Source organism: Lactuca serriola, chromosome 6 (genome assembly GCF_051521515.1).
Source record: "Lactuca serriola cultivar US96UC23 chromosome 6, Lser_US96UC23_V15, whole genome shotgun sequence".
In the NCBI taxonomy this organism is placed as follows: Eukaryota; Viridiplantae; Streptophyta; class Magnoliopsida; order Asterales; family Asteraceae; genus Lactuca; species Lactuca serriola.
The window spans coordinates 937,719-1,003,900 of NC_136413.1; the positions used below are offsets into that span (position 1 = coordinate 937,719).

Sequence of the window (66,182 nt, forward strand, 5' to 3'; positions counted from 1 at the left end):
TAAGCAACCAAATTAGGGTTTCCTTGTTAGATAACCCTAATAGCCTCACTATATAAAGAACCCTTAAGGTTAAAAAACGTGGGGAGCTTCTTTTCTAAGGTTAGAACACGTTTTGGGCAGCCTCCATCCTCTCTCCTCTTCATCCTCTTGCTTATGGTGTTTGTGAACCATTAGAGGAGTGACACTTGTGACTCTAAGCCTTCCAAAGTCAATTCAAGGAGGAATTGGGATTGTTATTGCTACATAACAATCAAGGTAACATTATAAACCTATTCTAATATCTAATATGATTACTTGTATGCTAGAATTAGGGTTTATAGTCTTGGACTCAAAGCATGTACAATAGAGAAACCTAGATCCAAGCATTAGGGTTTGTATGAGCACATAGGATGTCTTATGACCAAAACCCATCAGTGGTATCAGAGCCTAGCTTGGTTTCAATTGTATTGATGCATTGTATAACTGGAAAATTCGTTTTTTAGGTTTCTGGAGGCTGGACTCGCCGAGTCCATAGCTGAACTCGCCGAGTCCATGCTGACTCGACGAGTCCAGGCTTGACTCGACGAGTCAACTCATCACATGGAGGGTTTCTCGGGTTTTCTTGCTGTTTTTGCTTATGGATTGTTACCTTATCATGTTAGATCAATATTAATCCGATTATATGATATATTTGACTATAATTTTGATCTAATTGAAGATATTTATCAATTAATAAGATAATTGTTTCCTTATGTGATAATTGATTAATTATTTTGAGTAAATTGATAAATTGTTTTGCAAGAAATCATTAAATAAATCAAATATGGATAATTATGTGATTAAATGTTAATTTGAATTATTTGTTATTTGATCCTTGTTGTTATGAAAAGTTTCATATTTTGCCTTTAGGTTTTATAGTTTAAATTTGAACCCAAAAGTTTTGTTGTTTTGAAATTTAAATAGTTGAAACCCTAATGTTTTGAAAAAGGTTTCAAAATTTGCCCTCAAGTTTTGGAATTTAAATTTTGATTAAATGGTTTAATTTTGATGTATATTTAAATTCTAAACCCTAATGTGTTGAAATGTTTCAAAACTTGCCCTCAAGTTTTGGAATTTAAAAAGTTGATTAAAAGTTTAATTAGGAATGTTAAATTCTTAAACTCTAGTATTTTTTTGAAAAAGTTCAAATCACACCCTTATGGTTTTATTAATTAATTAAGGAGTATAATTAAAAGAGGATTAATAAATCCATAAAAGTTAAGGTTTACAATTTAATTGAATTAAAAGTATAATTGTTAAATTAGACCACCTAATATTTTAAAAGTATAAAATACACCCTATACTATATATAACATTAAAAGTCTAACATTATATATATGTATGAGTAAAAGTCAGTCTTACCGTTAGTAGGCCTCATTCACGAAGCTGGTCTATAAGGGGTGTTTAAGGAAATTGCCTATAAAATGGCGATTGAATGGGTATCCACTCTTACCCACCGCACTCTTGACTAGTGGAGGGTCGTTAGCCGAACGGGTAGGATAGGACGAAACCTTCCATTATAAGTATAATGAATTATAAAAGTAACTAAATGTTTTTAAAATTCCCAATCTTAGTTACTTAGGCAAAAGTGAATTGATGCAATTTCATGAAATTACACTTTGTGCCCTTGCGAAGAAGTTAGTGGAGCGTGTGTGGTTTACCGGCACACTAAATGGGTCTAAGCAAAGGTAGCAAAGGGTGACTCAATGTTGGTCATAGTTCGGTGGAGCGTGTGTGGTTTACCGGCACATCGAATAGGTGACTGTAACATGTGAGGGCACCATGTAAGTTTGCATGGTTATTCACACCCGCTTTTTGATCCTCGGCATCCCAGTCACAAACAAGAGGGGCATATCGAGATTTAAACATGCCATTGAAAGTTCAATGAATCTCAAAGAATCTAGGAGTTTCATAGATTTAAAACTTAAATTCATTTTCGTTTTTCGTGGTGGAAATTAGTGAATCGTCATTCACTTACCTTCAAATATTCTGCAATTTGGGTTACGACATCCCTCTCCCGAGTTGTAGAATATTGTGTTGGGTCCTAGCCTTAGTATCTCATTTGGGTGATTTACTAAGGACTCAATCAATCAACTAACTTGAATTCGTTTTCTCCCGTTTTGTAGATGTCAAAGTTTGACAACTATGGTCTTCTCAAATCCCGTGGAACAAGCATTCCACATGAAGATGATATTCCACGATTCGATCGAGGAACAAGAGATCATGCTTCCTTTCCTCCTCCTCCTCCAATTATTCTCCCTAACCCACAAGTTCAAAGGCTTGAAAAGTTCAAGATCACTCAATCCCTTTTGGCAAGTAAACATAAAGAAGGAAAGCCGGTGTCGCACGTCCTAGGGATGAAGTCACACATTGATAGGTTAAGAATGTTGGGATCTGTTGTCTGTGAGGAAATGGCTGTTGATTGAGTTCTTCAGTCACTTCCTAACTCATATAGTGAGTTCGTAAGAGAGTACTATATGATGAACTACGACGTGACCCTTATAGATCTCACCTATATGCTTATTGCTGCTGAATCAACAATGATTTGGCGCAATAGAAAAGCAAAGTTGATCTGCCTTCGAGACCTCTATGGATGTAGACAATGGCAACGAAAGACATGCAATGATTGAAAAGTTTGATCATAAGAGAAATGCGATGTCTGAAGTAGTTCCATGTCCTGTTCCGATAGAGTCGATTTGTTTTTATTTCCAAGAGAAGGGGCATTGGAGACGAAGTTGCCATATTTACCTAAGAGATCTAAGAGATGGGAGAGTCAAAACGTATGGCTCTAATTTAGAAAAAATCCATTGACTAACTCTTTTAAGCTTCATTCTAGATTCTGAATACATAATGTGATAAGATTACAATTGATGTTTTTGTAAGATCGAAGAAAAGAAAGGAAGATTAAGGGAAGAAGTGAGCAGAATCTAACCGTGAAGGAATGGATTTCGATCGCATTTCTTGAAGATTAGATTCTTGAGCTACTACTTAGAGTTAGAATTAGATTGCTAAGAAAGATGTATTAGCATAAGTTTTTCAATAAGTTACATTGTAAGGACAAATTTTTCCGCAATAAAATAAATTTTGATTTTAAATTTTATTTATTTATCCTTACAATGGCGTGCATGAAAAATTGATGTTAAAATGTTTCTATTATTAGCAATAATGGATTTGGTTCGTATTATGTTATTTATGGAAAGTCGAGAATTTACCAAATAGGGAGAGTTTCTCATCGCCCAAGTTTCAATTGGACAGAAATTTGGAATCATGCAACTTGGTTGCACGATGAATGAGAAATTTCATATTTGGAAATTAGACTAATTCATTGACAAAGTGTCAAGTGAAGGACTTGGAGATCGAATACACAAAGTTGCGTGTTGATCAACTCCACCATAAGAGTAATAAAGATATTCGTCATGATTACTAAAGGTTTATGTTGAGTTGAAGATTCGTTCAAGGGTTGCGTCTTTGGGCTCGGCTATTTGTCTATTTATTTTGTACTCCGGTTTGGGCCTGTCCAACCGAGAGCCCGTTAGGTTTATTATATAAGTATATGCTTGCATGCATATTAGGTTAACGATCTATCGGTCTAGAGTATAACGATAGTATTACAGATTTCTTTGATCGTTCTTGTAAACCTACTAATCCTCTACAGTTGATGTTCTTAATCGAGCTCTTCTGAGGGTTTTGTTTTAATCATTCGACACGTTTGATTCATTCTTGACTTGTTCTTATTTTCGTGTTCTTGCTGTTTTATATTTACTTACCTGTTTAAGATCTAATCGATCTTCAAGATTAAAGTTTTAATCTCATCAATTGGTATCAGAGCAGGAGGCTGTGTAATCGATACACATCTTTTCTGTGAAAAGGTTTCAATTAGGGTTTTTCCGCAATTACTGATATTTATTGAGCCGTCGTCTCATTATTGACGTATCTTGATATTTATTGTTTTGCCCTAATCTGCTTTATTACAAGTCTGATCTTTGAACAGGTTTTTCGATCATAATGGACGAGTCGCAATCAAATCCTATTAATATTTCCAACAGCATCGGTTCAACCACGAAGATTCCAATCCTATATACCCATGACTATGAAGTCTGGGCGCATCACTTCGAAGACTACGTGATAGGATCTGAGGATAATTGATACCTCATATGGGAAGCAATCATTAATGGACCTTTTTCTCATTCTGCAACGTCCAGGATCATTAAAACTCAAAAGGAGTACAATGATCTGCTGAAGGATGTTAAAGATATTGCGCAAGATGAAAAGGATAAATTCCAGTGCAATATCAAGGCATTAAGATTGATAAGATTCGCCCTTCAGTCCGACACCTTTAGGTTGGTCAGCTCATGCACGACGGAAAAGGAAGTTTGGGATAGAATTCGTGAACTATACTCTACAGACGAGGATCTTGAACATTCTATCCAAACCTTGCTCTTATCTGAGTTTGGAGAATTCAGGCAAGGAGCCGAAGAAACAGTGACCCAGACGTTCGATCGCTTCAATCATCTTCTCAGCAGGATGATCAAACATGACATCGAAAGGAAGCTTATCGAGCAGAAGGTTACGTTCTTAAATGGTCTGAGGTCTGAATGGAGAGCAGTGGTGTCTACAGTCAAAGCCCATGAGCAGTTTAAATCATACTCTTTGGCGAAACTGGTGGGCATTCTCAAGTCCTAGGAGAAGATTGTGCTGCAGGAGAAGAACGTTGTTTCAAGCCTTGGTTCGCTGGCCCTCCTGTCAAAAAGTAAAGCTGTGATGGAGGATGAAGACCTCAACTTGGAGGAGTATGACCTCACGTCTGAGGATTATGCTATGATGGTGTCTAACCCCAAGAGGTTCATAAAGAAGAGATTCCCCAGCAACAAAAACCGAAACTGGCAGGGGAGTTATAGTTCAGAAAAGGTTAACAATGAATCGAAGGTTGAAGAGCCCAAGAAGGAACCGAAGGCGGATGGTGATTCTGGAGTAAGCTGTTACTACTGTGGTGGGAAAAACCACTATGCTAAAGATTGTGTCCTCAAAAAGATGGCTGAAAAAGATGAGGAAAAGGATGAGGAGGCTGTGCTGCAGAAAAGGCTTGATGAGATGAGAAAGAAGAAATCTACTGCTAACCCTTCCATGAATGCTCTTATTGTGCAGGGTTCGGTTGCTGATGACGAGTTCGGTAGCGTGGAAGTTTGGTCAACCGACTCAGAAGACGACGAAGTGAGAAAGCCTTCTCATGGAAAAGCTTATGTGGCAAAGGAGGAAAGCAGTGGAGGACGATGCTTCATGGTGTCCGATGTATCTCAGTTGAGGGGATACAGCACTGATGGTGGAAGCAATGAACCGAAGGAGCAGCAGGATATGTGCTTCACGGCCAAACCACTCAGCCAGCAGTTCAATGAGCTTGATGAACTGATCAAGAAGGTACAATCGGTTTTTGTTTCATTTAAAGTACCACAATCCTCATATGAGAAAGAACTAAAAAATGTTAATACAAGAATTTCTCATCTAGATAGTAGCTTAACTCAAACTCGATTCACCAATTCTAACCTAACTGATCAATTAAGCAGGGTGTCTTCGAAGAGTGAGGAGCGGCGGATGTGGATCGAGTTGAAGGAGTCTGAATTAGTTAAAATAAAAGACGAAAACATTTATTTACAAAGAGACAATTTAAAGTTGTTAAAACAGCGGAATGTTTTTTGTTTAATTGCAAAACGTCTTTATTCTAATATTACTCAGCTTCACTTGGACTGTGAAATAGGCCAAAAGATCCATCGCATGATTTTGCCCTTCCTTGAGTTTAAGGAGGATGAAATTGATGCTGAAGCCTATAACTGTGAGAGTGTGATATCATCTGATGATGTCAATCCGACCTACATGTATGGACTGGACAAAATTGAGTCCTTCATTAAATCCAAGGACCACAAGGACATGCTTAAAAATCTTTTGGATGAAAATGATAGACTTAAACTGAGAACCGAAACCATACAAAAATTTGACTCTTTAAACGCCAACTTGAGCTCAGAAAACAAAATTGATGTTGAAAATGCATCTGAGCTTAATGAGGATGACAACATGAGTGAAATTTCTGTAGAGGACACGGTTGACTGCTCAGAATTTGTAAAAAGCGAACCTGAAAACCACAAGAATCTAATTTCTGAAAATTCAGTGGAGTTCGCTCGACTGTCCCAACAAAAGTCCCTGATCTTAGCAGAAAAAGCGGTTGTATATCAAAAGGTCAGGACCACTCCAAATCAAGTGTACAAGGTCACTGGAGTAACCAAACATCAGACCGCTGAACTCACAGCTATTGTGAACGAAGACAATGCTGATGGCTGTGATGAGTATTTCTGGTCAGCTTCAATAGATAATGCAAACGAAACGGTAGGCTTATCAGAAAGAACCTCATGGATGAGTAAAGGTAGGTACATACCAGAACCCTTGAATAAGCCAGACAATTTCGATGAACCAAGCACCAATGGTACGAAAGACATTCCTCAAGAGAATGAAAGTTCGGCAAAAGAAGACATTCCCTCTAGTTCCTCAGTTCAAAGTGAAACTCCTACAGTTCAAAGTGAACCAGCCAAGGAGAAACCGAAAATGAAAGCCAATATTCATCATCAACCGAAGCAGATGAGGAATAAGAAACGTGAAAGGAACCAGAGATACAGGAAGAATCTCTCTGAAAGGAAACAATTCTGGCAATCCCATAATGCATATTTCTCTCATCAAGACAAGAATCTGACGTTTGAGAACAATCCTGTCAAAAAGCATGAGAGCCACAACAACCGAAAGCCAAGGTTCGGTTCAGAAGAGAATACCAACCGAAAGCAAAGGTTCGGTTCTGAGATTGACTCCAACCGAAAGCAAAGGTTCGGTTCACAGAACGATTCCAACCGAAAGCATAGGTTCGTTTCTGAAGTCAAAAGAGATCAAAAGCAAAAGGATCACCAAGAGTCTCCAGCCAAGAAGTCATCTCAACCTAAGCCCACTCCTTCTCAATCATCTAATTCTTCCAATTCATCTCCATCTTGCTCTAAAGCTCATTCTGTTCGATCTCAAAAATCTCATTCGTCAGCTGAACAAAAAGGCAAACAGAAAGTTAATGCATCCAAACCAGAGTCTAAACCGAACGCACCTAATCCTAATAAGATCAAAGTTTTTACCATTAAAAAGAAAGATGAAACAACACTTATAAAACGAACATATCTTGTTGACATCTCTCTTACTGTTCCTGTTCCTATGAAAAGCTCACGTGGGCCCAAGAAACTTTGGGTTCCTAAATCTGCTTAATTTTTGCAGGTTATAAGTGACGAGCAGTTCGACGAAGAATGGTACATAGATAGTGGCTGCTCGCGTCACATGACAGGAAGGAAAGAAGAGCTCAGGGAATACAGGTCTCTTTCAAATAGTGGCAACGTCAAGTTTGGAAACAATTCTTTCGGCACCATAAAGGGATACGGGATGATAACTAATGGTGACTTTACTATAAGGAAGGTGGCTTATGTGGAAGGACTACAACACAACCTCATCAGTGTATCTCAGCTTGTTGGAGGTACAGGTCTCAAAGTCTCATTCGATGATGAAGGTTCTGAAATTATTGAGAAGAAAACAAAGAAAGTAATTCTCAAGTCGGAGCGTAAGGGTGAAATGTTTCCTCTAAACCTTAAACCCATCAAAGGAAACCCAGCTGTATGTTTATTATCAAAAGCTCAATTTGACGAAAGCTGGTTGTGGCACCGAAGACTCTCTCATCTCAACTTTAAAGATATCAACAGACTTGTCACTGGAGGTCATGTTAGGGGCCTTCCATTGCTCAAGTTCGACAGAGATCATTTGTGTGCTGCATGCGAAATGGGGAAGCAGAGTCGTCAAAGTCATCCATCTGTAATTAACACAAAAGTTGATGAACCACTCGAATTACTTCATATTGATTTGTGTGGTCCATCATCTATCGAAAGCATCGGTGGTAGCAAGTATATTCTTGTTATTGTTGATGACTTTTCACGATTCACATGGGTGTTCTTTCTAAAGCTCAAATCTGAAGCGACTCATAAGCTGAAAGTATTCATCAAGCAGATTGAAGTACAGCTCAAGAAGGTCGTTCGCAACATCAGGAGTGACAATGGTCTGGAATTCAAGAACAGGGAATTTGAAGAATTTCTAGCAGAAAAGGGAATAAGTCACAACTTCTCAGCTCCCTACACACCTCAACAGAACGGAATTGTCGAAAGACGAAACCGATCTTTGTGTGAAGCTGCCCGAACTATGCTAAGTTTCGCTTCCTTACCTCTTTATTTTTGGGCTGATGCTATTTCTGCTGCTTGTTTTACACAGAACAGGTCTTATCTCAACAAACGATTCACGCTCACACCATACGAGATTCTAAACAACAGAAAGCCCAATGTGAAATTTTTCCATGTGTTCGGCTCACGGTGTTTCATCTTTAACTCTAAAGAACACCGCAACAAGTTCGATGTCAAAGCCGACGAGGGAATCTTTCTGGGCTACTCTCTCACATCCAAAGCATACAGGGTCCTAAACAAGCGTTCGAGAAAAATCGAAGAGACATATTACGTGACCTTTGATGATAGCTATGTTAAAAAGCTACAGGCCAAAGACGACACAGCTAGGGAAATCTTTCCTCAAACTGGCCAGGTCACAGTCTCGATCGCTAATCTATACGAGAAGTTTCTGGAGCTATTTGACGAACCAGAGAAAGCTTCTTTCTCAGAAGCAGGTGCAGCTGACAACAAGGTAGACCACATGAAGCAAATTGTCGAAGAAGCTGCCAGGAGAATGAATGAAGGAGGATCGAATTCTGATGAACCTCCATCCAACGATGCTTCAGTCGAGGGGGAGCCAAGCTCACATGTCGAGGGGGAGCCAAGCTCACATGTTGAGGGGGAGCCACGCTCTACAACTGCAACCGAAAGTGCTTCTCCAACCGAAAGTGCTTCTCCAACCGAAGGTGCATCAACGCCTGAAAGTCCAGCACCACAAGAAACCTCTGAACCTCAAGTTTCTCATAGCTCATCAATCGAGGGGGAGCATGATGATATGACGATCGACTACGAAAGCCAATCCGAGCCAGAAGAAATGATCAATGCTGAACTAGACCCAACCTTTGATCCAAATTATCCTCCTCTTACCAAATGGACCAGAGATCATCCTATCTCTCAAGTGGTTGGTGATGTCTCTGAAAAGGTTCTGACCCGATCACAACTGAAGACAAAACAGACATCCTTATTTTCAAAGGTTGAGTTTTGTATGTTTAACTCATTCGTATCAAAAGTTGAACCGAAGACAGTTAACACTGCTCTTGATCACTCCGATTGGGTTCAAGCAATGCAAGACGAACTGAACGAATTTGAGAGGAACAAAGTCTGGCGCCTCATTCCAACTCCTCCAGATGCCTCGGTTGTTGGTCTCAAATGGGTCTTTAGGAACAAAATGGACAAGGAAGGGAATGTTATAAGGAACAAATCTCGTATGGTAGTAAAGGGATATTGTCAGGAGGAAGGGATTGATTATGAAGAGACTTTTGCTCCCGTAGCTAGGCTGGAATCTGTCAGAATATTTCTTGCTTATGCTGCCCACAAAAACTTTGAAGTTTTCCAAATGGACGTCAAGTGTGCATTTCTTAACGGAGAACTCGAAGAAACCGTGTATGTGGAGCAACCTCCTGGGTTCGTGAATGAAAAATATCCAAATCATTGCTACATTCTGGATAAAGCGGTGTATGGCCTCAAACAAGCTCCGAGAGCCTGGTATGAAACGCTAACTAAATTCTTAAAGATGTCTAAATTCAAACAAGGTTCGGTTGACCCAACCTTCTTTCGCAAAAAGGAAGGTAACCACCTTATGATAGTTCAAATTTATGTCGATGACATCATCTTTGGCTCAACGAATCCCAGCCTAACAGCTGAATTTAGAAAGCTGATGGAGACTAAATTTGAAATGAGCTCAATGGGTCCTATTAACTTTTTCCTTGGTTTAAATATTAGACAGGGACCCGAAGACATCTTTATCAATTAGGAAGCTTACACGAAGACTCTCCTAGCAAAGTTTGGTATGATGGGAGACTCCAAAGTCAAAGTCCCAATGGCATTCGGCACCAAGCTAACTCCATCCCTAGACAAACCGGCTGTTGATATCACGCTCTATTGTCAAATGATAGGCTCACTAATGTATCTTACTGCTAGCAGGCCTGACATCATGTTTTCTGTGTGTTATTGTGCTCGATTTCAGGCAAACCCACGCGAACTTCACATGCTTGCAGTGAAGAACATCTTACGCTATCTCAAGCAAACCACCTCCTTAGGTCTATGGTATCCTTCCAACTCAGGCTTCTTCGTTCAAGCCTATTCAGATGCTGACCTTGGAGGATGTGGACTCGACAGAAAAAGCACTACTGGTGGCTGTCAATTCCTTGACGGGAAGTTGGTTAGCTGGCAATCCAAGAAACAAACGTGCGTGTCGTTGTCTACTGCCGAAACGGAATACATAGCCGCTGCATCCTGCACCTCTCAAGTGATTTGGATCCAAAGTCAACTTCGAGACTATGGACTCAATATGAAGAAGATCCCACTATATTGTGACTCTGAAAGTGAAATTAGGATCTGTCATAATCCAGTGCAACACTCTAAAACCAAACACATAGCACTGAGGTATCACTTCATCAAAGATCACGTGGAAGATGGAAACGTCGAAGTTCACTTCGTAAGAACCACTGATCAACTGGCTGACGTCTTTACCAAAGCTCTTCCTGAAGCATCATTCAACAGAATACTGCAAGGGCTAGGTATGATGGAATCAGAGTCAGTACCTCACACTACCTCTCAACCTCAAACGTAAGAAGCGAAATTGACCGAATGTTCAGGTTCGGTTAAATAATCTGACTCGCTCATCACCACAAAGGTAGTTTTCTTGTTTGTATATTTCTTGTACAAAATTGTTTTTCTTATTGTTAAAAGTATTTTCTGATTGCATGTCTAAATTCCTTGGTTTCTTAAAATTTTCCAAAACCGAAACCTACCGAAGGTTCGGGTTCGGTTTCTTAAAATTTTCCAAAACCGAAACCTACCGAAGGTTCGGGTTCGGTTTCTTAAAATTTTCCAAAACCGAAACCTACCGAAGGTTCGGGTTCGGTTTCTTAAAATTTTCCAAAACCGAAACCAACCGAAGGTTCGGGTTCGGTTTCTTAAAATTTTCTTGAACCGAAACCAACCGAACGCTCGGGTTCGGTTTTTCAAAATTTTCTGGAACCGAAACCAACCGAACGCTCGGGTTCGGTTTTTCAAAATTTTCAGGAACCGAAACCAAACGAACGCTCGGGTTCAGTTTTTCAAAATTTTCAGGAATCGAAACCAACCGAACGCTCGGGTTCGGTTTTTCAAAATTTTGTTGAACCGAAACCAACCGAACGCTCGGGTTCGGTTTTTCAAAATTTTGTTGAACCGAAACCAACCGAACACTCGGGTTCGGTTTTTCAAAATTTTCTGGAACCGAAACCAACGGAACGCTCGGGTTCGGTTTTTCAAATTTTTCCTAACCGAAACCAACCGAATGTTCGGGTTCGGTTTTTCAATTTTTTCCAAAGTTTTTTTTTTCTAAGTCTTATTATTTTTTTATCTTACTTATTATTTTTTTATTTTTTATTATTTTTTTATTATTTTTTTTATTTTTTCTTTTATTTTTTTTTATTTCTTTAATATATCTCCAAAAACTCCAAAAATATTTTTCTCTTTTATTTTTCTGTGTGTTCATTCGTTTATGGGGGTATAATTGTTGGATTACTTAAGTGTCCCTAGAAGCATGCTGCTGTATGTGTCCCAAGCCTCATAAGATTTTGAATAATAGCCTTCATGACCTGGTATATACAAACCTTGTCTTCCCAATAAGGCTACCACATTTATTCTAATCGTGAGCTACCTCACTCTCTTCTCACATGAGTTAAGAGTTTTCTGCTTGGTCCTTCTTTACGCAGCAGAGGTACTTTAATTTCTTACACCATCTCCATTACATTTCTCCACTACATTCGTTTCATCAACGTAACCCTTGAGACTCTCAGAAATTACCACTGAGGTTTATGGTTACACAACATCTGTGTTTATGATCTTAGTTTCGTGTCACTACGAGCTGAGTGAAACCTAAAATTTCAACACCAAATCTGAATTGACGGTGAACAATTAATTTGCTCAAGTTTTCACCAAAGAATTGACGAATGTACCTTTATGAAATCTCAAATTTTATTTTGTGTGATTCCTATGAAATTGTTAAACACCATAACATTTCTTCCCTTGGGATCCAGTTTTTATTTTTTTTTGAGATTTTATATTTTCCAAGCCAATTTAATATTAATTCCCACCTACTTGTTCAACAGACTACACCGGTCTCACAAGTACTTTGATCACTTTCTTTCTTATTTCACGATTAGAATTGATGCATCAAAGCGAAAGCCACCCTGAAGTAGCCTAATTAAAAGAAGCCTTTCAACATTTATTAATAAGTGTTTGATCGTAATTTAACGGGAATCCACATTAACACTTTCAGGTCTCTCTTGATCTTGAAGGAAGAGATTCGTGCCCGGGATCATTAGTTTCGTGTCATTATTGACATCACAGTCATTCCTAAAAAAAAAGAGTTGCTTTATTTCTTTTCTTTTTTACACTCTTTGCACGAAAATCTTTGATTTTCCAAAATTCCGTTACTAATTAATTTTAGGCTGATTTATTGCATTGGTGGTTAATAATTAAGACGTGGTCAACAATCATCCACGTGGGCAATTTATTCAAAAGATGCGATTCAAAAAGATAAGACGAAGGGTTGCTGACTCAGGCGGGAAATAAAAGGATTGAATTTCAACCGGTGGTAAAAAGGGGCGCGTGTGAATTTGAAACGCCCATACTTTTCCTGACATCATGGACGCGTGTGCGAAATTCAAGCGACACCCCTCTGGCAATTAAAGGCGCGTGAGGATTTGAAACGGTATGTTCTGAAACGGCGCTTGTTGGGTGGCGTGATCCTAGGAATCTGACACTCTCTCTCCTACGTGATCATCGCACGCCTCAACTGTCACGCATCTGTCATTCCGGAAACCTTTTTGTATTTCCATAGAAGATTTGAAACGATTTTTCTCTCTCCTTTCACCCACTATAAAAGGCAGTCTTCACTACCATTTACCTCTTTACTGCTTCAAAATTTACAAGAGAGCAAAAACTCGAAAAAGCTTTACTGTTCATCTTCTTCTTCCTACCTTCAACAATGGCATAATCATCTTCCGTCCATGCTACCTCACATATACTACCCATTCGCCCTCAACAATGCTTGGTGATCGATCTAAACCCTCTGGCGTACGACTCTTACATGTCGCCGATCATCGAGTGCCTGAAGTACTCCCAAATCGCTCCAGCTCTCTCCAGGATTGAGTCTGTGCCAATGGTGGTTCTCTCGCAGGTGTATGCGACTGCCTATTATGACAAAGCCGTCGAGCGGGTGTTCTTCGAGGTTGCTGATCACAAGACCTCTATTTCTCGACAGCGATTTGGTACTTTGCTTGGTTTGGCTGCTGACCCATCGAGAATTAATCCGGAGACGATTCCGATTGGGCATCTTTATAATATGTTCTATAACATGGGGTACACGGAGGCGCTCGTCTCCGTCGCAAAGTTCAAGAAGTCCTGCTTGCCGCCGCAGTGGAACGGCATGTTCACAGTCCTCTTCAAGGGCTTGTCTGAACGGAGCTCAGGATCTGATGGTGCTAGTCGACTGTTCTTGTCGATTATGTACGCAGTTTACAACGGAGTCAACCTCGACTTTGGGTTGGTCCTCTGGCAACAGCTCATCCAGAGCCTTTCTTCTTCATCACGACATTCCGAGGTGTCGTTTGCCCGGTTTTGGATTCTTATCACCAAATGGGCGATGGATAAGCTGGATATACCTACTGCTGCTGGTGCAGTGATGTCTTCGGTCGGTACTTTTTATACCACCAAGATAATCGTCTCTGATGCATCCAGGTTCTCTTTCATTGGCTCTATTCCGGAGACAATGTATGGCGACGTCCCATCCGACAGCAGGATCATCCGGACGATCAAAGAGTTCAAGGCATCTGGTCCTAGGGAACTAACACCGAAAATGCTAAAGTCCATCCATGATGCTGACAAACCGGTTCCCAGGGGCAAAAAGGCGGATAAAGGGAAGCAAGCGACCAAAGCTCCTAAAGGTCCTTCTCCCAAGAAGAGGAAACCATCAAAACCTGCCCAGTCCCCACAACCGAAGAGGAGGAAGACTCAACCGAAGCGCAAGCTTGTCATCCCTTCTTCTTCAAGTGACTCTGAAGGCGAGAGTTCGGACTTGGACGACTCTCAAAGAGGCGAAACCCCTCCAAGAGGCAACACCCCTCCCCGATCTCCTACCCCAGATATGGAAATCCATAACTCACCCATTCCTTCACCCACTCAAACAATCCCTACTTCCATTCCCACCATAAACCCCACTACCACTATTCCTCCAACCTCTTTCCCTATACCACCACCCATTTTCACAACTGCAACCGAAACACCACCTGTAACCGAACCACCTCAAACCGAAACCCATACAACCGAACCTACCCACACTCAACCACCACCCGAAACTACCCCACCCCACACTCAACCTGAACCTACAAAACCCACAACACCCCCAGCTTCACCACCCCCACCATCTCCAGATCATGCCTCTGATGGAGATAACCCGTTCCTTGGCGGTGACAACATGACCTTTGATTCGGTCTACTTTAGTCCGTTTCAGGTTCAAAGCGATGAAGAGGATGATGCTCCAGTGACAAAGAAACATTTTAAGGAGCTCAACGAGAAGGTTGATTTGCTTCTTGTGTCATCCACAAACACTCAATCATCTCTCTCTGAAGCCGCTCTTCAGAAGATTGTTGATGCCTTCTCCAGGGCTCAGCATGATTCTGTAACTTCAGCCACTGCCGCAATAGACGCCTCTACCAAAGCCTGTGAGGCAGCGACCGCAAAAGTCGATAAACTATTCTCCGACGCCTCTTCCCTGTTGAAGTCCTTACAGGAGAGTGCGGATTCTACCAAGACAACTTTGGAACCGATTGTTCAGCAATTGGAAAAGTTCGTCTCAACGGAGTTGACATCGTTCGCTACCCTTCGCCAATCCATAAGCGACGACAACTCGGCCCTTCGTGCCTCCATTGATGAGCGCCTCGCTAAGCTTCAGGAGGATCTCGCAGCTGAAAACTCATTGATGGACGTTCTGGCAAGCAAAACCACCGCCTTAAAGGTCAAGAGCACTCAACTATCAAACTCTCAACAACAGCTTGAAGCTCTTCGATCCGAAAGGGAGGTCATCAAGACATGTGTTTCGGATGTACACGCGGCCCTATCTAACATCCTGGAAGCACATGATCCGATTCTGAACCATTCGGTGAGGCGAACCCTTGCTGAAAAGCTTTCTCCTGCCATGGACCTTCTCAGAAAAATCGAAGGCTTACCTAGTTTCGTGTCCAATCCGAAACAAGGGGGAGAAGAGAAGAAGACCGGATCGAAACCACCTCCTTCCTCCAAAGCTACTCACACAACCGAACCACCTCCGACTGGTCAAGCTTCGGGTTCGGGTGTGAAGGATAAAGGGAAAAACATAGCTGAGGAAGAAGATGAAGATGAAGACAAAGAAACCATTGCGGACATGTTGAAATGAAAGAACAATCGCAATGTTGATGAAGATGTAAATCGTGTGGCGCGAGAGGCTGAAGAAGCCGAACGCAAGAAGAAAGAAGCCCACGATCTCCTTGAGAGCAGGAAGACTCTCTTCCCTGCCTGGACTCGGGAGCGAATGATCAAGGAGGCCATAGATACTCCCAGCATCCTATGGCTCGAGCCGGTGATCTCATTCGACTGCTATAATTCTGTCGATTCGCAGTTCGACATGCCGCTGACTCGAAAGGCGTTTATCTTCCACGCCTTCTCAAATATTTATGAAGTCCCTCATCCGAACCCTGAGGTTGGTAGGGAGCTCATCGATTTCTATCTGAAGGCTGCTCGTCCTCAGTATCTAACATGGAGCGCCCAGAAGATAGTGAATGTTCGGGTATTGAAGCCTTACACCGAAGGAAGATTCATCAATGTTCGGTTCAAGGTGATTCGAGGGTCTGCAAAATCTGAACACCTTATATCCCTGGTAGATCTACCGAACCTAAATCCTGATGATTAGATTGTTTTGCATAACATCCTCTTGACGAATGAAGCTGAATATGGTCCGATCATAGACCATCTCAAGAGGATGATTGTCTGTTACATCATGGAGGTAGCCCTAATGGATCAGGAGGTAGCCACTGTCTTCAAGAAGAAACCGAAGATAGCTCCTGTGGGATCGGCTAGTGATCTCAATCAGATGAAAATGGGCAAGATCGACCCGAGACGCAATTCAGTTATGTTCACTAGAGCAGAAGGACAGAAATGTCTCTTTGCTTTAGCTGACAAACATCTTTACACCACTGCTTGTCTAGAGCATGTGTTGTCGATCATCCAAAGGTGTAAAGAGAATACAGCGGATGATGTTAAGTACTTCAATGACATGATCCAGTGGTACATCAGGTTTAGACAGATGATACTGGCTCTTATCTCTCGTCTGTTTAACACCGTGAAGAAGAAAGTACCTGCCTCCGCTGCTGGCCCAAGTAACAAGTGAAGATCTCGCTCCAATTGACGCAAAGGGGGAGATTGTTGAGTTGAAGATTCGTTCAAGGGTTGTGTCTTTGGGCTCGACTATTTGTCTATTTATTTTGTACTCCGGTTTGGGCCTGTCCAACCGAGAGCCCGTTAGGTTTATTATATAAGTATATGCTTGCATGAATATTAGGTTAACGATCTATCGGTCTAGAGTATAACGATAGTATTACAGATTTCTTTGATCGTTCTTGTAGACCTACTAATCCTCTACAGTTGATGTTCTTAATCGAGCTCTTCTGAGGGTTTTGTTTTAATCATTCGAAACGTTTGATTCATTCTTGACTTGTTCTTATTTTCGTGTTCTTGTTGTTTTATATTTACTTACCTGTTTAAGATCTAATCGATCTTCAAGATTAAAGTTTTAATCTCATCAGTTTAGCAAATATGATTATACTTACAAGATTAAGTGTAATTCTGAATTGATTAAAGGGTTTAGATCAATAGCAGAACGAATAAGAAGAATCAAGTAGGCAGAAAGATAAAAGTTTCTCCATTCTAAGAAGATGGGAGAGTACCTTTTATGCTTTATGATAGGTCTTAATGATTAATAACCATATCTCAATTGATCCTCTAAGAGAGTCTTAGTACAATTGTATGTCTAAGAAGAGGAATCAAGAATTGAAGAAATGGTTAAATCAAAAAGTCAATCATACTTCGTTCAAAAACAAGTATTAAAGTTAAGATTGTGACATTGAGTGAAAAGTATTAAAGGTTTATAATATTCATCAAATGTGGAAAGTTGTGATGTCTTGGATAAGACAAAGACCAACTTAGACCAATTTATGAAGTGTTTTGATAAAAACTATACTAACTCTTGAATATTTGTTTGTCAAGAAATGTTTTGACAAGAGAATCTTATATGTCAAGGAGTAAGTGGGAGTTTTAATGGTCTTGAAAGGTTTCAAGAACAAATCAAATAAACCTTATCGATCATCACTAGCACACGAGTTGAAGTTTACAACCTATCGTGTTGACATTATTTTGTTTCTATGCCAATCCAATCGAGTTAATTATGCATGTGAGTTCTATGAGTTCTCATTTTGAACGCATAAGAGGCAAAGCACCTTAATCAATGAAAGGTACATTGATAGGAAAGGGTGAGCTGCTTAACTAATTGGAAGACATGGTGGGCAGCTGTGCTACCATAAGGCAAGAAATCAAGACCAAGAAAGTTCGGTCCATATGAGTTTGAATTTGTCGTAAACTTTAGTTTTGACAAATTCACATGGATAGGAACACATACACCGTTTAAATCTAAGTGTCATAAGATTTCCTCCTTCATGAAAATGACTGTGAGGAAATGCTTTCACTAAGAGAGATTTTAAGAAGATAGTGATTGTAAAATTGCATTCTCAAATTCGATTATGGTTACGGTATCCCTTTCCATAATTTGAATTGTGAGGTTTGGCAATTGTTTACACACACATATGAACTATCTAAGGCAAAGGTGTATAAGTTCAAGAAGCCTTGATAAAAGATTATCAAAGCATCAAGTATTAGAAACATGGACTTAAGAAATTCAATAAGCATTGTTTTTTCTGAAAGTTAAGATGTTTATGAATACATGTCGAAGCTAGTGGGAGCATAAGTGTTATGTTTTATAATAATCATCATGATAGTGGGAGCATAAAAGTTATGATTGTATGATTATTAAGGAAAGTATTGCAAGGTTAGCAATATTAATTATAGAAAACAAGAGTCATACCTTGCAAAGTCGCAATAGTTGAAGAGTTGTTTTGCTATAATTAAGGGAGAGAATATTATGCTTCATTTCAAATCTAAAGGCTTAGGTTGAGACATGTTAATGAATTTAGTCAAAGGTACATAGTGTTTTCTTAAAATTTCGATTATGATTACGACATTCCTCTTCACAATTCGAATTTTGAGAACATAGCAAATAAAACATTGTGCGTCGTGTCCCATACGCTTCGGGTATAGGATCGATTGCAAATGCTTTAATGTTTGACCATTCTAAAATTTTCCAAATGTCGAGCGCATTTAGAGGGAAAAGGGACTAGAATTGGTTTTGACTAAAATAATTAAACAACTATCAAAGGACAATCCAAAGTTTGACAAGGATTGGTCGCTTGTGAGTAGTTGGAAGCATGGTATTGGATGGACCATATCGACATTATTATGAATAGAAAAGATTCTATTAAGAATGAGTTGTCTTATGGAAATTATGGAAATGTTTCCATATTGGATGGACCATATCGACATCATTACGAATAGATAAGATTCTATTAAGAATGAGTTGTCACATGGAAATATGGAAGCGTGTCCATATTGGGAATTGAATATTAAAAATCTATGACTAGATTAAAAACTTTTATGCAAAAGGATGTTCAAAGGAATGTACTTTGAGTGAGAGACATCATATCAAAGGAATTGTCTTGTAACAATCTCCGATATAGGACTTTGTAATATCATTGGCAATAGTCTTTGTGACTTTGGTGTAGTGACATTACGAAAGGATAGTTGCATAGAATGTTAGAATCTAGCATATTCTATAAGTAGCAAGAATTTGATATTCTTTCACTAATGGAAAAGGATTTGGAGTTGTGAAATGAGAAAGATTGGAAATGTGTTCAATTTGATCTATTTCACAAAGTAAGAACCATAGGTAAACATTGTGTGCATGCTAGGAGCATGGGACAAGTGTTGTAATTCAAGTAAGAAGTTGATTACCCGAAACGACAAATAATGAGTAATCAATATGGTGATAAATAAAAGGCGTTTTATTTATACTCAAAGGTTTGAGGCCATATGGGATTAGTATTATTCTTGTGTTTCACATTTGCATGTTTTGACTTCTAGAATAATTGAGTTTATTAAGAATAATCGAATTATTCGAATGGGCCACAGTAATTCATATGTTGGAAGTAGATATGAATGAAGACTGTCGTGAATTGGTGTGTGGATTGTCTAAAGAGCATTAGACATAAGCAAATGTTTGCTACAATGTTCATGAGTGCTTATGAATGTGATTTGAGCATTGGATTAAACCCACGCTCACTTGGATCACTCCATAAATTGTATCACGAGTGATTGGTGAGACGATAACATCTTATATTCTTGAAACCGAGATGTGTGAGTTGTATCTTGCAAATCGGTTGCACATTGATAATATGTAAACGCACTACTAACTTGGTGTTATAAAACATATTATTGTGTGTGATTTGGTTAGTAAGTGCAAGCAAGCATTGTATCAAAGTTTATCCGTTCCTTTTATCCAAAGTAGGATAAAAGCGATATCTTTGGGCCCTTCGATGATTTAGTGATGACAAACGTAAATGCTCGGCCGGGCTAGGGCTAACTTGATTTGTTCAATTAGTCAGTCGTCATAAATCGGGAATCGAGATATAGTACAAAGAGAATGATTTGAAATCATATCTCATATGATATCTAGAATGGAGGAATATATGATCCCTTATCTAAAGACACACGTATCTGATAGGATCAGAGTTGACAGCAGCTTTGGAAAGCTACGATTGCAGATCAGGATCTGAAGTCATACGCAGAATAGTTGTTAGACTTATCCAAGTGGGAGACTGTTGGATTAGTGTCTAAGTCCATAACTATTTTGGTATGTACTTGACCCGATGGTGCATGGTCTTTTTGGGTTGCCTTCACCAAAGCAACTTGATAGGATGAATTATGAAGAGAAAGGATTAAATATGATTTATTAATATATTATGAGAATAATATATTAAAGGAGAAATCATATTGTTTAATTAATATTAGTCAATAATTAATTGGTAATTAGTTTTGTGACTAAAAGAGATTAATTAAACTTAAGGGACTGGATTTGTAATTATAAGATAATTGCAATTTAGGCCATGGATTATCTTAAATCAAGAGGTGGACGAATTCTTATGAGAAGCCCATAAGGAAATCGTCCAAGGGCTTGATTAAAGGAGTCTATGGATTGCTTAGGGCTTAAGCAACCAAATTAGGGTTTCCTTGTTAGATAACCCTAATAGCCTCACTATATAAAGAACCCTTAAGGCTAAAAAACGTGGGGAACTTCTTTTCTAAGGTTAGAACACGTTTTGGGCAGCCTCCATCCTCTCTCCTCTTCATCCTCTTGCTTATGGTGTTTGTGAACCATTAGAGGAGTGACACTTGTGACTCTAAGCCTTCCAAAGTCAATTCAAGGAGGAATTGGGATTGTTATTGCTACATAACAATCAAGGTAACATTATAAACCTATTCTAATATCTAATATGATTACTTGTATGCTAGAATTAGGGTTTATAGTCTTGGACTCAAAGCATGTACAATAGAGAAACCTAGATCCAAGCATTAGGGTTTGTATGAGCACATAAGATTTCTTATGACCAAAACCCATCAATTCTTACTAAGAACTCATTGTAATCTTTACTTTATATAAATAAAATCATCAAGGCAGGTGATCATTATCACCTCCCAAGGTTTTATGTCGGAGATCCTAGCAAGAGTCAAGGGCTTTCCTTGTAAACCATATTGTCACTTTTCTTTTACTTCTTTCTATTACACAATCTGAACATCACAACCTCTCATTCAATTTGGTTGATTAATACTTGTGTAATTTTTGACCTAAACAATTTGGCGCTCATCGTGGGGCCGTGGTGTTCAAAATCCTCGAAAAAATCATGTCTATACAGCCGATCCTCTCTTTGTCATCTAATCCTTCCATTCCAACCAAAAACCTACCACCTCATTCGATTGGACCCCCACTCAGAGGAAAACGCCTGACACTTCCAAGAAAAGCACCCCCACAATCGCTAATCTAGGAAGTTTGTGTAACGCCTGTGTTTCCGGGCTTGCCATTTTTAGCAATGTAATGGTCTAGGTTAACCTTTGTAACCCATTTTGAAATATTAAGATTGTATTATTTGAGTATTGTGTGTTTTGTGCTTAATTACTTAATTATGTGGTTTGATTAATTAAGAATAAAAATAAGCGTCAAAATTTAAGTGTAAAATAAACTTAATAACTTTGATTTATGTTGTAGTAGTTGAAACGAGGTTTCCGAATATATATAGAACGCCCAAATCTGACTTCGTATGAGGAAGTTATGATTTATCGAAGTTCCGGCTTAGCGGTATACAGCCTGAAATACTCAATTTGAGATCGAGCGGTTTTTAGCCGAAGCAATCTAAATGAGAATCGAAGATCTCATTGTTGGTATCGAAGCGATAAAAAGTTAGGCGAGAACGGACGTCAAACGAAGAAGTTATGAATTTATAACGAAAGTTTCTGTCCCGGCCTATTAAAAATAATTAATAAAAAATAAAGTCAAAATTAGCCGACGAAGTCTAAACGAAAGTCGTAGAGCGTGGTCTCACCTTTCCGTGGATATAAAGAACGTCGAAAACGGAGTTCGTATGAAGAAGTTATGAATTTCCGAAGTTTATTAATCATTTTGTATTTAAATTTAAATCAAAAATCGGAAGCATTATCCGAAGCGTGTCATTGATCTGATCCGAGGTACGCGCCGCGTACTCGAGTACGCCCCCATACTTTTCATACGATTTTTCTAGATAGTCTTGTGGAAACATTAGCAGGTTCGCCACCTGTAGGTGTTAATGAACTTGGGTGTTCATTCGCTGTACTCCATCCCCCTCATGGTTGCCTTATTTGACTTATATTGCTGAGGTACCCCCGAAGCATGTGTTGTCGCCCCGATGAAATATTCTTAGAATAGGTCCCTTATGTTAGTTGTTTTAGGGACATTAAAGTGAGAATAACGGGAATGGGTAATTGGGTTATTGTTGGTTGGTGAAAATTAAATATGATATTTATTGGGGGTTGAAAACCCTATATGCTCACCAGGCTCCCAAGCCTGACCCACTCAGTTTTAAATTGTATTACAGGAAGTGGCGGAAGGGCATGAGATGGATGAACCATCAAGTTGTTTTGTTTACAAGTCTGCATATGTTTATATTTGTTATATGACTTGTAATGTATTCGTTTATGCTTATTGGTCTGTATCGGAACATGACACCCCGAGTTTTGATTATAATGAAAATACATTTCTTTTATGAAATGCTTTGGTAAACATTGTTTTATCATGCTTTGTTTTTGGGAACAAATTCCGCAACTCTTTCAAATCAAAAGGATTTACTCTGAAAATATTTAAAAGCATAAATGAAAATCGGTCTTTTCTGGCCGAGATTTTGGGGATGTCACAGTTGGTATCAGAGCATTAGTTTAAGCGAACTAGGAATTTGTAGGATTTCTAGACTTAAACTTAGAATGCTAAGTGAAATTTTGAGATGTGTGTTTGTTGTGATTTAGACACGAGCACTAGATTATTTTAGGAAAGTTGCCTAAAATGCTTTATGCGCTAAATGTCATATGTTGCCATATATGATATTATTTGTTCAGATCTATGGTCTGTTGCCGACCGGATCTAGAAACCTTATGTGGGTAGGATTCTAAGCGTACGTCTACGATATTAGAACTAGCATGTAAACGTTTTGGAGTGATAAGGATGATTTGATTATATATCGTGATTGAGGATCTAATTTCACCTTATTCGGTGTGTAGATCAAAAATGGTGAGAACAAGAAGTGGAGTTGGAAATGCTGACGAAAACAGGAATCAACCTCCAGTGATTGAGCCAATACCTGTCGTAGCAGCAACACCTGAGCCAATAACCATGGCTGGTGTGCAATTGATGATTCAGACGATGTTGGATCGTCAGATGGATGAAACTAGATAGTTACTTCAACAGAATCGTGAAGAACTGTCGATTCGTGTGGAAGAGCCTGAACTGAATGAAGGGCACTCAGAAGGTGGAAACTTCAGTGGGTCTGTTGGTCCAGCCAACCCACCGATAGTTAGGAAAGACAACCGTGATGGAAGGAATGATGGAATGGGATGCAAGCACAAGGACTTTTTGACTTGCAAACCATCGACCTTCAATGGAAAGGAGGATCCGATTGGGGTTATGGATTGGATCTCCGAAATGGAGCTAGCCTTCATGACTTGTGGCTGCAGAGGTAAGTTGCAAACTATCTATGCCGTGCGTCAATTCCGAGGTGGAGCCGTTCGTTGGTGGAACACTCTAGGGAAGACCTTAAGCCCTAATGAGCCACTGCAATTGTCATGGGCAGAGTTCTTGGTGCAGTTTAAGCGCAAGTTCTGCTCGGCTCAAAATCTGTTGGAGTTGGAGAACAAGTTCCTGACATTAACTAAAGGCAGCATGTCAGTTGATGAATACACCAATAACTTCACCGATAAGATGGAGTTTGCCTTGCGTATCGTTCCAGACGAGCTGACAAAGGTGGATCGGTATGCGAAGGGACTTCCATGGGAGTACGAGGTGCCAGTACGTCAGGCACTTACTCTAGAGGCAGCTATCTGGGTTGCCAAGTCTGTGGAGAACATGATCAAGGGGAGAACCACCGACAAGGCTGATGTTGGTGAGAAAAGAAAGTTTGAGGGAACATCTGGTTCCGGTAAGAAAGGAAAATTTTCGAAATCTGATTCGAAAAAGTTTGGAGGAAAAGGAGGCGAGGCGAAGTGGTGTGATAAGTGTAAGAAAAAGCACTTTGGGAAATGTAGCGAGGATGTGACCTGCTACAAGTGTGGAAAGGTTGGACATTTTGCCAATGAATGTCCGAACAACAAAAGGATGTGTTTTGGGTGTAATGAAGAGGGGCACATTTTGAAAGACTGTCCGAAGAAGAAGGAGGCAGCAAAGCCCAACATTCCACCAAAGCCGAAGGCGAGAGCCTTCCAGATGACACTTGAGGCTGCAAAGGATGAAGCTGATGTCGCTTCAGGTACCTTTCTCGTAAACGAATTACCTGCTCATATATTGTTTGATTTTGGAGCCAACTACTCCTTTATTTCGCATGAGTTTGGTAGAAAGCTAGCTTTGCCTGTTGATAGACTAGATAATGCTTTATTAGTTGAAGTAGCTAGTGGCAAGTTTGTGCCTGTTAGCCATCGTATGAAAGACATCTTGATCGACCTTAATGGGAATAAGTTTCACGAGGCGTTATTGCCTATCGAACTAAATGGTTTCGACATCGTGTTGGGAATGGATTGGCTTAGCGCCAATGATGCTGAAATTTTATGCAAGAAGAAGATAGTTAAAGTAAACCCGCCTGGAAAAGAGTGATTTATGGTGTATGGGGACAAACGCAGAGTGAATTCTGGAATCATTTCCCTAATGAAAGCCAGAAAGTGTTTGACCAAGGGATGTACATCATATTTAGCATTTGTGATTGATGCTAAGAAGGAAAAGAAGGTGATGCAGAGCATTCCAGTGGTGTGTGATTATCCGGAAGTATTTCCCGAAGATCTTCCTGGATTACCACCTGATAGACAAGTGGAGTTCAGAATAGACTTGTTACCAGGAACCACGCCAATAGCAAAAGCACCTTATCGATTAGCACCGACGGAGATGAAGGAGCTGATGATGCAACTTCAGGAGTTATTGGACAAAGGTTTCATTAGACCTAGTTCATCGCCCTGGGGAGCTCCGGTGTTATTTGTAAAGAAGAAAGATGGAAGTATGAGAATGTGCATCGATTACAGAGAGCTGAACAAGGCAACAATAAAGAATAGATATCCGTTGCCGAGGATTGATGACCTGTTTGATCAATTACAAGGTTCGATCTATTTCTCGAAGATCGATCTTAGGTCAGGATATCATCAGCTAAAAGTAAGAGAGCAAGATATCGAGAAGACTGCATTCAGAACTAGATATGGACACTACGAGTTCTTGGTTATGTCGTTTGGACTAACCAATGCTCCGGCAGCATTCATGGATTTGATGAATAGGGTTTGTAACCCGTTCCTTGATAAATCTGTGATAGTGTTCATAGACGACATTCTGATTTACTCAAAAAGCCAGGAGGAGCATGGCAGACACTTGCGAGAAGTGTTAGAAGTTTTGAAGAAGGAGAAGCTTTATGCAAAGTTCTCCAAATGTGATTTTTGGATTCGTGAAGTCCAATTCTTGGGTAATGTGGTCAACCAAGAAGGGATAATGGTTGATCCAGTGAAGATTGAAGCTGTGATGAAGTGGGAACAACCGAAAAGTCCCACGGAGATTCGAAGCTTTTTAGGATTAGCCGGATATTACCGCAGGTTTATCCAAGGCTTTTCTTCGATCGCTACTCCATTGACAGCTTTGACCCACAAAGGAGCTACTTATGCTTAGAGTGATAAGCATAAAGAAGCATTCGAGAAGTTAAAGAAGAAGCTATGCGAGGCACCGATACTTTCTCTACCCGATGGAGTTGAAGACTTTGTTGTTTATAGCGATGCGTCTGGGGTTGGATTGGGTTGTGTTTTGACCCAAAGAGAAAAGGTGATAGCATATGCGTCTCGACAGCTGAAGGAGCATGAAAAGAATTACCCGACTTATGATTTGGAGTTGGCAGCGGTAGTTTTCGCTCTGAAAATATGGAGGCATTACCTCTATGGCACGAAGTGCAAAATTTTTACTGATCATAAGAGTCTCCAATATCTCTTTAATCAGAAAGAATTGAATATGAGGCAACGACGCTGGCTAGAATTACTTAAAGACTACGACTGCGAGATACTTTACCATCCCGGTAAAGCTAATGTTGTTGCTGATGCTCTCAGTCGGAAAGTCAATCTTGAAAGGAAAAGGCCAAGAGCGTTGAGAATTGAAGTTGTCTCGACCATTGTGGAGAGTATAAAGAAAGCTCAAGAGGAAGCTTCTGAGAAAAATGACCGAAAGGACGAACGTTTGGGTAAAACGTTGGTGTTTGGTACTAACGGTCATGGACTGAAGGTATTCCAAGATCGTATTTGGGTACCTAAGTCAGGAGGAATTAGGGATCTTCTGATGGAAGAAGCTCACAAAACCATGTACTCAATTCATCAAGGTAGCACTAAAATGTATAGGGACCTGAAACCCTACTACTGGTGGTCGACGATGAAGCTTGATGTTGCAAAGTATGTGGCCGAGTGTGTGACTTGTGCGAGAGTCAAGACACAACATCAGAAACCTTACGGGAGTTTAGAACCATTGCCTGTGCCTATGGGTAAGTGGGAAGACATTGCTATGGATTTTGTCACTAAACTGCCCAGAACAAAGAATGGTCACGACATGATTTGGGTGGTCGTTGATCGATTCACTAAGAGTGCGCATTTCATAGCAGCCAAGGAGAAATGGTCTATGGAAAAGCTTGCGAATTCTTACGTGAAGGAAATTGTGAGGCTTCACGGTGTTCCGCTAACGATTGTATCGGATCGTGATAGCCATTTCACCTCAAGGTTTTGGAAATGTCTACAAGAGGAAATGGGTACCAAGTTATGTTTAAGAACAGCTTACCATCCGCAGACAGATGGTTAGAGTGAAAGAACAATACAAACACTTGAAGATATGTTGAGAGCATGTACTTTGGAATTCCTAGGTAATTGGGATGAACATTTACTGTTGGTAGAATTTTCTTATAATAATAGTTTTCACTCGAGCATTAAGATGGCACCTTATCAAGCTTTGTATGGACAGAAGTGTCGTACGCCGTCTTGTTGGCTTGAGGCTGGGGAAAAGCAGTTTATGGGACCAGAGATGGTTCATCAAACCGCTGAAAAGTTGAAAATACTTAGGGAAAGATTGTTAGCAGCTCAATATCGTCAAAAGAGCTATGCTGACAAGAAGCGAAGACCGATGACTTTTGAGGTTGGAGATTCGGTTTTGCTTAAAGTCTCGCCGTGGAAGGGACTTATAAGATTTGGTAAAAGGGGAAAGTTGAGTCCAAGGTTTATTGGACCGTTTAAAGTTCTTCAGAGGGTAGGGAACCAAGCTTACAAGCTCGAATTACCCGAAGAACTGAATGGAATTCACAACACTTTTCATGTGTGTTATTTGAGGAAGTTCACGGGAGAAGTTCCCGATATAATTCCAATTTCTGAATTGAGAATTGATGAGAACAAAAGGTTGATTGAAGAACCAGAGGCAATTGTTGACCGAAAGACTAAGAAGTTGCGACGGAAAATGGTTGGGTTAGTGCTTGTCCGATGGAAACACACGAATGGGCCGAATCTCACCTGGGAGACGGAGAGTGACATGTTGAGTCGCTATCCGTATTTGTTTGTCAATGTGTGATTCCGGGGACAGAATCATTCTAAGGTGGAGAGAATTGTAATGCCTGTGTTTCCGGGCTTGCCATTTTTAGCAATGTAATGGTCTAGGTTAACCTTTGTAACCCATTTTGAAATATTAAGATTGTATTATTTGAGTATTGTGTGTTTTGTGCTTAATTACTTAATTATGTGGTTTGATTAATTAAGAATAAAAATAAGCGTCAAAATTTAAGTGTAAAATAAACTTAATAACTTTGATTTATGTTGTAGTAGTTGAAACGAGGTTTCCGAATATATATAGAACGCCCAAATCTGACTTCGTATGAGGAAGTTATGATTTATCGAAGTTCCGGCTTAGCGGTATACAGCCTGAAATACTCAATTTGAGATCGAGCGGTTTTTAGCCGAAGCAATCTAAATGAGAATCGAAGATCTCATTGTTGGTATCGAAGCGATAAAAAGTTAGGCGAGAACGGACGTCAAACGAAGAAGTTATGAATTTATAACGAAAGTTTCTGTCCCGGCCTATTAAAAATAATTAATAAAAAATAAAGTCAAAATTAGCCGACGAAGTCTAAACGAAAGTCGTAGAGCGTGGTCTCACCTTTCCGTGGATATAAAGAACGTCGAAAACGGAGTTCGTATGAAGAAGTTATGAATTTCCGAAGTTTATTAATCATTTTGTATTTAAATTTAAATCAAAAATCGGAAGCATTATCCGAAGCGAGTCATTGATCTGATCCGAGGTACGCGCCGCGTACTCGAGTACGCCCCGCGTACTCCGAAGGGTGTCAACATTTCGGATGACGCATGCAGTGACGATTCGGAGACCCGTACGCCCCGTGTTCGTGCGAGGGTCCAGCACTATAAAAGGGGATCCGAAGGCAGCCAAAATTTTTGTTCATTTCTTCTCTTCTCTCTAGTCCTTTGCCTCGTTTTGCGTGCCGATTCCATCCTGAAGTCCCGGTATCATACTCTAGCCCCGATGCAAGTCCCGAGATCCCGAAGATCCCGAGAAGTGCGGTTCCCGAGTCGAAGCTCTGCCCGCAAGAAGTTCGATTTTCGAGGAGATCTCCCAGATCTGCTGAGGATTACTACTTCTATAAGCCGTAGTGCTGTCGGATCATCTTCTGATCAAGTGAATGTGTAGTTATTTTCTTCTAATACAATAATACGAAGTATTTTATATAAAATACGTGCTATGTGTATATATTTGGTTGTGTTATGTGTGAATGTGTATTCACTCTCTTCTATCTTATAGATCTGATTATTTCTCTATGAGATATGTGTTATGTGTGTGTGCCTCATATGTTATGTGATATATGTGTTGATTAAAGCATGCTATACAGGTTTTTAAACTATGTATACAAATGTATATTTTTATCTACTAATATGTTGGGTAGAACATGGGTAGACAGTTGGTGTGTAATAAACAGATGAGAGGCCTAGTTGTTGTTTGATTTAGTCATCTAGCGGAGTTTAGATGATGACCACATACTTTTCTAGATAGTCTTGTGGAAACATTAGCAGGTTCGCCACCTGTAGGTGTTAATGAACTTGGGTGTTCATTCGCTGTACTCCATCCCCCTCATGGTTGCCTTATTTGACTTATATTGCTGAGGTACCCCCGAAGCATGTGTTGTCGCCCCGATGAAATATTCTTAGAATAGGTCCCTTATGTTAGTTGTTTTAGGGACATTAAAGTTAGAATAACGGGAATGAGTAATTGGGTTATTGTTGGTTGGTGAAAATTAAATATGATATTTATTGTGGGTTGAAAACCCTATATGCTCACCAGGCTCCCAAGCCTGACCCACTTAGTTTTAAATTGTATTACAGGAAGTGGCAGAAGGGCATGAGATGGATGAACCATCAAGTTGTTTTGTTTACAAGTCTGCATATGTTTATATTTGTTATATGACTTGTAATGTATTCGTTTATGCTTATTGGTCTGTATCGGAACATGACACCCCGAGTTTTGATTATAATGAAAATACATTTCTTTTATGAAATGCTTTGGTAAACATTGTTTTATCATGCTTTGTTTTTGGGAACAAATTCCGCAACTCTTTCAAATCAAAAGGATTTACTCTGAAAATATTTAAAAGCATAAATGAAAATCGGTCTTTTCTGGCCGAGATTTTGGGGATGTCACAGTTGGGGATCCTCAGGGCTGCAAGATCCGACTGCCTTAGTCACTACTGCAGAACTTTTCGCTATGATGAGGAAAATGACGCAACAGGTGACCCAAAAGCAGGAGGAGAATAGAGCACTACTGAAAGAAGTGGAGAGGATGAAGGCAAAATTTCAGAAATCCTAGGAAACTATGCCTACAGTTGTGTAACCTAGGATCCTGGACTTCAATAATGCAGGATCCTCAAAAAATTGCCAGAAGGACACAATTCCTGCCACTATGGCGTAACCCTGGGGGGAAACAATGGACAACCGAGCGTCCATGATCAATGAGCTTTTTAGCACTCCTAGAAACCTTTACTCTAATAACTTCTTAAACAAGAATATTATCAGTACTAACTACACTAATGTTGATGCAGAAATAAACCCGAATATGGCTAGGGAACTTCAATAACTAAGACAAATGATCTCCAATGTACCGGAAGTGGTCCAACCAATACCAAAAGCATCTCCTACAAACCACAAGATCTCGAGATTTACTCCTGCGATAGCCGATACCGAAGTTCCTAAACGCTTCTAAACTCCCACCATGAAGCTATACGATGGGACTACAGATCCTAAAGAGCATATAGCCCAATATAGAGAAAGGATGGGGATCATTCCCATCCCAGGGCACTTGAAGGAAGCTTTCCTATGCAGAGGCTTTGGTTTGACTCTCACAGGATCAAACCTCAAATGGCTACTAAACGTTCCCCCATACTCTATTACTTCCATTGCACACTTAGTTAATATCTTTAATAACCAATTTTCTTGCAGCTAAACCTTCGAGAAGATCACTAGTGATCTTTACCGGGCGGTTCATGATCTTAAGGAAAAACTTAGGGACTTTGTTAATAGGTTTGGCAGTGAAGCTCTGAGCATCTCCAACATTGACATGGCCACCGCTGTGGAAGCTTTCAAAATGGGATTAAGAAAGGATTCACCCTTCTACGAAGACCTTGTGATGACCCTGTGCAAAAGATTGGATGAAGTTAGGTGTCGGGCATTAAGGTTCATAAGGCTCGAAGAGGATAGAGCGATCCAGAAGAGAAGAAACCCTTTGGAGGACTGCATAGCTCTACTAAAAGAAATCAACTACCTCTTTAGCAAAGGACACCTCAAAGAGATCCTCGAGAGAAAAATAGAAAAATCCAAGGAAAACAGCCAGGATGATTACAGGATCCCGGAGAAACCATGATCTCCACCCACTGACGCTAAGATAGTTAACGTTATCTAAGGTGGATCTAGTATTTGTGGTACCTCTTATTCTCAGGCTAAGATACATGCCAAGGTCTCAAAAATAGAAAAGGAGGACAGTCCATGAAAAAAATACCATGGTTAGCAATGACAAAGAAATTACATTTGACGAGACGGATGGAGAAGGAATTCAGGATCCTCATCATGACGGACTCGTGATAACACTATATATGGCCAACCATTTCTTCAAAAGAATCCTCGGTCAATATTGTACTCCTAGACGTGCGAAAAAGAATTAACATCCCAGAATCAGAGATAGTTAGAAAATCCTCAGTCCTCATAGGATTTAGCGGCGAAACAAAACACACAGTTGGATAAATAAAGCTACCAATATACATAGAAGGGGTAAACACCATACAAAATTTCTGTGTTATTGACTTCCCGTCTTTTTATAATGTGATACTAGGTAGATCACGAATCCACAAGATGAAAGCGGTTCCATCAACATACCATCAGTTTGTGAAGATGCCCACTCCATGGGGGACGGTAAAGATCATGCGAGATCAACAAGAAACCAAAGAATGCTAAAAAACCTCTATGAAATCTATGACGAAACCCCAACAAGCATAGCTATTAAGGCAGGGGCACGACATGTTCTAGAGACAAAGAAACAAGACGAAAAGGAAGTGTCTCTGGGCATCAAGGATCCTGAAGCTAAAATCCTCGTAGGATCCTCAATGCCAGAGCAGATCGAGCAGGATCTACTGAATTTCTTAAGAACCAGAAGCAGGACATTCACATGGAAACGTGAGGATATGACAAGTATAAACAATATTATTATTACTCATAAAATTAATATTGATCCTTCGTTTAGGCCAATACACCAAAAAATAAGGAAATTTGCACCCGAAAGGAATCAAATCATCCAAGAGGAAGTAGAGAAGCTCCTCAAAACAGGAATGATCAAGGAAGTGAAATTCCCAAGATAGCTAGCTAACGTGGTTGTCGTACAAAAGAAAAACAACAAATGGAGAGTGTGTGTAGACTACACAGATCCCAACAAGGCTTTTCCTAAGGATCCTTTCCCTCTACCACATATTGAATCTATGATAGATACGACGACTGGCCATGAACTCCTGACCTTCATGGATGCTTCAGCAGGATTCCAACAAATTCAAATGGAACCATCAGACGAGAAGATACTGCGTTTATAACACCAACATGTATATATTGTTACATCACAATGCCTTTTGGTCTCAAAAATACAGGTGCGACATATTAAAGAGTGGTAAATCGGATGTTCAAAGATAAACCGGGGGACACTATGGAAGGTTATATCAACAACATGTTAGTGAAGTCGAAGAAAGCCGAAGATCACCTTAGAGACCTCAAGGAAGAATATGATATCTTGGACGAGTACAATATGAAGCTGAACCCACTCAAATGTCACTTTGGAATGAAATCAGGAAAGTTCCTCGGATACATGGTAACCAAAAGAAGGATAGAAGTAAGCCCAAAACAAATAAAAGCAATCATGGAACTAAGATCCCTGTCATCAACAAAGGACATCCAGAGGCTAACCAGAAGAGTAGCAACACTCAACAGGTTCATTTCAAGATCCTCAGAAAGGTGGAAGCCCTTTTACGATATCTTGAAAAAGAACAAGAAATTTGAGTGGAAAGAGGAACAAGAGAAAGCCTTCCAGGAACTCAAAAAATACCTAAGCTCTACTCCACTACTGGTGAAACCTATAGATGGAGAACCACTATAACGCCCGTGTTTCTAGGCTAGGCATTAATATTGATGTAATAGTCTAGGTTAACCTTTGTAACTCATTTTGAAATAATAGAAATGTATTATTTGAGTATTATATGTTTTATGCTTAATTGTGTGGCTTAAATGAATTAAGAATGAAAGTAAGCGTAGTAATAGAATATTAGATAAGCCCGATATCTATACATGAAGTTGTAGTGCTCGTTACAAGGGTTTCGGAAATATAAAGAATGTCGAAATCCGAGTTATAACGAAGAAGTTATGACTTGTTGAAGTTTCACAACAGAACCGGTACGACATTGCACGACGTAAATACTGAGTTTACGATAGAGCGATATTTAGCCTTAGTGATCTAAACAAAAGTCGTAGAATACGTTAAACCGAGAGCGTGCATAAGAAGAACGTCTAAATCTGATTGCGTATGAGGAAGTTATGATTTTTCGAAATTTCGGTTTAACAGTATGCAGGCCAAAGTTCGAATATGAGATCAAGTGATTTCTAGCTGAAACAATCTAAACGAGAATCGAAGATCTCGACGATAGTAATGCAACGGTAAAAAGACAGACGAAAACGGACGTCAGGTGAAGGAGTTATGAATTTTTAATGGAGTTTTTGTCTCCCGGCCTACTAAAAATAATATAATAAATGTTAAATTCAAAATTAACCAACGGAGTCTAAACAACAGTTGTAGAGCATAATGACACCTACGCGTGGATATAAAGAACGCCGAAAACGGAGCTCGTATGCGAAAGATATGAATTTCTGAAGTTCGAGGCATGAACTTCCACCTGTGTCAGAGCTCACGACGTGAGCACAGTGTTCACGACGCATGTGATGGATGTCTTTCAGGGCAATAGGCCATGACGAACGCAATGACATATTCGAGCTCGTGACGTGATCATAAGTGGGTCATGATGTAAGCATGGTTTTTCAGCCCCTATAAATAGAAAGCAAGTTCAGCCGAGTTTAATTGCTCAAAATTTTCTCTCTCATCCTTATTCCCTCGATTTACGTGCAAGTCATAACCCTGAAGCCCCAGTATCATACCAAGACCCGAAGCAAGTCCGGAAGCTCCGAAGATCCCGAGAAGAACAGAGTTTCCGAGCCGAAGCTCTGCCCGCGAGAAGCCCGGTGTGTGAAGATTTCCTAGATTCACCGAAGAATACTACATTTAGAGCGGTAGGGTTGTCTGATCATTGTATTATCAAGTGAGTGCATAGTCCCTTTCATATACACGATTTTAATACAAGTATTTATGAATGTATTAGATATATGATATGAGTAAGTGTGTAGTTGCTTTCTGAAAATACACATATATGAATGATACTCTATGAAATACATGCTAAGTGATTATATACTATTTGTTATGTGGTATGAGTATTGAATGAATATGTTATACAAGTTTTAAGTTGTATATAAACAAGTATATTTTATCTACAAATATGCTGGGTAAAACATGGGTAGATAGTGATGTGTGATGAAATAAAATGACGAGAGGCATCAATGTGATTGTGATCTAGTCATCCAACAGAATATGGATGACGACCGCTGACTTTTCTAGACAGTTCAGTGGAACGTTGGCAGGCTCATAACATGTAGGTGTAGTGAACTTGGGTGTTCATTTGCTGTATTCTATCCCCCTCATGGTTTCCTTAGGACATTCATTGCTAAGGAAACCCCTTTGCAGTAGTGTCCGTCCCGATGAAAATCCTAGATTAGGTCCCTTGTAATAGTTGTTGTCATAAGGACGTAAAGTGAGGATAAAGGGAATGGGTAATCAGGTTATTGTTGGTTGGTGAGATTAAATATAACTATTTATCGTGGGTTGAAAACCCTATATGCTCACCAGACTACCAAGCCTGACCTACTCAGTTTCTTTGTATTACAGGTAGTGGCGCGAGAGCATAAGTTGGAGAACTTGTGAAGATATTTTTGTTTACAAACTAGTATTTGTATATAACTGTGTAAGGTCTATGTCTTATTGTTTATGCTTTTGTGTCTGTATTGGAACATAACATCCCAAATTTTGATATATAATGAAAATACATTTCTATAAGAAATGCTTTGATAAATCTTATTTTATCATGTATTGTTTTGGGGACAAATTCCGCAACTCTTTTAAATCAATGGATTTACTCTAAAATTATTTTAAACGCATAAATGAAACCTGTCTTTTTTAGCCGTGATTTGTGGGATGTCACAGCTGGTATCACAACATTAGTTTAAGCGAACTAGGAATTTGTAGGATTTCTAGACTTAAACTTAGAACGCTAAGTGAGAATTTTGAGATAGTGTCTGTTATATTTTAGACACGAGTACTAGTTTATTTTAGGAGAGTTGCCTAAAATGCTTTTATGTGCTAAATGTTATATGTTTGCCATATATGATATTATTTGTTTGGATCTATGGTTTGTTGCCAACCGGATCTGGAGACCTTATGTGTTTAGGATTCTAAGCGTTTGATTATGGTATTAGAACTAGCATGTAAACATTTCAGAGTGATAAGGATGATTTAATTATCTATCGTGATTGAGGATCTAAATTCACCTTATTCGGTGTGTTGATAAAAAATGGTAAGAACCAGAAGTGGAGTTGGAAACGTGAACGAAAACAGGAATCAACCACCTGTGATTGAACAAGTAGTTGTTGCAGCAGCAGCACCTGAGCCAATAACAATGGATAGGGTACAATTGATGATTCAAATGATGTTGGATCGTCTGATGGAAGAAACGAGATGTCTGCTTCAGCAGAATCGTGAAGAACTTTCAATGCCGATTGAACAACCCGAGTTGAATGAAGGGCATTCGGAAGGAGGTAACTTCAGTAGGACTATTGGTCAAGCAAACCCACCATTAGTTAGACAAAACCACCAGGAGGGAGGAATTGATGGACTTGGATGCAAGTAAAAAGACTTTTTGACTTGCAAATCATCGACCTTCATTGGAAAGGAGGATCCGATCGGAGTCATGGATTGGATCTTGGAAATGGAGCTAGCCTTCATGACGTGTGGTTGCAGAGGCAAGTTGCAGACCACTTTCGCAGTACGTCAGTTCAGGGGTGGAGCTATTCGTTGGTGGAACACTTTAGGGAAGACCCTAAGCCCTTGGGAAGAGTTCTTGGTGCAATTAAAGTGCAAGTTCTGCTCGACCCAAAATCTACTAGAGTTGGAGAACAAGTTTCTGACATTGACTAAAGGCAACATATCAGTCGATGATTACACCAATGCCTTTACAGAAAAAATGGAGTTTCCTTTGCGCATCGTCCTAGATGAGCTGAAAAATGTTGATCGATACGCAAAGGGACTCCCATGGGAGTACGCTGTGCCAGTACGTCAGGCACCTACTCTGGAGGCACCTATTTGGGCTGCCAAGTCTGTCGAGGACATGATCAAGGGAAGAACCGCCAGCAAGGTTGAAGTTGGTGATAAGAGAAAGTTTGAAGGAACTTCGGGTTCCAGCAAGAAAAGCAAACTTTCGATGTCTGATTTGAAAAAGTTTGGAGGAGGAAAAGGGGGTGAATCGAAATGGTGTGAAAAGTGCAAGAAAAATCACTCTGGGAAATGTAGTGAGGACGTGACCTGCTACAAATGTGGAAAAACTAGGCATTATGCCAATGAGTGTCCGTCCAACAAGAGAGTGTGCTTTAGATGTAACGAAGAAGGGCACATTTTGAAAGACTGTCCTAAAAAGAAGGAGGCAACAAAACTCAATATTCCGGCAAAGCCGAAGGTGAGAGCCTTTCAGATGATACTTGAGGCTACGAAAGATGAAGTTGATGTCGCTTCAGGTACCTTTCTCGCAAACAAATTGCCTGCCCAAATTTTATTTGATTCTGAAGCCAACTACTCCTTTATTTCACATGAATTTGGTAGAAAGCTAGCTTTGCCTGTCGATAGACCAGATAATGCTTTATTAGTTGAAGTTGCTAGTGACAAGTTTATACCTGTTAGCCATTGTATGAAAAATATCTTCATTGACTTGAATGGGAATAAGTTCCATGAGGAATTGTTTCCTATCGAACTAAACGGTTTCGACATCGTGCTAGGAATGGATTGGCTTAGCGCTAATGATGTAGAGATATTATGCAAGAAGAAGATAATGAAAGTAAACCCGCCAGGGAAAGAGTCATTTATGGTGTATGGGGACAAACGCAGAGTAAATTCTGGAATCATTTTGCTAATGAAAGCCAGAAAGTGTTTGGCCAAAGGACGTACATCATATTTGGCATTTGTGATAGATGCAAAGAAGGTGAAGAAGGAGATGTAGAGCATTCTTGTCGTGTGTGATTATCCGGAAGTATTTCCCGAAGATCTTCCCGGATTACTGCCTGATCAACAAGTAGAATTCTGTATCGACTTGTTACCAGGGACGACACCCATAGCAAAAGCACCTTACCGATTAGCACCAACGGAGATGAAGGAGCTAATGATGCAACTTCAGGAGTTATTGGACAAAGGTTTCATAAGACCTAGTTCATCATCTTGGGGAGCTACGATGTTATTTGTAAAGAAAAAGGACGGGAGTATGAGAATGTGAATTGATTACAGAGAGCTGAATATGGAAACGATAAAGAATAGCTATCCATTGCCAAGGATTGATGACCTGTTCGATCAACTACAAGGTTCAAGTTATTTTTCAAAGATCAACCTAAGGTCAGGATATCATCAGCTGAAGGTGAGAGAGTAGGATATCGAAAAGACTGCATTCAGAACTAGATATGGACACAACGAGTTTTTGGTTATTTCGTTTGGACTAACCAATGCTCTAGCAGCATTCATGGATTTAATGAACAGGGTTTGTAACCCGTTCCTTGATAAATCTGTGATAGTGTTCATAGATGACATTCTGATTTACTCGATAAGCCAAGAGGAGCATGACAGATACTTGCGAGAAGTGTTGGAAGTCTTGAAAAGGAGAAGCTGTATGCAAAGTTCTCCAAATGTGATTTTTGGATTCGAGAAGTCCAATTCTTGGGTCACGTGGTCAACCAAGGAGGGATAATGGTTGATCCAACGAAGATTGAAGCTTTGATGAAGTGGGAACAACCGAAAATTCCCACGGAGATCCGAAGTTTTCTGGGATTAGCCGGATATTACCGAAGGTTTATCCACGGCTTTTCTGCGATCGCTACTCTACTAACAACTTTGACCCACAAAGGAGCTACTTATGCTTGGAGGGATAAGCACAAAGAAGCATTTGAGTTGCTAAAGAAGAAGCTATGCGAGGAACCGATTCTTTCTTTACCCGATGGAGTTGAAGACTTCGCTGTTTATAGCGATGCGTCTGGGGTTGGGTTGGGTTGTGTTTTGACCCAAAGAGAAAAGGTGATAGCATATGCGTCTCGACAGCTGAAGGAACATGAAAAGAACTACCCCACTCACGATTTGGAGTTGGCAGTGGTAGTTTTCGCTCTAAAGATATGGAGGCATTACCTGTATGGCACGAAGTGCAAACTTTTCACTGATCATAAGAGTCTCCAATATCTCTTTAGTCAGAAAAAATTGAATACGAGGCAGCGACGCTGGCTAGAACTACTTAAGGACTACGACTGTGAGATACTTTAGCATCCCGTTAAAGCAAATGTTGTTGTTGATTCTCTCAGTCGAAAAGTCAATCTTGAAAGAAAAAGGCCAAGAGCGTTGAGAATAGAAGTTGTCTCGACCATTGTGGAAAGTATAAAGAAAGTTCAAGAGGAATCTTTTGAAAAGAATGATCGGAAAGAGGAACGTTTGGGCAAAACGTTGGTGTTTGGTACAAACGGTCATGGACTGAAGGTATTCCAATATCGTATTTGGGTACCTAAGTCAGGAGGAATAAGAGATCTTCTGATGGAAGAAGCTCAGAAAACCATGTACTCAATTCATCATGGCCGTACTAAAATGTATAGGGACCTGAAACCCTATTACTGGTGGCCGACGATGTAGCTTGATATTGCAAAGTACGTGGCATAGTGTGTGACATATGCGCGGGTCAAGGCACAACATCAGAAACCATACGAGAGTTTAGAACCTTTACCTGTGCCTATGGGTAAATGGGAAGACATTGCTATGGATTTTGTCACTAAACTGCCCAGAACAAAGAATGGTCACGACATGATTTGGGTGGTCGTTGATCGCTTCACTAAGAGTGCTATTTCATAGCAGCCAATGAGAAATGGTTAGTGGATAAGCTTGAAAATTCTTACGTGAAGGAAATTGTGAGGCTTCACGGTGTTCCATTAACGATTGTGTCAGATCGTGACAGCCGTTTCACCTCGTGATTTTGGAGAAGTCTACAAGAGGAATTGGGTACCAAGTTGTGTTTGAGTACAGCTTACCATACACAGACTGATGGTCAGAGCGAATGGATGATACAAACACTTGAAGATATGCTGAGAGCATGTACCCTGTAATTCCAAGGCAATTGGGATGAACATTTTCCTTTGGTAGAATTTTTCTACAATAATAGTTTCCACTCGAGCATAAAGATGGAACCTTATCAAGCTATGTATGGACAAAAATGTCGTAGGCCGTCTTGTTGGCTTGAGGCTAGGGAAAAGCAGTTTATGGGACCGGAGATAGTCCCTCAAACTACTGAAAAATTGAAAATAATTAGGGAGAGAATGTTAGAAGCTCAGGATCGTCAAAAGAGCTATGCTGACAAAAAGCAAAGACAGATGACATCTGAAGTTGGGTATTCGTTTTTGCTTAAAGTCTCACCATGGAAGGGACTTATAAGATTTGGTAAAAGGGGAAAGTTAAGTCGGAAGGGACTTATAAGATTTGGTAAAAGGGGAAAGTTAAGTCCAAGGTTTATTGGACTATTTAAAGTTCTTCAGAGGATTGAGAACCAAGCTTACAAGCTCAAATTACACGAAGAACTGAATGGAATACATAACACTTTCCATGGGTGTTATCTGAGGAAGGTCACGGGAGAAGTTCCCGACATGATTCCACTTTCGGAATTAAAAATTGATGAAAATAAGAGGTTAATTGAAGAACCAGAGGAAAAAGTTGACCGTAAGACTAAGAAGTTGCGACACAAGATGGTCGAATTAGTTCTTGTCCGTTGGAAACATACGAATGGGCCAAATCTCTCCTGAGAGATGGAGAGTGACATGATGAGTCGCTATCCGCATTTGTTTGTTGATGTGTGATTCCAGGGACGGAATCATCCTAAGGGGGAGAGAATTGTAACGCCCGTGTTTCTAAGCTATGCATTAATATTGATGTAATAGTCTAGGTTAACCTTTCTAACTCATTTTGAAATAACAGAAATGTATTATTTGAGTATTATGTTTTTTATGCTTAATTATGTCGCTTAAACGAATTAAGAATGAAATTAAGCGTAATAGTAAAATATTAGATAAGCCAGATATCTATACATGCAGTTGTAGTTGTCGTTACAAGGGTTCCGGATACATAAAGAATGCCGAAATCTGAGTTATAACGAAGAAGTTATGACTTGTCGAAGTTTCACGATAGAACCAGTACAACACTACACGACGTAAATAGTGAGTTTACGATGGAGCGATATTTAGCCTTAGTGATCTAAATGAAAGTTGTAGAATACGTTAAACCGAGAGCGTGCATAAGAAGAACGTCTAAATCTGACTACGTATGAGGAAGTTATGATTTTTCGAAATTTCGGCTTAGTAATATGCAGGCCAAAGTTCGAATATGAGATCAAGTGATTTCTAGCTGAAACAATCTAAATGAGAATCGAAGACCTCATCGATAGTAATGCAACGGTAAAAATACAGACGAAAACGGACGTCAGGTGAAGGAGTTACGAATTTCTAACGGAGTTTTCCTGTCCCGGCCTACTAAAAATAATATAATAAAAGTTAAATTCAAAATTAGACGACTAAGTCTAAACAAGAGTTGTAAAGCATAATCTCACCTACACGTGGATATAAAGAACGTCGAAAACGGAGCTCGTATGCGAAAGATATGAATTTTTGAAGTTCGGGGCACGAACTTCCACCTGTGTCAGAGCTCACGACATGAGCACAGTGTGCACGACGTGAGCAGGTGATGGACGTCTTTCAGGGTAACTGGCCATGACGAACGCAATGACATATTCGAGCTCGTGACGTGATCATAAGTGGGTCACAACGTAAGCATGGTTTTTCAGCCCCTATAAATAGAAAGCAAGGTCAGCCTAGTTTAATTGCTCAAAATTTTCTCTCTCATCCTTATTCCCTCGATTTGCGTGCAAGTCATACCCCCGAAGCCCCAGTATCATACCAAGACCCGAAGCAAGTCCGGAAGCTCCGAAGATCCCGAGAAGAACAGAGTTTCCGAGCCGAAGCTCTGCCCGCGAGAAGCCCGGTGTGTGAAGATTTCCTGGATTCACCGAAGTATACTACATTTAGAGCGGTAGGGTTTTCTGGTCATCATATTATCAAGTAAGTGCATAGTCCCTTTCATATACACGATTTTAATACAAGTATTTATGAATGTATTAGATATATGATATGAGTAAGTGTGTAGTTGCCTTCTGAAAATACACATATATGAATGATACTCTATGAAATACATGCTAAGTGATTATATACTATTTGTTATGTGGTATGAGTATTGAATGAATATGTTATATAGGTTTTAAGTTGTATATAAACAAGTATATTTTATCTACAAATATGCTGGGTAAAACATGGGTAGATAGTGATGTGTGATGAAATAAAAATGACGAGAGGCATCAATGTGATTGTGATCTAGTCGTCCAACAGAATATGGATGACGACCGCTGACTTTTCTAGACAGTTCAGTGGAACGTTGGCAGGCTCATAACATGTAGGTGTAGTGAACTTGGGTGTTCATTTGCTATATTCTATCCCCCTCATGGTTTCCTTAGGACATTCATTGCTGAGGAAACCCCTTTGCAGTAGTGTCCGTCCCGATGAAAATCCTAGATTAGGTCCCTTGTAATAGTTGTTGTCATAAGGACGTAAAGTGAGGATAAAGGGAATGGGTAATCAGGTTATTGTTGGTTGGTGAGATTAAATATAACTATTTATCGTGGGTTGAAAACCCTATATGCTCACCAGACTACCAAGCCTGACCTACTCAGTTTCTTTGTATTACAGGTAGTGGCGCGAGAGCATAAGTTGGAGAACTTGTGAAGATATTTTTGTTTACAAAATAGTAGTTGTATATAACTGTGTAAGGTCTATGTCTTATTGTTTATGCTTTTGTGTCTGTATTGGAACATAACATCCCAAATTTTGATATATAATGAAAATACATTTCTGTAAGAAATGCTTTGATAAATCTTATTTTATCATGTATTGTTTTGGGGACAAATTCCGCAACTCTTTTAAATAAATGGATTTACTCTGAAATTATTTTAAAAGCATAAATGAAACCGGTCTTTTCGGGCAGTGATTTTGGGGATGTTATGACCACTTATCCTCTATCTCTCAGTATCCCTAAATGCGGTAGGTGTCGTTCTGGTAAAGGAACTTAACGGGGTCAACATTCTATCTACTATTTAAGTAAAAGTCTCCTGGATCCTGAAACCAGGTACTCTCATCTCGAAAAATTAATTCTTGCCTTAGTAACTTCTTCTACCAAATTAAGACACTACTTTGAAACACACACTATACATGTAAAAACTAACTATCCTATAAAGAGTGTTATGAGAAAACTAGAAATGTCAGGAAGGATGGCAAAATGGTCGGTAAAATTAAGCACATTTGACATTAGATACGAACCAAGATCCGCCATAAAATCACAAGCGTTAGCGGACTTTTGTGGCTGACTTTAGTGATGATCTACAAAACGAAGTAGACATGGAAGCCAAGCGACTACTAGAAGATGAACACTTGGGAAAATGGACGTTGTTCATAGATGGAGCTTCAAATCAGAAAGGAACAGGCCTTGGGATCATACTAAAGTTGCCACAGGGGGACATCATACCCTAGGTAGTTAGTTGTGAATTCAACACCACTAACAACGAAGCAAAATACGAAGCACTCATCATGGGACTACAGTTATCTAAGGATCTTCAAATCAAGTATCTTCATGTATTTGTTGATTCTTTATTACTAACCAACCACTATAATGGATCTTATGTAGTGGAAGGTGAAAATTTTGCATTATACCTAAAGATCTTCAAAAAATTAGCTTCTGATTTCGAAAACTTTAGCCTAATCCAAGTTCTCAGAGAAGAAAACACAGAAGCAGATGCACTATCCAATTTAGGATCCTCCCTCAAGATCCCACCAGAGACAAAGATTCATATAACTCACATAATAACACCAGCCATAGAAACCCTCTCCGACAAGTCAGAAGATCCTAAGCATCCGACAAGCATAGCAGCTATTAAAGATCCTGACCCTAGGATCCTTTCTCAAAGAGATCCCGATGTACAGGATCCCTAGAGAATTTCGCAATCATGGACCTAACCCATTATAAAATATCTCAAAAAATGGCACAATCCTGATAGGAGAAAAAGTGAAAGAGCACTTAGGACAAGAGTCTCAAGATTCACGTTAATCCAAGGTAAACTTTACAAAAAATCTATGGCAGGTGCATACTTAAGATGCTTGGAAGATCCTAAAGCTGCAAAAGTCTTAAAGGATATACACGAAGGAGATTGTGGAAATCACATCAGAGGCAGATCCTTATGCTCCAAAATACTGAGAATAGGATACTACTGGCCAACCATGAAGAAAGACTCCTTCCTAGGGATGTTAACGGGACCAAACAGGAGCGGAAATAGCTGTCCCCGCCCCGCCCTCGAAATCACTTGTTGCCCTACCCCCGGTCCTGCCCCTGGATCCCCCGTTTACATAGACCCCCGGTCCCATCCCCGTTACCTCCATCGCCCCCGGTTCCGCTCCCGTTCCCCCGGTTTATAGGCTTAAATTTGGATTTTTTTTGATAAAAAATTGCTTTGTTTTTGGCTTAAAAGACTATTTTTAATAACTTTAAAAGCTTAAAACCTAATCTTTTAGAAACAAAAAAAATAAAAATCCAACATTACAAAACAACAATTCCAACAATCTTACGAAGACAAAGCCAATATTACAAATGCAAAATATAACAAATCCAAAATCACAAATATAAAATATCAACATGTCCAAAAATATATGACAAATTCACTACATCTTCAATATCCATTAATTTCCTTCAACTCTTCATTGATTGACATTTGAATATCCTCCCTAAATAAATAACAAAAATAATAATAAAATGAAATTTTATATTAATTTATTCAATACAAAACGACAAATTTAACAATCTTACCTCAATTCCCTCGTCGTCTTCATCAGAATGCAAATCGTCACCATCAATAACACAACCTAACCAAGAAAAAAGTAAAGATAATAAGCAAAATATATTAAAATGAATAAAACAAATAATGGTTCAAGCAAATTCATACGTACCTTTTTTACCCGCCCATAGCCAAGTTTGGGTGCATATGATAACTTCAATTATTAACGGAAGAAGTCTACTCTTATGTGGACGAATGATTCTACCACTTGTAGAAAAAGAAGACTCTGAAGCAACAGTGGAGATAGGAATGACTAATATGTCTTTTGAAATCAAATACAATGTAGGATACTTAACCCCATTTAACTTCCATCAACCTAACACATCAAACTCATGAATCCGGGGTAAAGTGCCTTCCTCTAAGTACCTTTCTAATTCATTTTTTACAAAAACCTCACTAGTAGTGGAATTCCATGAAAAGAAAGCATCTAATTAGTCCATGTCACTTCCAGGAGCTGCATCTCGACTAGAAGTGGGCTTACTAGTAATATCATCATTACTTACTTGACTCATAACACTTGACTCATACCTTAGATATATATCTTCGCAAATTTGACGCATTTTCTAAATTTTTTTATCTTTTGCATTATCTACTCCATAGATAATAGGAAAAAAACACTAGGAGCTTCATCTTAAACCTTGGATCCAATATCGTCGCCATAGCCAACACCCCGTGACTTTCTTTCCAATACTCATCAAACTTTGTAAGCATATTTTCAGACATTTCACTTATTTCAATGAAACTAGTTGTATCCCATTTCTTTAGAGCAATCTTTATTTCACATATTTTGGGGAAACAAATGTTGGTTGTTGGATATTTTTTCCCGAAAATAATTCCGTGACATTATAGAAGATTTTTAGTCTATCACAAAGCTCACTTGCCAAAGCCCATTCTTTCTCATCAGGCGCACTCTTATATTGGGGCCAACGTTGTTGTAACCGATAAAACATCTTCTTGTATTTCAAAGCCGTGGAAAGAATTAAATACGTAGAATTCCATCGTGTTTTACAGTCAACTACTAGGTTTTTTCATAGGAAACATTCTCAAACATTGGATTGTTTTAAATGTATCAAGTCTTTTTGGTGTAGTTGTCCAAAAACTGCAACTGTTACGCCCTTTCTCAATCCCATGTCCAAAAACATCCAACCCACTCCTCTCAATTAAATTCAAAATATGCGAATCACATCGCATATGAAACAAGCTTCTACCCAAAATCAAGCTATCAAAAGGAAGTTTGTCTACCATCAAATCTATCATGCAATTGTTTGTTGAACAATTATCAACAGTTAAAGTTGATAATTTTCTATCTATGTTCCAGTCCAAAAAACTATCCATCAACACACCAGTTAGTTTCACACTTATGTTTGTTAATTAATTAAAACTAGATGAAAACAACATAATAAGTTAGATTTATGTTTGTTGAGAAATTGGTGAGAAACAAAAATTGTGAGCCAAGTGGTAGAATTGATTGTGAAGATCGAAGAAAGCTCTCAAGTCTCAATTATATCAAAGAAGGAAAGAAGGAAATTAAGCGTACATTACCGTCAAATGCGGAAAGGCATCGACGGCGATGACGGGAAACGTCAAATGTGGGTCGCCGTTCGCGTCTTGGGTGGGAGTTGGAGACTTGGAGAAGTCGTAGTCAGAGTAAGGGTCCTACGGGAATGAAGCTGAAGTCCAGTCGAAGACTCGAAGCTAGAAATTCGTCATTCGTCAATCGATTGTGAAGACAGAAGAAAGCTGAAGCCCTAATTTCCCATTTGTATTTTACATTAAATATATATTTTATATAAATATAAACGGGGCCCTATCGGGAGTACGGGATGGAAATACTCACTCCCGACCCCGGTCCCGAAAATAAACGGGAGTTAATCTCGCCCTCGCCCCCGTCCCCGCTCCCGAATTTGTTTAAAAATTAGTCTCGTACGGTATCGGCATCCCACGGAAACGGGCTCCTGCAGGGGTTTTTGACACCCCTACTCCTTCCTACATGCTCAAAAATGTGACGCTTGCTAAAGACACAACAACATCCTGCACCAACCGACATAACCTCTTCATCATATTATCTCCCCATGGCCATTTGTGAAATGGGGGATGGATATTGTAGGAAAATTTCCAGTAGCCCCAGGAGGAAAAGTCTTCATGTTGGTGATGACTGATTACTTCTCCAAATTGATCGAAGCTGAAGCTTTTGCCCAGGTAAGAGACAAATAGGTAGTATCGTTCATTAAACGTAATATCTTGACCAGGTTTAGGATCCCGGTTGAGATCATATGCGACAATGGATCCTAATTTATTAGCAAAAGAACAAGAGACTTTTACACAAGATTGGGGATCAAAATGATAATGTCCACTCATGTTTATCCCCAAGCTAATGGTCAAACGAAGTCCAACAACAAAATAATAGTTAACAATTTGAAGAAAAGGCTAGACAAAAAGAAGGGAAAATGGGCAGAAGAACTTCTTTTGTTTTTATGGGCAGATAGAACCACCTCCAAAGTGGCCACAGGTCAGACCCCCTATTCCTTAGTGTTTGGGATAGAAGCAGTAATCCCTACTGAAGTAGTGATCATGACGACAAGATACTTGCTGCAAGACCAAGAGAATAATAACAGGATCCTAGCTGAGGATCTCAATACTATTGACGAGCTTAGGGATCTTGCCAAAATATGCATTGCTGCTCACCAACAAAGAATCGCCAAGGCTTAAAATAGGAATATAAGGGTCAGAAGGTTTCAAATAGGAGACCTGGTATTAAGGAAAGCATTTTAAAACACCAAGGATCTTAGTGTAGGAAATTTAACTCCCAAATGGGAAGGACCATATCTTATAGATGCTGAAGCAGGAAAAGGAGCATACTGGCTAGCGACACTCGAAGGAGACGATTTGTCAAGATCATGGAACGTCGTACACCTTAAAGCATACTACATGTAATTAGGATCAAATTATCCACAACAAAACCAATGTACACATGTCCTTTACCTTAAAAACTTTTATTATTACTGATTTTCTCCTCAGATAACGCCCACCCTTAGCTAACATTTTCTATGTAGAGGGGCGTTAGCTAGAATAACGCCCACCCTTAGCTAACATTTTCTATGCAGAACAATATACGGTTTAGGATCCTCAAGAGTGGAGATCTTGTAATGTCAGGATCCTCACAAGAGAAGATCCCAGAACTACTGGATCCTTAAGTTTGAAAAGCCGGAAGCACAAGGATCTTGACACACAAAGATCCCAATACTTAGTAAACCCCTTTATATTATACAATATAATCCCTAAACTATCATATATACAAGCTAGAGACTGATCATCTCTCTTACGCCTAAGGGTGCTTAATTACCTCTAAGGTTTAAAGAGCTAATTACCTCTTTCACACGAACTAAGGTTTATACACCTCGCTTGGACGCATGTTATATAACTGTGGGATACGGATAAGGGGATCATTTCAAGATTTAGTGGCTTGGAAACCCTCTTATCTTTGAACACAAGTTGAGATCATATGGTTTATAATATTTTCATGTTATCCAGAAATCGGGATCCTACTCCAGTAATTACTTAAAGCTTATAACATTTTCATGTTATTGGGATTTTACCTCAGTAACTACTGAAGGCTTATAACATTTTCATGTTATCAAAGATTGGGATTTTGCCCTAGAAATTACATGAGACCTATAACATCTTCATGTTGACACATGTTGGGAATGTTCCCTGGAAAATACGGTCAAATTGTAACATTTTCGTGTTACCTACCCAATGAATTATATAACAAATAGGGATCCCTCCTAAAATATAACATTAAGATGTTATCTATTTTGTCTAAGTCTATAATCTAAATAGGTTATCCTAAGGAGAAATTTCCCTTACAAGATCCAAAATAATTAGGATCTCTGACGGTATGGATCCTTACCCTTAAGGATCTTCATCAACCTTTGTTGGTAAGGGACCTCATTCCTCACGTTGAACCAAAAATCTCTCCTAAGTTGGAATTTACCCTCAGTGAACTCTCAAATACTTAAGGAGAATCCCGAAGACAATTAGGTTCTATCTTTTGCTTAATTTTGATGTTTTAAAATCAAGAATCCTGAACTTTCCAGGATCCTAAATTAATCACTAACATATGAACTTTCGGAGTCATTCGATTTTTCACAGAAGTTCCAAAAGCATATTAGAAACTTTTATAAGTTGCAAGTTAATCAATAAACTTGTAAAAAAAACTTTTATATTGTTATTGATCCATTTTGTTTTTTTAGGATCTTAAACATGCAAAACCCTTGGTATTGATGGGTTTTGAGCACTACAACATTCCTATGGTGTACATGCAACCCTAATGCTTCAGATATATGTTTTTATCAAGTTATACATGCAAATAAAATTCTCCAAAGCATGAAACCTAACTATCATGCAATTTTTGGAAATCATAACGTAAAAAAAGTTAGAAGAATACCTTTTAACTTGTAGTTTGTAGATCTTAACCTTCAAGAGCTTAGTGCCTCAAATGTTGCACCTCTAGTGAGTCACAAACACCAAATAGAAAGTTGGATGAATATGAGAGAGGTTGGAGGCTCAAAATCGGCTAGGGTATTCTCTTGGAAGCTAGTGGACGATTTTGGGAGTCCTAGGGGTTCCTTATATAGCTGAGCTGCTAGGATTTCTAACTGGAACTCTAATTCTTTGCTTAGGGCTTAAGCAACCCATTAGATCCTTCCAGAATCCCCTTTTGGATGAATTCTATGTAGGCTACACGTAGAATTTTGTCCATCCCTTCCTAAGGATCCACAAGCTCAACTTGTAGTATCAATCCCCTTAATTTAATCAGTCTCTTTTGATCTTCAAATTAATTTCTGATAAATACTAATTAAATAATATGATTTCTCAATTGATATATTATTCTTATAATATATTAATAAATCACAATTAACCTCTTTCTCCATAATTCATCCAGTCAAATTGCTATGGTGAAGGCAACCCAAAAGGACCATGCTACTATCGGGTCAAGTACATACCAATTATAGGTATGGTCTTAGACACCTAATCCAACAAGTATTGTGTTATGCAGGAACTAGAGAAAGACAAAAAGAAATTCAACCATTATATTAAAAAACAAAAGGCCTACCACCTTACAAAAAACATGCCTTAACATCAAAAGTTTATACTTCCCTAATCACCTAAAATGCCTAGACCTTAACCTGGTCATCATCGACCTTCTCCTTCTTTTTCTCCTCTTCCTCCCCTCCTGGTTGCACTACAGGATCCTCAAAGATGGTGGCAGGCTTGACTGTTAGCTTGGCTAATGCCTCATGCCATCCTATCACGTCCCAAGATCCTGAATGTTCAAGATCCTCAGCCAGCTTGATCTTGGCCTCCAGGATAACCACAACAGCGCTCGCCTTCGCATTCGCTATCACCTCCTCATGGTCTGCAAGGTGCTCCTCCTCTTTCTCGGCTTTTTGCTTGTTCAACAACTCTACCCTCTAGAGAAGATCTTCGTTGGTGGCCTTCCTGATTTTCTCTTGCTCCTTTAAAGCGTACTTGGCTTTCTCAGCCCGGATCCTAAGACCGTTCGTCCATTGAGAAATATGAGTGGTGACCGGGAAGAAACACATAGATCAGCAAAGGAAGAAAACATGTATGAAAAATAAATTCTTTCTTGCAGGAAACTTATAGACTGGAAAAAAAAGGACAACTTCCCAAGAGCATCCTCAATATTGAGGACCTCTAGACTGAAATCTGTGGCCCCCGAAGTCTCTCTTTTGGGATCTCGGAGTCCTTACAACCAGGTCAAGTTGGGCTTTCTTTGGAGGAACTGGAGCATAAGACTTTTCCTGCTTTATTCTGACCAAGCCACTGGTCATATCATCCTTGAGGTCAGCTAGATAGAAGTGATCACTAGAGCAAACGATCCTGGAACATTCACAGAACATAAGGATCCTAATAAGATCAAGGATCTTAAGGTTACTACTTGATGTAAGGAATGGTGGAAGATCTTTCTTGGAGACTGGATTGGTCAAGTTTAAGAGATCTATCTGCCTCCGGGAGGGAGAGAAAGCTGGCAATCTTATCCTATGAATCCTCAACAGTGACAACAAGATCTCCAAACTTGAAACCTATAATAGAAAAAACAAAATAAGCATAAGATTTCAGGATTCCAAAGGAAAATATTGAAATCCTACCCTTCTTAACCCAGTCCAGGGGCAAGAGATCCCCTCCTGGAATGGAGTCATGTCTCATGAAGAAGTATCTTCCTTTCCAAGCCCCATCGTTATGCTTGGTTTTCAAGATTAAAGGAGACTTGTAGGTTTTGACTTTATGGAGGAATCGAGAGTTTTTGAAAGTTGTAAGATCGTATACACATGCCAGATCAGAGAGGCCTATATTTGTGCCTTTCAACTGATTTATTTGATCGATCCAATAAACGATCATCCAAATAAAATGCATGGGCTGGATATATGAAATCTTGGTCAACTTAAAGAATTCATAGATTATTCCCATGAAAGGATACCTCAAACCCAAAGAGAAGGGGTACTCAAAGAAGCACAACCAAGTGGGAGAGATAAAGTTTGGCTGAATAAGAGGATCAAACGGTCTAAAAACAACTCCGGAAGGAAAGGCTCCAGCAAATCTTAGAGACTCGATATCGTCATCACCAAAAGAGCAAGATGATGATTTAGGTGTGATCAACAATGAAGTGCAGGATATGAGGAAGACCTAAGGAAGAGAATGTTAAAAAACCTAAACAAAAAGGTGCCCTTTTCTTTTTGGGGTAGTTCATGTTACACCATTTTTTGTGGATCAAGGTTTTAAAACCAAAAAGGATATACAGGGTCACATGAAGATGCTTTGAAGAAAAACAAGGAGGGCCCTATACATGGACAAAAATGAAAAATTGAGAGTAAGAGTAAAATGTAAAGGGGTGGTTCCAGATTGCACTTGTCGTGGGCCCTCCACTGTAAGTAAAGTAACATCGGAGGGCAAAACTGTAATTTCACAGAAAGATTCTTGTCCTTTTGCTATTCAGATATCTAGATCTACGGAAGAGGAACAATGGTTGGTGAAGATAGTTATTGATGAGCATTTATGCTTACAAAGTAGAAATGTGAAGGCATGTACATCTAGATACCTGGCAAGCACTATTCTCCAAAAAGTGGGCAGCCTTACAGGAGGAGCTTCAAATAGATTTGGAATTAAGCATATCAAGAACAAAGGTGTTCAGGGCTAAATCAATTGCAAAGGAACAATTGTATGGTGACTACGAAAGGCAATATAATTTGTTGAGAGATTACTATTTGGAGTTACAAACCAATAACCTAGGTACAATAGTGAAACTGGAAGTGTGTAATGAACCAAATCCAGATGTTGAAACTCGTATTTTCAAGAAGATGTACATTTGTCTTGGAACACTTAAGTTGGGGTTCAAATCTGGGAAAAAGGAATTACTGGGATTGGATGGATGTTTCTTGAAAGGACCACACCCTGGACAAATTCTAACACCTGTGGGTCTTGATTCCAATAATGTAATATATCTACTAGCTTATGCAGTTGTGGAAGCTGAGACAACAAGCTCATGGACATGGTTCTTGGAATGCCTTGGTGGTGATTTGGATTTGGATGCATCATGCAACTTCACTTTTGTATCCGACAGACAAATGGTATGAATACATATAACATAAGTCTATTTTAAAGCTTGTAACAATATTAACTATAAATTAAATTATATGTAGGGAATAATACCTGCAATAGCAAAAGTGTTTCCAAATGCAGAGCATAGATGGTGTTTGAGACATATACATGAAAACATGAAGCTGCAACGGAGGGGAGATGAGTTTAGAGATCACTTGTGGAGGTGTGCTACTAATACAAGCATTAGACATTTTGAAAGGGCAATGAATGAGTTCAAAGATTTCAGTGCAGAGGCTCATGAATGGCTAAGTAAGGTTCCTCCAGTTCATTGGGATAGGTCTCATTTCATAGGTAGAGCCCATTCAGATTGTCTATTAAATAATCTATGTGAAGTATTTAACTCTAAGCTAGAGCATGGTAGGGACAAGCCTATCATTACCTGTTTAGAGTACATTAGAGTGTACTTGATGAAGAGACATTGCATTGTACAAAAACAAATTGATAAATGCAAAATGATATTAACCCCAACTACAACTACCATACTTGACACAATCAAAACAGCTGCAAGCAAATATAGGGCACTCTTCTGTGGTTCTGGAAAATATCAAGTGACTGGTATGATGTTTGATCAGTATGTGGTCAACTTGAAAGAGGGGACATGTAGTTGTAGGTACTGAGAGATAATAGGGATAGTCTGCAGGCATGGAGTTTGTGTAATATGGGAACATATTCAAAATGGTGAAAAAGCCCAAAAACCTGAATATTGGGTGCATCCTTGTTATAAACTAGAAACATGGAGGGCAATGTACTCCAACAAAATAGATCCAATCAATGGCAGGAGCATGTGGCCAAAATCTAGATGTCCAACCACTCTTATACCCCTTACATATCACACACACATAAGTTGAATGTTAGTTAACATAGTTTATTATTCATCCAAATTTATGATTTCCTTACTATTTTTGTAGGTTGGAAGACCCAATAAAAAGAAGAGGAGGGCTATAGATGAGCCTACTAACCAGTCAACAAACCTATCTAGGAAATTCTTGACTGTTACTTGCTCCAAGTGTCATAATAAAGGACATGATTCTAGAACATGTAAGGGGCAAGGGGGGTCAAGTCAGAGAGCAGTAGGTGAATCAAGTCAAGGTGGTGTGGGTCGATCAAGTAAAGATGTAGGTTGTGGAACAAGTCAAGGTTCAGTGGGTGGATTAAGTGAAGCTGTAGTGGGTGGGTTAAGAGCAAAGAAGATGGACAAGGGAAAAAGCCTCAAGTGCAGAAAGTGGGACCTAAGTGAAGTTGGATACACATGAAAGCATGACTAATCAAGTTATTTGGCTACCTTTTGTTTAAGCTTATAAACTTGTATTGATGCTTTTTTCAAACATGTTTAATCTAGATAATTACATCTTTTTGCAACTACCTAAATTAGTGATGTAATTAAGTTAATACTAGCCATATTATGTCATGCTACATTTCTGGTTTTAATGATCAATGTGGTGAACATTTCCAGTTACTTATCATGTTTTGATCTTGTGTGTTTCTCTTTCCATTCCATTGTTTTATAAATGACCAAAACTCATTCCATTCCATTTTTTTGATAAATGACCAAAACTCATTCCATTCCATTGTTTTTTGAAAAATGACCAAAGCTTATTCCATTCCATTGTTTACTTATAATGTTTTGATCTTGTATTTTTCTCATTCCATTCCAATGTTTGATTAATGGACAAAAATCTTTCCATTCCATTCCAACATTCTTGATCCATGACAAAAAACAATGATTTAGAATTACCACAATACAAAATACCATTAAACTGATTAACCAAAACTATACATTACATTAAGATTCAACTACATGACATCCCATCCCAAAATCAACTGGTAATATCCCATTCCAGTTCTATACACCCATCCGACATTACATATCCAAAATACACTGACCAAATACATCCCCAAATCCAACTACTACTTAGTGCATACATATATAAACAAAAAAAAAGAACCAAGACAGAAGAAGCATCCACTTTAGCTTCACAGCATCTGCACGACCTTGAATCAACATCATTTGAACATTTTTCAGTTTCCTTAGCAAGCCAGGAATCACCTCCACGACTCTATGGCACATCGGATCGTCCACCCACCCAAGAAATTGACAACTTCGACCGTTTCGAGCACAAGATCAGAATCGCCTTCCTGGGTTGAGGTCCGTCCAAGATGTGACTCTCACAGAAACACTTCCACACGTACAAATCACCATTCTTGGAAGAGAGGAGAGCTTTGATTTTTCAGAGATGGTAGCTTGATTTTTCTGAGCATTGGTTAGGGCTTTTTAAAGGGGTTGGAGAAGGTAATGTGAAAATACCAAAATACCCCTATATTTTTTTTAACTTAATCACCCAAACGGCTACAAACAAACGGAGTTATGAAAAAGGACCTCCAATGCAACTTTTACAAACCACAAGGGCCAAACAGATAAAAAAAATAGATAAGGACTAAGTTTGTTACTTTTGGCAAACCATAGGGACCATTTTTGTAATTTTGTCATAAAAATATATTGCAAAAATGAGTAAATAAGTTTGCATAAACAAAGTTCGTTGTCATCATGAGAGGTAAAACATGTTGCCCAAACGAGATCTAACGTTCATATTCTCATGGGAAATAAACTTTGTTACTAAAACGAGAAAACAAGTTTCATTGCTATAATGAGCAGTCAAGTTCGTTGCTACCAGGAGCAAACAAGTTCGTTGCTAAGACAAGTAAATAAGTTCCTAATAATAAAAGTTCATTGTTCTAATGAGAAACAAAGTTTATTGCTATAATAAGTAACAAGCTTGTATGTATATGAGCAAAAAATGAGTTCACAACCAAGCCTGTAACTGATGCCTTATCAAGATCTATGCTTATCGTTCCATAGATGAATATGGTATCATGCACTCACGCAATCGGGCGAGTGTGGAGTTGTCAATTCCTAATAGCACTATCCATAATGACCATTGACTCAAAGAGTTAATGGTTGGAGTAAAGTGTAAGGTAAGGGACTTAAGATGATATGGCCTCATGTTTCAAGTTGCATAGACATACATAGAAAAATATAGCAATAATGTTTGATACAAATCAATTTAAATACAACGAACAATAAATAGTTTTTCGGACATGCTTTTCCACCCCAAAACATAAAAACCGAAAATAGGGAAAGGCGTGAACACTCACAATGCCTTGAGATAATGCAAATGGTGCCTTGAACTACGCTCCACTTGTACCATTATTGGTTCCTACAACGATGTTACACACTAATGAGTCTCTAATCGAAATCTAACACTGGCATACTTAACTTCTACAATAGAAATACACAAATATTGTGTCAAAATTTAGATATTGATAAGTTACAAACATTTTTATGTGAAATTTAGATTTCTATGAATCAATTTGTTGTATAACAAAATCAAGTGGAAATCTCCATTATTGAAATGTTAAAATTTAATATTTTAGGTGGTGTTTCAATGATTAATTATTCAAAAACTAAATCAATTGAGTTCCAAAAGTTTCCAAACTTTGTATTTTAATTCTAACTAAAGTAAAAAATCCCTATAAATTTTCTTGAATTTTCGATTTGTCTAACTATTTTTCACCATTTTATTTTCTTGAATAATCATAAAATCATGAAAAATACTAAACAATTAATAAAAATTACTAATCTTAGGATTTTTAGTCTAACATTATTAAAGGGTTTCCAAGTACGTTTTCATGGATTTTAGATACGCATAACTAATTTTCCAATATTTAATACTCTAGATAGATATAAATTCATGAAAAACATCAATCAGTTAAGAAAATTCCCCAAACTTTGTGCACCCCCTGATATGAAACATATATAATCTGGGTAAAATAATAAAATGTATTTTCAAACAGTTTAACATGAGTTTTCTGATTTTTGTGTATTTATTCTATCAAAATAGATATAAACAGAAAACAGTTTTAGAAACTCCCCAAACTTTTTTTCTACTGTTATTACATATATGAAATTTGGAAAAAAAATATAAAAGTTTGTTTCCAAACAGTATAACTATTTTTGTTTGTTTTCTTCATTTAAATAAACATTAATTCGTGAACAAATACTAAAATGTACGTAAAATTAACTACACTTTTTGTTTATGATGTCTATGTAATATAAGATATTCTAATGAAGTTTCATAATTTTTGGATAAGTGTAGCTATTTTTCATTAATTTAATCCCTTAAACATTCATTTAATTGGGAAAAATAATAAATTGTCTTTGAAAACTCTTGAAAAATTTTCATGGAGTCTTTATGATGCCTAGAAGATGTGAAAATTATGAAATATAGCTTTGTACATTCATAACGGTGTTTTGATATTTATTTGTCTTCAACAAAAATAAATTAGAAATCAATAGAAAATTGCCTTAGAAGTGCATAAAACTACATTAAAAGTATTTAACCATTTCATAGGTAATATCAGAAATCTACCAGAATTTATTAACCATCAAAATTATTTTATGTGAATTATTTCTCTATTTTCTTGCAAAAATTACAATAAATTGAGAATAACGAGTTATTTTTTGAAAATTTTGCAGACCATCTTATTTTGTTGTTTGCGTTCTGGGAAAAATCGGATTTGATCAGAAAAGAAGTCTTAGTTATTTATTTATGAATAAATCCTTTATGAGCATTCTTAACAATGTACTTTGATTATCAAGCCTTTAAGCGTGATGTTCATCACATGCATTATGATTTGAAGACCATGAATGAACTTATTTTGTTTAAAATGATGTTTCTAAATGAAAACCTTGAATGCATGTGGTTTTGGATCTTTAAAACTTGTAAAACTCAAGTTGATGGATTTGATTTAGGTTTTGATCATTGGATTTCACCTTCTAACAACATACATGTTGTTTTGGGTGAAATCCTACCACCATCATCATCAAATTAACATGCATGAACATGCATGTGAAAAATCTCTCAGAAAAGTGTTTATGGAGAAGAAAAATGCAAGAAAAACTTGATATTTTTAAAAGAAAAGTGAACAAAATGTAAGGAAATTGATTTTACCTTGAAGATCAACTTCAATTGATGAACATTCTTGAGTAAAATGAGGGATATTTGTTGTAAATTTCATGGGTTTTGGAGCTATTTCATAGAGGGAAGGAATGGGGGGGGGGGGGTTTAGAGATAAGAAAAGAGAGATTTTATCTCTCTAGATAGCTCATCTCTCTCGTCATCTCTTTGGGGTAATACCCCACCAAAATCGTCCACCAAATTACTGAGATGATTATGAACTTATAAATAATTGAATGTAAAGTTTTTAGAGGGAGAAATAGAAAGGTGGAGTGAAGGAATGAGTAAATGATTAGGGTTAGGCTGGACGCAGTGAAGCAGGAAGGGTGTGAGGGAGCCATTCCCGCTCGGTGGAATACCGCACTGGCGGTGCGGGATAGGAGGCGCGGGGAGGAGGTATGGGAGGGGCTGCCGCACCCTCTCTCTCTTCTTGTGATTGGGTGGATTTTGTTTTTTCTATTTTTTTTTGAGGTTGAAGGTTCTAACGAGGAAGAAGGAAGACAGATGAGAAGTTTTTGGAAATGGCATATTTGGCCCATATGTTTTGGTCTTATGGTAGAATACACCCCAATTCTCTTCACAAAAATAGTTTTTGAAAATTACAAAACAGACAGTATACTTTTATATTCCAATTATCATTAAAATCAAACAGTTTTATTTAAAAAAAATCAAAAGAAAGTGAGGGGAGTTTCCCACACACTCCTTGGCTTTTGGTGAAGGAAGGAAAAGTGAGGGAAAGGGTGTTGTGACCCACAAAAAGTGAGGGGAGTTTTTCACCCATACCCTCCGGTCTTAGGGAAGAGGTTTGTAACATCCATAAATTTTACGCCAAATTTAAACTTTTCCAATCACAATTAAAACCCAAATAGTATTTGTTTACAAATTGTTTTCAAATCATTATTCATCAAAGTGTCCCAAAAACAGATCGTAAGGATGAGGAGCGGTACGGTCACGCCTTCGCCTTGCCACGATCTCCTGAAGTACCTGAAACAATGACTGGAAACTGTAAGCCCAAGGGCTTAGTGAGCTACCCCCAAAATACCAATACCACACTGATAATGTCATATCAGTAATAATTAATCAATCAATATGCATACTGGGCTATCGACCGACTAGACCACCTTACAGGTCCTACAGTCTAACTGAATCTATACCGAGCCTTCGGCATGACTGGACCGCCACGTGGGCCTACAGTCTCCCCGGACCGCTCATAGTGTATGTTAGCCTTCAGTACAAAGCAGGACCACCTCAACCCAACCAACAAAAAAATAATCATGTGCACATAACTAACATATACTGGCATGTACAGACATCAAACATGTTTATCTTACGAATCATCAATCATAGCGATCTCTCATAACTAGAGCACAGGCCCAGTAGGCCACTAACATACAAATCCCTAAGGATCATAAAACGTAACATACGGTCTATCCTAATTCCAATGTATCAGATCATAATCGCATACACCATATCATAACCATAACAATTAAAGGGACGGCCTAGGTGCCTTAGACCCTTTTAATACAGTGAGGATAACTCACCTCGCAGATGTCGACTTGGTAGATAAATCCCAACTCTCAGATCACTCGCCAAAGACTCCACCACCTATTAGCATAGTACGAGCATACTCATAAATCCCCAACCTCACAAGTACTCCTTAAACCAACCAATACTCCTTAGAACTAGCATGTAAACGTTTCGGAGTGATAAGGATATTTATACGTTTATCGTAAGTGAAGCTTTCCTATCTTAAATTCTCGCCCAGTGCACCGAATGTCTGCTTGGATGTACAAGAGGTCATGGTGAAGACTCGTAGGGAATTGAGTAAATGGAGGAAATGAAACAAAAAGGCTTATGATAGTGAGTGACACCTATCAGAAGATATCGTAAGAGTGGTATCTTGACTTTAGAATATGTCTTATAAAATAACAGTACGTTTAGAGGAGTACGGTACATTTGAAGTACACCTTCGATTGGCCGGATGATGTAATGATTGGTGTAACTCTTGAAGTTGTCCCATCGTCTGGAATTTCCATCACCAATCAAGTTGAAGTGGAAATTGATGATTGAAGATACGCAATGGGGAAGTCCTAGTAAATTGATTATTTGGACACATTCGTATGTGTTAAATTGTTTTGTGATTTTAGGACTTGGGGACTGCGAGACAATACTTGGGATGAGTATGAGTAGGTGTGAAAGGTAGTAGATGCATATAATACCCGAAGCACAGGACTCGCACTTGGATCAGGGAAAGTCACAAGGTTACCAAGAACCTAGTAATTGAATCCGTTTTATTCGGGTATGTCTTAAGGGAAAGTACTTATACTAAGAAGAAGAAGGAGTCCACAATAAGGACTTATTTGGTAACTCAAAGGTTACGATTGAAAGTACAACATAGTACGAAAAGCAGATGCAAGATTGAGCATCGCCTGCAGTCAAGAAGCTCTAGAGTTGGGAACTCGTTCGAAGAAACATATATATTACGATAATTACTTAGGATGCAAAGATAATGTATGGAATCATTATAACAAGCCCTATTTTCTTTGATGATTCCGGGACGTAATCATCCTAAGGGGGAGATAATTGTAACGCCCGTAGATCCGAGCTAGTCAATTTAGAGACAAGGAACATCAAAAATGGCTTCTTGATAGAAGATTATTTAGGAGGATTAGTCTTAACTAAGTTGTAGTACATGTTACAAGGATTTCATACATACAAAGAACATTGAAATCCGAGTTATAACGAAGAAGTTATGACATGTCGAAGTTTTGCGACAGAACTGGCACGACACAACGCGACGTAAATTATAAATTTATGATAGAGCGATATTTAGCCTTAGTGATCTAAACGAAAGTTGTAGAATACATAAAACTGAGAGCGTGCATAAAAAGAACATCCAAATCTGACTTTGTATGAGGAAGTTATGATTTTTCTAAGTTTCAGCTTAGTAGTATGCAACCCGAAGTTCAATTTTAGGATCGAGTGAGTTCTAGCCGAAACAATCTAAACGAGAATAGAAGATCTCGTTCATAGTAGTGCAACGGTGAAAAGACAGTCGAAAACAGACGTCAGATGAAGGAGTTATGAATTTCTAACGGAGTTTTCCTGTCCCGGCCTACTAAAAATAATATATTATTAACATATTAAAAATAAATTCAAAATTAGCCAACAACGTCTAAATGAAAGTTGTAGATCTTGTTTTTACCTACGCGTCAATATAAAGAATATCAAAAACGAAGTTTGTATGCAAAATTTTGAAGTTCGGGCGCGAACCCCAAAGCCGTGTCAGAGTTCACGACGTGAAAACAGTGTTCATGACGTGAACTGACTTCTGACGCCTTTTGGAGCCTGACAAACGCAAGTTGCGATGACGCACCTGATGACGACTGAACTCACGACGTGAATATTTGAGATCCACGACATGAATCCAGAAAATCAGCCCTATAAATAGAAATCGAAGGGTAGCCGATTTAGGTTGCTACTTTATCACTCTTTCACTCCCGATACCCTTTCTAAGCCCTATTTTAACCCCCCAAAGCCCCGGTATCATCCTGAGACCCGAAGCAAGTCTTGAAGTTCTGAAGATCTCGAGAAGAAAAGAGTTTCAGAGCCGAAGCTCTGCCCGCGAGAGGCCCGGTGTGTGAAGAGATCACAGTTTCACCAAAGAGTACTGCTTCTGTAAGCCGTAGTGCTGCCCGATAATCATCTTATCAAGTGAGTGTATAGTTACTTTCTTCTAACACATAAGTATGAAGTATTTGCTATGAAATACCTGTTATGTGTTTATATATTGTTGTTTATTTGAGAGGTTTGTGGAATGGATGAACTATATAGGTTTTAATGAGTTAAAATGTATATGTATTTTGTAACTACAAATATGTTGGGTAGGACATTGGTAGATGAGATCCGTGAGTATGGATCAGATCAAGAGGTAAGTTTTAGATCCGTGAGTAGGGATCAGATCAAGAGGCTAGGTTTTAGATCCGTGAGTATGGATCAGGTAAAAAAAGATAAAACTTGTTATTAGTCAGGGAGTATGGATTAAGACTAAGTTAATTGTCCCTAGTCCAGGAGTATGGATTGGGCACAATTATTAATCTAGGAGTATGGATCAGATCAGGAGTAAGGTATAGTTAATTGTCCCTATTCCGGGAGTATGGATTGGGTACAATTATTGATACGGGAGTATGGATCAGATCATGAGGTTAGTTTTAGATCCGTGAGTATGGATCAGGTAGTTTTAGATACGTGAGTATGGATCAGGTGAAAAGGTTAGTTTTAGATCCGTGAGTATGGATCGCGTGAAGAGGATAGTTTTAGATCCGTGAGTAGGGATCAGGTAAAGAGGAAAATTTTAAATACGATAGTTTAGATCGTGTCGTAGTGAGGATCGATGGGGTGGGATAAGAGTTGTCTTTATGTGGTGAAATTGTACAGGTTTGAATTTTCTATTTATATAAATATATGGTATAACTTTGTGGGATGAAAACCCTATATGCTCACCAGGCTCCTAACCCTGACCCACTCAGTTTTCTTTGTATTACAGGTTATGGCACGAGAGCATAAGTTGGTTGACATAACGAGAGATGTTGGATTATAGGCCAGTAGTTATGAATAACTGTTGTAAGGTCTATTTTGTTCTGTTTATGCTTTTGGTTTATATTGAACATGACATCCCGAGATTTTGTTATATAATGAAAATACATTTCTTTAAAGAAATGCTTTGATAAATTCTTATCATATTTTATTTTGGGAACAAATTCCGCAATTGTTTTCTTTAAAAGATTACTCTGATTTTAAAAACAAAGCATAAACAAATCGGTCTTTTCTGGCCGTGAAATTGGGGATGTCACATCTAGCATACCATGGGGAACTTTTAAACAAAAATGTTAGAAGAAGAACATACCTTTTGTAGTTTGGATTCCTTGAGAACCTTGTGAGCCTAGCACCTCAACTGTGATGCCTCAAATTTCTCACACAACACTACAACTCTTGGAATAGACTTGGGAGAAGTTCACTTAACCTCAAAATCAGCTAGCCCTCTATCTTGTACAAGTAGTGCCAATTTTGCTAGACTACGGGTCTTTATATAGTTGTGGAACAAGTAGGGTTACACCATGTGAACCCTAATTGTCATGGCTTTCCATATTCCATGACCCATGGGTTTGTAACCTCCATGGATTATCCATGGAGCACCTTATGGGTTTTAGCCCAATCCATACAAACCATGGATCACTAGCCCACTATATACGAATAGATTATTTACACAATCAACCCCATATATTTAACTAGTCTCTTTTTGATCACTTAATTAATTCAAAATTAATTCTTTTATCAATATTAATTAAATAATATTATTAATATATTAGAGCTTATAATAGATTAATAATCCTTAAGTGTCTTTTCTCTCATTTAGTCTATCCAAGTGTTGCAATGCCATGCAACCCAAATGGACCATGTCAACCCGGTCAAGTATATCCCAAAAATAGTTATGAACTTAGACACCTAATCCAACAGTCTCCCACTTGGATAAGTCTAATAACTATATCTTCAAGAATAACTTCAGGAACTGATCAACAATCGTAGCTCTTTTAAGGTCTTGCGGAACTGAGACGATGATGATACGCCATTTAAGATAAGTGATCATATAATCCTCTGTTCTAGATATTAGCCGGACAAATACATGGAACAATGTCTTACTTATTGTCGAACTGTTTGTTTCCTGATTTCCGATTTGTTTGACATAGAACTTAATTGAATACACCAACTTAGTTCTGACCGGGCCCGGTACACGAGTCAACACAAAATCATCGAGGGGCACAGATATCGCTTCTAATCTAAGAAGGAACAAATAAACTTCGAATCACATGCTTGTTCTACTACTTGTTGAATCATACACAAATGCACGTTTTATAACATCGAGTTACCAATGCGATTTCGTACAATCAATGTATAACCAACTCATAGGCAACAAGTCATATCTCTAGGTTTGAAGACTTATATGATATTATCGTCTCATGATTACTCAAGATAAATTCCATGAAGTGATACCAGTGAGCGTGGGTTGAATCCAATACTCAAAACTTATGAGCACTCATGAATGTTGCAGCAACTCATGCTATGTCCCATTCCTTGGAAATCTACAACCCAACTTCATGACAGTCTTGATTCATATCCACTTCTAACATATGACCGACTGTGGATGGTTTGAATAACTTAGTCATTCAGGAAGAATGACCTGGTTATTCTGGAAGTCAAAACATGCAAAGTGAAACACAATAATAATCGAATCAAATATGGTCTCATAACTTATGAATATAAATAGAACATCTTTTATTTATCACCATATTGATTACACATTATTCATTGCATATAGTTTCAAATTATCAACTTTCTACTTGAATTAAAACAATAGTTTTACCATGCTCCAAGCATGTACACTATGTTTTTTTTCCTATACACTAGTCATGCCATACACCAAGTATGCACACTATGTTTTTTCTAAACATTAGTTATGCCATACACCAAGTATGCACACTAAGTTTGTCTATGATCTTTACTTTATAAAATAGACCGATTGAACATAATTCCAATGATACTCATTTCACAATCCCAAATCGTTACCGCAAATCCAAGAATTCCAAATTCCTGTCATTTAACTAAATTTGTTAGGTTCTAAACTTATATGCATTGGTCCTCTTGTAAAGATTATGAACAAAGTCACAAAGACTTGTCAACAAACATTATAGAGTATTCCAATGGAGATCAACTCCATGGAAACGGAGTCCCATATTCAAACTTCATTGCCTTTGAACATTCTTCTTGCATTAAGTTTCCTAATCTTACACAGATTTAATGAATAACTTCCACCTATGGGAACATTTCCATATTCCTCTTTTGACTATTACTCCTGAACAAGAGTTGCCTCTTTTCAGAATATGTCAATATGGTTCTTCCAAAATTAACACTATACTTTTATCTATCCATGAGCAACCAATCTTTGGTAAACCTTAGATTGTCCTCGACGATTGCTTAATCAAATTAGTCATATCTAGTTCTAGTACTTTTTCCCTCTTAATGCTCTAGGCATTTGGAAAAATTTAGAACAGATGAATATTATAGCACATGCAATCAACCCTATATCCAAAGCATATGGGACACAATTCATAAAGACATGATACTAGACCAGTATTTTGCTATAATATTTCTATTTCTATTTGCCAAGTTCTCATAATTTAGATTATGAAAAGGGATGCCGTGATCATAATCAAATTTTAGAATGCAAATAATGGACCCATATATAGAACTTCCTTATGTTAAGCCATTCCAACATAAAATCCGCATATATATCCTTGACTAAAGATGATTAAAACCTCAATCTAAGCTTTTAGAATTGAAATGAAGTATAATTTCCTCTCCATTAATTATAGCAAAACAACTTTTTCCCAATTGAAACCTTTTGTTTTCAATAATTAACATTGCTAACTTGCAACACTTATTATAATTATCATGCTCCCACTTGCATGATGATTATTAGCATAATACTTATGCTTCCACTAGCTTTGACATGTACTCAGAAATCAGGTGGACTTCTAGAAATCAATACTTTATTGAACTTTTTACCAAAGTTCATACTTCTGATACGAGATGCTTTGATAAAAGTTTATCAAAATCATACATCGTTCCTTAGATAGCACCATGTGTGTCTAAAGAATTTCAGAACTATGAAAAGTGATGCCATAATCATAGTCTCATTTGTTTAGACCTTTGCCATTTCTCACAAGTCCATGTTAGTGTGCCGGTTAACCACACACGCTCCACTAACGACTTTGAGAATGTAAATGTCCTAATTGCTATCTACTTAAAATCTACTTAGTGAAAGCGTTTCCTCACCATCATTTTCATGAATCAGAGAGAAACCTTATGACACTTAGATTTTATGGTGTATGTGTTCCTATCCATGTGAATTTTTCAAAACCATAATCTCAAGACAAGGTTAGTGACAAATCCAAACTCTTATGGATTGAACTTGTGCAGTCTTAACTTCTTGCCATCTGGAAGCACAAGGGTATGCCATTGCTTCCAAGTTGTTATGCAACCAATTGAGAACTATCAGAACTCATATGCAAAGCCAACTTTAATTGGAATTGGCACATAAATAGGAGTATGTCAACACGATAGATTATAAACCTCAAGTCGTGTGCTAGTGATCAACTATAGGTTTTTCTTCTTGATTAGATCAGGAAGCTTTTCCAAGATCTTTAAGACTCCCATTTTCCTTTTGAAATATAAGACTCACTTTCCAAATATTCAAGAGATAGTACGAATTCTTTATCAAGACAAACACTTCACACAATTGGCCTTGGTTGGTCTTTGTTTTATCCAAAACATCATAACTTACCAATTTCAAATGTACAAAAGTAGGATACATTTTACTCTTACATTTGACAAGTGTTATAAACCTTTCTTTAAGATATGTCACTCAAGTTAAAATCTTGGAGTATGACTCTAAGACTTGTTTTGGAACGAATTATGAATCATCTTCTTGATTTAACCACTTCAACAATTCATGATTACTCTTCTTAGCCATAAGAATGCACTAAGATGTCCTTAGAGGACCAATTGTGATATAGTTTCTTAATCATTAAGATGATTACAAAACATGATATTAAAGTACTCTCCAGTTTTTTCAGATTTGAGAAATTTCTATCTTTCTGCATAATTTGATTCTTCTCATTCATCCTGCAATACATCGAAACTTTTCCAATGTTTCAGAATTATACTTAGACTGGTAAGCATAACCATATTTACTCAACTTTAGAAAATCATGATGAATAGTTTGATCAATCTTTTGGGGTCGACCTTGACCCGTGCACAAGAATTTGAACTAGATACCTTAGTCCTTCACTTGACACACATATACATGTCAACAAGAAATTAGTCTTAATTTTCCAATGATGAAAATTCTCATCCATCATACTATATAACTTACATGATTCCAAGTTTTGGTCCACCTAAAAAATTGGGTGATGAGAATCTTTCCTTATTTGGTAAATTTAGACACTACCACAAATGAAAGAATCAAATTCATATTTCCATAATAGCTAGAAATATACAAACATCAATTTTTCATAAGTGCCATTGCAAGGACATATAAAATAAAACAAAGTTTTATTTATTTTTCAAATGCAGAAAAACTTTCCTTACAATGAAACTTTAAATGGAAACTATGCTATTACATATTTCCTAGCAATCTATCATAACTCTCTAAG

The 66,182-nt window shown here is 38.4% G+C and overlaps 1 protein-coding gene across 1 annotated transcript; it reads left to right on the plus strand.

The window, feature by feature from the left end:
• The first annotated feature begins 46,561 nt into the window (after positions 1–46,561).
• LOC145058026 (uncharacterized) lies at positions 46,562–46,924 on the plus strand. Its single transcript, XM_079005947.1, has one exon. The coding sequence runs from the start codon at positions 46,562–46,564 to the stop codon at positions 46,922–46,924; it is 363 nt and encodes a 120-aa protein (XP_078862073.1).
• The last annotated feature ends 19,258 nt before the right edge of the window (positions 46,925–66,182 follow it).

What these genes read in the sequence shown, in the direction of transcription:
- LOC145058026 (XM_079005947.1), top strand. Translation starts at nt 46,562, where the DNA reads ATGTCCACTCATGTTTATCCCCAAGCTAATGGTCAAACGAAGTCCAAC.